Source organism: Puma concolor, chromosome D1 (genome assembly GCF_028749965.1).
Source record: "Puma concolor isolate L17-30 chromosome D1, mPumCon1.1.hap2, whole genome shotgun sequence".
NCBI classification, from domain to species: Eukaryota; Metazoa; Chordata; class Mammalia; order Carnivora; family Felidae; genus Puma; species Puma concolor.
In genome coordinates, this window is record NC_141676.1 from 3,761,510 (window position 1) to 3,831,674 (window position 70,165).

Consider the following 70,165-nt stretch of genomic DNA (forward strand, 5'->3'; position numbering starts at 1 on the left):
CCCGGCAGAATCGCCCCTCCCCCATCCGTCCCACCCTCCTGGTCGACTGTGGACCCTTGGTCTTACTCTTGCTTCTCCTGATCTTTATCCTTCCCCCCTCACCTGGTTGGGGAGGGAGAGGCTCCAAAGCTCCCCCCCCCTATTCTCCCGCCAGCTGACTCAAGGAGAACGGACTTGCTGCTGGGAAGGCCTGAGGCTCCAGACTCTGGGGCAGCAGTAAGCATGAACAATGCTTGTCGCTTCCTGTCTGGCCCCAGCCTGCCCCTCCCAGCGCTCCGAGCTGGGTCTGTGGTCCTTGGCTGCGGGGCCTAATTAATTCTGGACTGGCCCAGCACAGGGGCAGCCCAGCCTCATAAAGCCATAAATGGTTGTGTCTGTCTCATCGTCATTCTACCTTACAGCTTTTGCATTTCAAAGCGCTCCGCTCTTAGGATTGGATTTGGTGCCTGCAGCAGCCCTGACTGGGGTGGGGGGCAGTGGGGACCCCTGAGCCGCACAGCGCTGCGTGGCCCCGGACGGGACCGTCTCCTCAACTACACGAGAGGAGGCATCGTTGCATCCCATGGGGCGCAAAACAGGAGGCTGTGATGTGTGGGCGAAGCTGGCAGAGCTGGTGGGACCGTCTCGCCTGCTGTGGAGACGCCGGGTCCCCTGAGTGGTCCAGAAGGTGCCACCGGGAGAGCCTCCCTGGCAACACCCCGCGCCTGCCTCCTCCACCCGCGCCCTGCCCCTCGCGGCTGAGTATCGACCCCCATCTCTTACCTTCGCCGCTCGACTGCCGCTCTCCATTATTCACGGCCACACACAGAGGGGCCCAGCAGAAGAGTCTCTCCAGGTAACAAATGGCCACGGGTGACCGATGAGACCCGCCAATGCACTGGGAGCCAACGTCCCGACCAGAACCCAGCACCACAGCCTGTCATCTCTGTCCCTGTGCCAACAAGGGAGCTGCTGAGGCGTCTCTGGGGATGGTCCCGGGGGAGCTGCTTGGCCCCAGAGGGGAGGGTCCAGGCCTGGGTGGTGTCTCACCCACCAGTCCCTCCTCTTTGGTTTAAGCTCACCTGCTTCCGCTCTTCCCAAGCTGGTACTCAGCTTTCCCTCCAGCGATGGTCTTGGCTGCCCCTGCCCACCGGGCCTGGAGGTGTCCCTACCCCCCGCCACCCCCGGGGCAGCCCCACAGCTCTGGCAGAGCCTTGGCAGGAGGAGGAAGCTTGCCCCCCCTCCCAGGGCCCCTGCCCAGGTGCCCCTTCCCCCCCCCCCCCCCCCCACCGTGACCCCAGAGGCAGCCAGAATCTGGTTCCAGAAGCAGACCAAGCCCGGAAAGCCTCCTCACCATCCTTGGGAAACATCAGAGCTGCTCAGCTTGGTTTTGCAGCCCAGCAGGGGCCCGGCCTCCCTCCGAGCCTCTGTATTCCCTGCCCTGCGCGTGTGCCCACCTTGCACCGGGCACTCTGTCCTCTCCCGCTGCCCCGATGGCCTCAGTGCCTCCAACACGACACCTTCCCTCTTGCCTCCGGTTTTTGCACGTACCCCCTTCCTCCCAGAGGCTTTCCCCTCCTTGCCTCCCCCTACCCTTCCCCTGGTTGATGTCTCCTCCCTACTCGGGGTTTTCCCAGATGCCCCCTCCTCCTGGGAGGCTTCCGTGACCCCCCAGCTGGGCATGTCCCCTTCCGTGCATTTCTGCTAAGTCACTTCCCACACCGCATTCTCGCTGTCCGGCTCCGCCATCAGACTGGCAGCTCAGCGGGGTGGGATCGCGGCAAGTCACTGATGATGACCCCGACGTGCCCTGGCACCGAGGGGCTCCGGGACCGGCTGCCGAGCAAGGAATGAGCGACGCTGTGAGACCCCTGGGGCTGCCTGTGGACAGCCCCTCGGAGGAGGCCGTGGCCGCGTGGAAAATCTGTGCCCCCAGGGGCGCCTGGGGGGCTCAGTCGGTTGAGCTTGAGCGTCCGACTTCGGCTCAGGTCATGATCTCACAGTTTGTGGGTTCGAGCCCCACATCGGGCTCTGTGCTGATGGCTCGGAGCCCGGAACCTACTTCCGACTCTGTGTCTCCCTCTCTCTGCCCCTCCCCTGCTCATGCTCTGTCTCTCTCTCAATAATAAATAAACGTTAAAAAAAAATTTTTTTTAAAGAATCTGTGCCCCCAAAGCCAACATTTTCTTCTCTTTCCTTTCCCTTCCCTCATTCTTCCATCCACCCCAGCCTTCAAGAGGGGAATCGCCGAGGGGAATGGGCCCATCACACAGGCCGGCTGCCACCCCCCCACCCCAGCCTCCCGGCTGCCTGGGACAGAGACGGGTCAGTCCCCCTCTGGGGCCGGTCCAGACTCCAGTCCCTGCCCCAGCCTCCCCAAGGACGGTGAGCCAGCAGGCTGCAGGGAGAGGCCCAGATGAACACCAGCCATGTGGATGCGGGAATCCGGGCAGCTCAGACCCCCATAAGACCCCCCACCTCCCCCTGCAAACCTGCCAGTGCTGTGAACTGGGCCCAGCCGGGGGCCCACAAATGCAGGCAGGATGGGGGCACCAGGTAGGTCTTATTTCTGTGAATGGAACCATAGCCCAGGTCCCACCGGCCTCTCCCAGCCACTCAGCAGCCTTGGGAGAGGCACTGACCAAAAGAGGAACTTCTCGACCTAAGTGTGAGTCAGACGGAAGGGAAAACAGGGAAATTCTTCTTGGGTTTCACTGGGGCCCCAAACAGAGACCTGCCCCTGCAGGAGCCCCTGGGCTCGGGAACATCCACGCGTAACCTTGGCCTGTCCAGCACACAGGTTCCTCTGTCCCCTGGTGCCCCGTCTGGCAGGGAGGGCCTGCCCCATACTCTCCGGGGGCGGGGGGTGCTGACAGGCATGGGCTACGGAAGAATCCTGCCGGCCGTTCACCCATTCGCTCGTCCGAGCACCTACTATGTGCCAGGCCTTGTGCTGTGACAAGACACGCAGGGCCCCTGCCCTCGTGGGGCTGACAGTCTTTGGGGGCGGGGAGCCAGTTAACCCACAAGCAAACCAGACGGAGTTGTGGGTTGTTATTCATGCCACAGAGGAAGGACTCAGCTGCTCCGACGGGGTGGCAGGGGAAGCCTCAGGGAGGAGGCAGAGCCACGGGAAGCCAGGGACGTGCGTCCCAGGTGGCAGGGGGCACCGCCTGGCGGGGGGGAGGGGGAGCAGAAGGGCACAGTGATGGGAATCAGGCAGGACAGAGAGGGCGGTGTGCACGGCTCCGGCCGGCCTCTGGGGCCACGGCTCGGGCAGGGCTTCTGGCCAGACAAAAAGCAAGGTCGCTGAATGCCCGGGGGTTCCCGCCCCGCAGACAGTCAGATTTGGGGGAATCACAGGCTGCTCTCCCTGGGAGCAGGCAGGAAACCCCCCGCATCTCGGGGGAGGGGGGGTGGAGGGACGGCCGCCCGCGGAGAGCCACCCCTCCTCCGTCCACGGGACCCAGGGCCCCTCCCCTCCACTCCCCTCCCTCCCCTCTCCCGGGGCAGGCTCCTCCACTGTCTCCCGTCCCTGCCCGGGCCAGTCGGCTCTGCTGTCCCTTTAAAGAGGCCTGAGTCACAGAGTTAAGAATGAAACTGACTCATGGTGGAAGAGGTGGTCACCGGGCTGGCCGGGCGCCAGGGCTGTGGCGGCAGAGGAAGCTGGTGACTGCAGCTGCCTGTGTGTGCTCCGCAGCAAAGGGCAGAAACCACAAAACCCCATTTGAAATTCCACCGCCCCGCGCAACTTGTGTAATGAGGTTCCCCCTCATAATGGGGGCATTCAGGGCCCACGCGGGCCTGTGGGGCTGGGGGCCTGCCCCCCGGGGCCAGCTGATGGTGATGTCATCTTCCGTTAGGAGTCTCCCCTCCCCTCCTTCCATTAAGGACTTTTAAAAAAATGCACCGGGAAACCCAAGTGAGGGCCAGAACGGAAGTCTTGGTTTTATTTATAGTTGATAACTTATGTCCGGCCCGCTCCACGGGAGGCCCGGCAGGAGGATAAAGAGCCCAGAGGAGGGGGCAAGAGAAATGCTCCAAACCCCAGGCTGAGGGGGCACCTGAGGGCAGGCCCCAAGCTGTCCTCGGAGCTCCCTGGCAGCCGAAGCAAAGAGGCAGTCAGGGCACAGTAGCAGGAGGCCGAAGAAAACGGGGACCCTCGGGGCCTGGGCTCAGGTCCCGGCTCGGCCATGGTTGAGCCGTAAGACCTCACACAGAACCTGCCTTCTCATCTGAAGATGGAGAGAAGAGCCCGGCGCTGTCGGGAGGGGTTTTAGAGGCTCTGCGGGTCTGGGCTCCAGGGGTGGACAGCAAATCCAGCCCCTTCTCCCCAGGCCTACGTGCACGGCAGACATCACTAATGGATCTCAGCACACTTTCCCCGAGCCAGACCCTGCCTCCCAGCCCCATCCCGCACAGCTCTCCAGGGGCCACCGCCAGTGTGCCAGAGCTGGCCTGGGGACTGACCTGCTTGTCCCCTGCTGGTAACCAGCCGGGGAGAGGCCCAGGAGGGCCCTCTTGGTATTCCCAACACCCGGACCACTCCTGCGCAGGAAAGTCTTGTCTAGTAAAGGAGGGGCGGGGATAGATTGGGAGAGGGAGGAAAGCTTCTCCCAAGCCTCTTGTTGCGCGTCTCTGGGCCTCACTTTCCTCATCTGTTAAATGGCCAGTTAGAGCAGCTAGCTCCTCGGGGAGTGGTCCCGACTGTTAAGTGAGGCGTGCAAACCACTTACAGGCAGGGGGTCCGCAGCGGAAGGACTTGGGGGTTGCAGGTGGGAGCGCGGGGACCCCACCCTGGCCGGTGGTCCTAACTCACGGCCCCAGGCCCCAGGATGGAAACGCTCACAGGTGCCCGGCACCCCCAGGGCAGGGTCCCAGGCTGGAGGGGGTCGTGGCGGGGGGGAGTGCTGTCAGGCCTGCCCTTCTCCCCCCTGCACAGCCAGAGGGCATTCGGGGTGGTACAGATTCCCCCCTGCACCGCCAGGAGACCCCACCAAGGGGCTGAGCGCGCACCCACACGGGACCATGTCATTTCCGTCCAGAACCTGTTTCCTGCGCGTCTCCTGCCGCCTCAAGCTAATGGCTCTTTCAACGTCCGCTTGAACGGCCGATCTCTCAGGGAGAGCCGTTTCCCAGAACCCCTTGTCCCTGACTCCACGAGGGGTGCCTGGTGGCATCCGTGGCCCTCCGGAGGCCCGGAGCCCACGTCTGCCTGGACTCCCTCTTCCTCCCGGTTTCTCCAGTGGCAGATGCCGTCCTGAGAGGCCGTTTTCCCCAGGGAAACAAACGTCTCCTCCCAGGGCCGGCCGGGCCGGGAGGGAAGGGGGAGGCGGCAGGGCCCCAGCTTTGGATCTCTCCGTGGAACGTGTGCCTCCCGCCCAGTGGACAAGGGGAGCCAGAACCTGTCCTCCAGGGGCACAGGGACGAGGCGAGAGAAACACGATCACACACCCGAGCCGTGACAACAGGTGTGCAGAGCCCCAGAGGAGGCGGACGTGGGGCGGCTACTCAGCGGGCTAAGGAGAGAAGGTATGGGGTCAGGAGGTAGGACTGTTCTGGGCAGAGGGAACAGCATAGTTCCAGGCGGAGGGAACAGCATGCGTGAAGGGGAGCTCGGGAGCTGAGCCAGCGAGACCGGAGGCCGGAGCCGGGACCACGTATGAGCGGGATAGACCTGGGCAGGCCGGGCCAGACCTCCAGGGCCTCGTGGGGTGGGCAGCTGTCCCAAGTGCCTGGAGAGGTCTTGGTGGCTGGAGAGGTGATGTGACCACGCTTGATTTACAGCCTGAGAAGAACATTCCAGCTTCTGAATATGTCATGATTTTTACACCCCACGTGGGAGGCTGGCTCCTATGCGGGCCCCCATGGCCTTGGGTCCCTTCACACCTCCCTTTCCCAGGCCCAGAACCTGAGAGGTAGAGAGCGCCCTGCCCAAATCCATGGAAACGGGGTCCCTCCCCCTGACCCCAGAGCCCCAACCTCACCTTCTCAGAGAGAGCAGGTGTCTCGGCCTGAGTTTATAAGCGGCACAGGTTGACCCAGACACCAGGGGCTCCAGCCCCGGTTCTGGGGCTTCGAGACCATCCTTACCTCTGCACGAGGCAATGACCGGGCAGATGCCAGGTGGGCCATCCTGGGTGGGAGGGCTGGAGGCCGCGACTGAGTGATCTAACCTTGGCACTATCTTGGGTTGGGAGGCGCCCACCCAGGAGGACCTAGACGGCTCAACAGTGGCCCCAGCCCCTCGCCAGAAGTCCGTTGGTCTCACTTGCAAAATACCTGTCCGTCTGTGCCTGCAGCCCCATCCGCCTGGTCGGCCTTTCCTCCTTTGCAACAGAATGAAACGGAAAGAAAACGGAAAGGTGGGGCTGCCCAGGTAGGCGGGGCGTTCTGCCCGGCCACCATTCCTTCCTTCCTCTGGGGTTAAGGTCAGGGCGGAGCCATGGCCAACCTAAGACCTGCCCCCCCCCCCCGGGGCAGTCGGGACTCCCCAGCTGGCCTGGGTCCCACCTGCAGGGGACCCACACGGCCACCTCCTTCCGTGACCTCGGAACCATCCGGGAGGCCAGTGGAAGATGCAGGGGAGTGTCATTCATTCATTCATTCATTCATCTGTGTATCCACCTACTTCATCATCCCATGCTGGGTGAGGGCAAGAGTAATCGTAGGCATACGAACACAGAACATTCTTGAGGGCTTCATATATGCCAGGCACCCCACAAACAAGACAAGCGGTGACTCCCGGAACCCACACAGCCTACCCACGAGGCAGATGGACAGGAAAAGTAGGAGAGGCCTGAGCAAGACCCAGAGGGAGGGACACCATGCTGCCTGGACGCTGGGGCAAGCCAGCCCGTGACTAAGGACAAGGCTGCAGCCATGAGCCAGCCCCACACTTCAGGGCCTCGTGGGCCTTATCAGGGCCTTGCACTTTATCCTGAGGGCCAGGGACCCTGCAAGTTGCAGATGCAGGGCCTTACGTGACACTTTGGAAGCTTCTTTAAGATGTTAGGCGGAGGTTAGAAGGGGTGGGAGAGGAGATTACCACGGCCACACGGGTCCCAGGGGGCCGATGGTGGGGGGTTTAAAGGTGACCCCGGCAGGGCTCAGGGACAGGGTCCAGGTAAGGGCCAAGGGCATGGGATGTCACTCCACCACACCTGGGAGGAGGCCCCACCCAGTGGGACGGGGAGATAGGGGTGACTCCGGAGGGGTATTACCCCTTGTCTGGTGCACGCTGAGCTGGAGATGTCCGTAGACAGCTAAGGTACCCAAGGCAGGGTCTGCAGCTCCACCAAAGGGGAGAGCCTCCAACACCAGCCGGTTCCTCTGCCCCCAGGAGTCGTGAGAGCCCTTATCGGCGCCCTGCCGGGGCTGCTCCCACAGACAGCTGCCCTAGAGCCACAGCAGGATCTCTCGCCTCCCGCCCGCTCCTCCCGCCAGCCCTACAGTGGCTTTCGTGCCCACCAGCGCCACCTACTGACTGCTCAGGTCAGGCCTTCAGCAGTGTCTCTGTGAGTCCTGGTGCGGCCAGGCGTGTCCCCATTTTAGAGATGGGACAACTGAGGCCAAGAGAAGCAGGAGTCCTCCGGAATCCTGCCTTGCAGCTTCTCTCCAAAGAGCCCCTTTAGAGAAGCAGGTGGAAGGGGGGAGATGCCAGGAGACGCCTCATCCCCCTCTTGCCTTCTGTCAAGTCTCCAACATTCCTAGATTCTTCCAGCATCCCCAACACCGACCCTCGACTCAGGCCCACCAGAGCCCAGTTTGGGTGGACAAAGTTCATGCCTTTGGGCCAGCGTCTGCTCCTGTGACCACCACCCTTCCCCAGACAGTCCAGCTGGGCCCTGCTGAGAGGTGGTGGGTCAGAGAAATCTGACCCATCCCTGCTTGATTCTCTCCCTCTGCTTGTGACACTCATAGCACGAGCCCACCTGTTAAACCAACGAAGAGGTAATGATGGCGGTGGTGATCTTGATGGTGATGGTGGTGATGATGCCGAGGAAAAGGGAGATGATGGCGAAGATAACTTTGGTTGAGCAGTCACTACGTGCCAGCTGCCTTCCCGCACTATTTCGTCTCACCCTCGGGACAACCTTGTGAGCTAGGTCTGCTCTCCTGTCCGTTTTCAGAGGAGGACAGTGCAGCACAGAGAGGTTTGGTCACATGACTCGTTCGCAGCGAAGCTGAGAGGCACACGCGGACAGTCGTGCCAGAACCTACTCGCTGACCGCCGCCGTCCCCTGCCTTTGGTCACGGAAGAGCCTGTCTTTGTGGCCCCCTCATCTGATACTCTTCGTCCACTCCCAAAGGGCCACACCGCCCCCCATCAATTATCAGTCTGGCTGCTCTGCCCCAGGAAGACACAGGGAGGAAACTGAGGGCCCTGAAGTGTGGGGCTGTCCGTGGGGCTGCAGGTGCCACTCAGGGCACAGCCGAGGAGGGATCACCACGCCGCCGCGGGGGGCATAGGAATGTCCGATCGGCCGCCACCCCCCACCCAATGTTCCTGCTCCAATAGATCAGGCACGGCCCTGACCTCCTTCCCCTCGTGAACAACTGGCCCACCAGGAAACCGCGCTGTTAAAAAGCCGTGGCCCAAGAGCCTCAGCCGCTCCGGTGCCCGAGGGCCGGCCTCTGCCAAAAGGCTGATCTGCACAGCCTCATTCAGCTTTCCACATGCCCCACCAGAAGCCCCCGCTCCGTTTTACTGACGAGCTGCTTCCTTAAAGCCTTCCGCCACGGAGGATGGAACCACGATCCCAACGGAGGCCTGTCCGAATCCACATGTACCCCCACTCCAGCCCCACACACCGCGGCCTCCTCGGGAAAGGGTGCACCCGCGGCAAAAGCACAACCGCCCGGTGCCGGTTAATTGCTCATAGTGTGGCCGCTAGAGTCCTGGGTCCACGCCTACGGCAATGTTACCCCTGAGACTGTGAACACGATGGCTTTCGCTCCCATGGTGAGGTTGGGTAGGATGGGGCAATTAACTCGTTCGCTGTGATGTGGGAACATTCATTAGCCAGGTGGGCCGGTAGGTCTGCTTTTAAAAGCAGAGGGTTGGGGCACCTGGGGGGGCTCAGTCGGTGAAGCGGCCGACTTCGGCTCAGGTCACGATCTCGCGGTCCGTGAGTTCGAGCCCCGCGTCGGGCTCTGTGCTGACAGCTCAGAGCCTAGAGCCCGTTTCGGATTCTGTGTCTCCCTCTCTCTGACCCTCCCCCATTCATGCTCTGTCTCTCTCTGTCTCAAAAATAAATAAAAAAAGTTAGGGGCGCCTGGGTGGCGCAGTCGGTTAAGCGGCCGACTTCAGCCAGGTCGCGATCTCGCGATCTCGCGGGATCTCGCGATCTCGCGGTCCGTGAGTTCGAGCCCCGCGTCCGGCTCTGGGCTGACGGCTCGGAGCCTGGAGCCTGTTTCCGATTCTGTGTCTCCCTCTCTCTCTGCCCCTCCCCCGTTCATGCTCTGTCTCTCTCTGTCCCAAAAATAAATAAACTTTGAAAAAAAAAATTTTTTTTTAAAAAAGTTAAAAAAAAAAATTTAAAAGCGGAGGGTTTTCTCCAGAAAGGAAATGGGGACGTCAGTCCTACAGCGGCAAGGACCTGAATCCGGACAACCTCCTCAATGAGCGTGGAGCTGGGTTCTCCCCCAGAGCCTCCAAAAGGAGCGCGGCCTGCCTGGTGCCATGCTTTCGGCCACATGAGACCCTGAGCGGAGGACCCAGCTCAGCCGTGCCTGACTGCCGACCCACAGAGCTGTGCGCGAGTAGAACGTCGTTTCAAGCCCCTAAGCGTGGGGTGACCTGGAACGCAGCGTGGGTAACCGGTACAGATACGCATTCAGGTGGCCTCCGGCGGGACCCTGGGGGTCCCAGTCGGGGAGGCCTTCCTTGGAGAGTTCCTGAGGCCTGAGTCGTCCCCGGGGTCAGGGCGGAGAGCTCCCGCATGCAGAATCAGCAGGTGCCACGGGGCAGGCCCGAGCCGCGGCGGGAGGCGGGGAGACGGCGAACTGCCGCTCTGGGCCTCCTGTTCCTCGTCAGCAAAACAGGACTGACGCCGGTGAGCCGCGGCCGGACAGAACAGGGAATGCGTCCAACGGCGCTTTGCTCAGGGCCTGGAGCTTGGTCAGGTGCTTGAGAAACCGTGGACGGGAATAGAGTGCCAATATTAACAATATTTGCCTCGTGAGTTTTACGCGGATGACCGAAGTGCCCAGGCAAAGTCCTGCAGCGGTAACAGTGACTCTGGCTTCTCTGCCTCCCTGGCCGGATCCCCAGTGGGACTCTCACTCCCAAGGGGCAATAGAGAAGCTGGCCTGGGGCCCCTCCCCCTGCCGGCTCCTGGGGCAAACGGGGACCCTGCCCATCTCCAGGGGAAGAGACCACACATTCATGTCCTCAAGAACCTTTCAGAGAGCTTAAGGAGGTGTTTCTTACACAGTAATAAAAGGCAAATTGTAGAAAACTTCAGAGAGCCTCCTTTTCTGCATCCGAGGACGGAGTGTGACCTCGACGCCTGCACGGGAGACCAAAATGGACCAACCTGCTGTTTTCCATGAGCTCCGAGAGAGGCAGACTCAGAAGTGACGGCTGGCGTGAGACACAAAGTCGAGACACGGTCGTTCCGTGATATTTCCAGGGCGCCTGTCGTGGGCCACACCCGGGGCGGAGCCCTCTGGGCCTCTGGAACCTAGCAGAGGAGACAGACCCCAGCATACAGGTCGTTCACACCGTGGCATGATCGGTGGCAAGCGCGGGACGGTCAGAGACGCACTGAGGGAAAGCATGCCAGGAAGAGAGGGAACAGCCCAGGCAAAGGTACAGAGGCTACAACAGACGTGGCGTGAAAGGAACTACAAGCTGTTCAGCATGAAAGGTGGGCCGCCTCCTTTGGGAAGGAGCCCTGGACGGGACTCCTGTCTCAGCTTCCGTCCCTTCCAAGACTGACCGTGATGATTATTTCACTGAAGGCGCTACTTTCCCGGCAAGCGGCCAGATGGGGCACCGGGATGCCCCCGGAGAGCAAGAACAGCAGCCACGAAGCTGGTGACCGTGGGCTCACCTGGTGTGAGTCTGGCCCGCGCGGGTGTCTGAGTCCTTCAGGTGACCCCGAGCACTGTGGGTTTCAGGACATGTCACAGGGTCCTCCTGGCCCTTGAGATGAGAAAGTTCGATGGCTTTGTCCAGTAGCCTTCATGATGTTTCCTCAAACGGACTTCAATTTCGATTTTAGACCAAGGTCAACACATGCAGAGCACACAGGCCACCGCTCTCCGTGTCTGCATTCGTGGCAGACATGACTAATAGATTGTAGAACCCTCAACCCAGTACTCAGATGAGTGATCTTCGGGGTCTGGTCCACCCTTCCCCGTGAGACGGACACCCAGCTCGGTCGTGAAGCCCGCAAGGGCCTGACTGCCCTCCCCCTCCTCTGGCCGCCATTGGCCAAGACGCTTGGAAAACTGTAGAAGCCAGCATCGAGAGGGGAGGAGATAAACATCTCTCTCTCCCTCCCTCCCTCTCTTCCACGCGTGCGCACGCACACGCTCGCAGGAACACAAGACTGCATGTATCACATCGTCGGAGACAAAGTCAAGGGCAAGCCGCGTGCTGGAGGGCAGTTGCAGTCCCGTTTGACGCTCTGTCCCAAGGCCTAGCTAGGACAGTGCCCGGCACACAGAAGTCACTCAATTAATAGTTGTTGAGCCAAGGGCATCTATGCGTCCGAGCTGTTTTCAGACCAATCGCACGGTCTCCGGGGCAGGTCACATCCCAGCCGCCTTGTGGGGGTCCCCTGGGTTATCATCTTTCTCCCCGAAAGGGGTGCAGCCTGAGAGACTGTGTTCTCATGAAGCAGCTGGTGAATTAGGGCCCGGAGAAGTTTCCCTGAAGTCTTTAACTCACCACTGAGATACGGTTCTAGATAAAGGCAGGGCGAGTGGGTCGGAGCGGTGAGAGTCTCGGGCGCTCACCCCCTCACCCTTGTCCCTTCCTCAGGGGAATTAATTGGTAGCAAAAAAGAGGACTTTAGGAAATAGCCGTGTTTAAAAGGCCCCTGCTTAATGTTCCCTTTAATTAGAATGGGTTTCACTTGACATTTTTTGCTGACCCGCCGGGGGAGGGAAGCCCCCGCCTGAGTGATTGCCCACTGACCCCGGGATTCCTGCGTCTCAGTTATGCCCCGTTCGTGGGCTCCCTCAGCAGAGTTCAAAAGAATGGCTTTTTCTACAGCAGAACAACAGCCAGAGCGCAAAGAGTCACTCCCCCTGGTCCGGACGCTTCTGTGGGAACCTGGGCCGGGACATTCCTCTGAAAGAAGAATGTGCACACGGGGGACCGCTGGGTCCCTGCCAAGCCCGGTCGTTCAACAGGCTCAACAGGCAGGGCCTGAGCCCTAGGGAAGCCAGGTTCCGCACCGCGCCTGGGGATGGGGACGGGGGGGGGGGGGGGGGGGCAAGGTAGGCGTGCACCTGCCCCCAGGGCGCTCTCAGCCAGGCGGAGAGGTGGCCCCCGTGCCGCGGCGACTCTCACAAGGTGGGACACGATGTGAAAGGCCAAGTGCTGGGGGAGCCCAGGGGAAGCGCCTGACTCCAGCCGGGGCAGGACAGACCTTCACAGGGACAGCTCTGTCTAAGGTGGGACCTCGCATGAGTCAGGATGAGCGAGGCCGGGCTGCACTAACAAACAGGCTCCAGTCTGAGTGTCTCAACACAACAGAGTTCGGTTCTTTACTCTCGTCTCGGGCCAGCAAGGGTCTTCTTGGTGGGTCCCCTCGAGCAGCGACGCGGGGATCCACGTCTGTGGTGGGAGCGAGGCACCCGGTTCGAACTGCCTCGACCCGGATGGCATCTGGAGAGACCGAGGGCCCCAGTTCCAGGGAAGCTGAGGGAGGTTTCCCCTGAACCCAAGAAGAGGCAACGGAGTGAGACCCACAGAGCCCCAGGTCAAGCCGGAGGGAGGGATGGGGGAGAGAGAAAAGAGAATGGGCAGAAGGAGTGAAGGCACCTTGTCCGCCACACCTGGGCTTACGGTCAGGAGGCGACAGGAGGAAGGCCCGAAGGCAGCCCCCGGACGGGGCTGGCTGCCGGGAGAGGCCAACTGTGTGACCAGAGGGTGGGGAAGAGGCTGGAAGTTGACTTCACTGCCAATGGCCAATGACTCGATCCATCACGCCCGTGGGAGGAGGCCTCCGTGGAAACCGCAAAAGGTCTGCGTTGGGGGCGCTTCCGGCCGATGGACACACGGAGGCGTGGGGGAACTTTTCCCCTGACGGTGCGCAGAAACTCGGCGCCCCCCGCCCCGCCTCAGCTTTATGCCTCTCTCCCATTGGAGAGTTGCACCCCGTTCTTGAGTTCTGTCCTCTTGTACTAAACCAGGAATCTGGAAAGCGAACTCTTTGTGTTGAGTGAGTTCCATGAGCCTTTCTAGCAATTCTCAAGTGTCAGGAGGAGGCGGTGGGAACCTCTGATCCACAGCTGGCCGGTCGGAAGCACGGGTGACAGCCTGGGCTCGCAACAGGCATCTGAGTGGGGACAGTGTTGGGGGACCGGGCCCGTCCCCTGTGCAGTCCGGACAGGTAGACAGCAGCAGAACTGAGTTCATCTGTGGGACACCCAGCTGATGTCTGGAGAGCCTGACAATTGCTTGGTGTGGAGAAGGACCCGCACATCTCTCTGGTGGCCAGAGTGTTCTAGAAGGTTCTGAGAGTCGTGGCGAACAGAAGGGTTTGGGTGGCCAGAAGTGAAGTTCTGAGAGTGGAATTTAGGAACACGGAAGAGCCGCTTCAGCACTTTCAGTGCGGTGTTTCAACTCACTTACATAAAGTGCAGCGAAGGTCTTCTGAGGGGGAGCCCTGAGGTTGGGGCCCGGGGATGGGAAGCAGCCAGCGATGTGGCAAATGGAGCGAAAGGCATTCCGGGCAGGGGGAGCAGTAAGTACAAAGGCCCTGGGGCAGGAAAGGATCCAGGTTGTTGGAGGCACGGGAAAGAATGCAGCGAGGCTGGTGTACCAGGAGCCGCGGGAGGAGGGACGTCCAGAGAGGCCACTGCAGCAGTTAAGATTCGGGGCCTTAAAAGGCTCTACAAGAAGGGTAGGGTGCAGGCAGCGACAACACTGAGTTCCCCCGGGTGGCGGTGGGTTGGGAGCGGGAGACACGGAGCAGGGAGGGGTGGCCTGGCTTAGGTGAGGAGCTGGGTGCGGGCAGTGAGGCCCGGGGACGTTGACAGTGGACTCCGGCCTGCCACCTGGGCAGAGACAGTGGTGCATTTGCGGAGCAGGGAAGGCAGGACAGGAGCGGGGGAGGCGAGGGGGCCGGTACCCGTGAACCAGCCAAGCGGGATGCGGGTGGCGGGTCGGGTGACCCGCAGCTCTGGGACGGGGCCGACGGAAGTCCGCCAGAAACGTACTGGCAGATCTCCTCTCTTCTGGAAAGACATCGTCACCAGTACGCCAGGCCTAAGCGGGTGGGGAAGAAAAGAGACCAACAGGCCTTTCGAGCGGGGTGTGGCGAGGGCACCCCCAGTGCACGGACAAAGGCACCAAGGCTCAGAGCGGGGAGCAAAGCCAGGAAAGCTCCCCGTGTACTTGGCATGTGTCGAGTGCGCCCCCGGCCTCGACGTGTCCGGTCGGCACAACAACCCCAGAAAACGGTGAGGAGGGTGATATCCCCGATTTACAGAGTGAGAAAGTGAGGCACCGAGCAATTCGACGAGGTCCCGGGGCCACCTGAGAGGCCAGTGGCTGGCCTGAGGTTCAACCCAGCCCATCTGACCTCACAGCCAGCCCCTGCAGTCACGCCCCAGGTGACACGGCCACCAGGCTGGACGCGAAACGGCCGCCGGCTTTCCTGACGCGGGGTGCCTCAAGGACAGTCGGAATTGCAGAGCCTCTAGCCGCCAGGGAAGGTACTGGCTCACGTCGGAAATTACGCCTTGCGTGAAACCGGGGTCGAACCGTGCCCTGGCTGTCGCCCGCTGGCATTCCCGGGCACGAGACCTCTCAGCCTGGTCCCCGGGGCTTGTCGGCGGAATTACCACGCCTGGAATGTAGGACCCGCTGCCTTAGCTCAGAAGACGGGTGCTGATTAAAATATCCTGTGCCACCATGTGGAAACTACAGACGGGCCCCCACAGCCGACCCCCTGCTGAGGGGCACAGCCGTGGGGCCAGGGTGACGCGAGGGCCCTGGAGGTCAGACTGGGAAGAGCGGACCCCACCAGTTGAGTCCGGTCATCGCACGTGAGCCCTACGGCTGCCCTGCAAGCGACTCACTGTCTCCATCCTGCAGACGAGGAGATGGGGTCCCAAAGCGGGAAAGCCACCTGCCTGAGGCCACCCGGCCAGCGCGCGGCACAGCCAGCCACAAACCCAGAGGCGTGGACTCTATTCACCTCTTCCGCAAATACATCTTGAGTCTGGCTTGTTCAGAGCCAGGTTCCGGCACAGGGGCTGGGAATAAATAAATTTAAAAAAATGACTATGCTTGACCTCAGTGACCTCGTGGTCAGGGCAAAGGAGCGTAAGAGACCCTCCACTCCGGAATATTCTTCAGCCTCAAAGAGGAGGAAGATGCTCACCCCTGCTACAGCAGGGACAGACCTAAAGGGCGCAATGCTGAGTGACACGGGGCCAACACGCACGGTCCCACTCACGTGAGGGCCCTGGGGTCTCCAGATGCGCAAGACAGAGAAGGTGGACGGTGGGCATCGGGGGAGGGGGCGCGGGCGTTAGCGTTCATGGGACAGAGTTTCAGCTTGGGAAGGTGGAACGTTCTGGCGAGGGATGGTGGGGACGGCGACACAGCGGTGTGAACATAGCACTACTAACCACACACTTAAGAAGATGACTTAGACGCTACATTTTGTGTTACGTGGATTTTTTCATGGTTAACCTTTCCTTAATCAATTTTTTTTTATTTTTAAAAAAAAAAATTTTTTTTACGTTTATTTATTTTTGAGGCAGAGAGAGATAGAGCATGAACGGGGGAGAGTCAGAGAGAGAGGGAGACCCAGAATCTGAAACAGGCTCCAGGCTCTGAGCAGTCAGCACAGAGCCCGACGCGGGGCTCGAACTCACGGACCGTGAGATCATGACCTGAGCCGAAGTCGGATGCTTAGCCGACTGAGCCACCCAGGCGCCCCTCCTTAATCAATTTTTGAAAAAGAAACGATTCACTTCTTTCATTGGTTCTACAGCTGTGACTAAGGGCCTTGGTGCCCCCATTGGCACTGGGCCCAGGGGATTCGCGCGTGTGTGTGTGTGTGTGTGTGTGTGAGGGCACACATCCCCGACCGAGAAGGTGCCCATGCTGGTAGGGTGCTCCCCCGCTCCTTGGCCGATGACCGCAGCTGCGGGGGAAGCCGGGCACGGGGCGGGATGCTTTACAAACACCTCCCGTCCGGTGCTCTAGGGGAAGCCATGATGATCCTGTCTTGCCCAGGAGGAAACTGAGGCTCAAAATGAGTAACAGGAGAGCACCATTCCCACCTCCTATACTGGCGCTCTCTTGCTTCGTAACATGTCACCCCAAACTCACCGGCCGAAAACGACACGTACTTATCGTGACCCACAGTTCCTGCCGGTCAGAGACCCAGGGGCAGCCGGGCCGGGTGGTTCCGGATCGGCACCTCTCACGAGGCCGTCGGGCTGGACTCATATGAGGCCTGACGAGGGCTGGAGGGTCCACCTCCAGGACGCCACACTGGCCTGTTTCTCAGCACGGGGACCTGTCCACAGGGCCGCAGGGGTGTCCTCACAGCATGGCGGGCGTCTTCCCCCAGAGCGAGTGGTTGAAGAAAGCAGGAAAGAAACCGCAGGCCTTCTGCAACACGGCCTCGGGGGTCGTCCTCCCTCATTTCCACACAGCCTCCTATCGGTTACAAAGTGAGCATGTTGAGGGGGGAAGGAGGTCCCTGAGGGAGAGAAGAGCGAGAGCTGAGGCTCGTTGGAGGCCATCTTGAACCGGCGGCCGCCCCCGGCCTGTGGGGCTCTCCCGAGCTGCAACCGGGCCAGTGGTCATCCACACTGCGGTCTCTGGCATCCGAGGACACTTCGGAGACAGCCGGGCCCTGGCAGAGGTGGAGGCTGTCCCAGAGAGGCAGCCGCGGAAACACAAGGGGTGGGTGGGCCCGGGGGCATCCTCCTCAGACACGCACACAGAGGGGACCTAGGGACGGGGTGGCCCTGGGGGACGGCCGCATTCCCGGCCGGGGCAGCAAGACCCGGATGTTGGTGCCAGATCTGACATGTGTCCACGGGGGGCGTGACCTTGCGTAAGCCCCCCACGCCCGCCCTGGGCCTCGGTCTCCCCCCAGGAAGCGGGGTGGTTGGTTGGTTCTCCCACGCGGGACAGAGAATACAGCCACGTGTGTCGGGGCCATCCCGCTGACGACAAGGGCTCCGGACAAATGTTCCCCATTCCAACAGGACAGTCACGGCGACGTGGAACCAGAAATAGGGCAGGGGACGCAGGCCTCGGCGGGGGGGAGGCGTGGATGAATGAAAAGCTGCAGAAGCAGGTCGTGTGTCGTGAGCCTGTGTCCTGTCGCGGCCGCCGTTTGCCCGAAGCACGGACCCCGGCAGCCAGGCAGCACCAGGGCGGCGTGGGTGCTGATAAAGCAGGCTGATCGCAGCCACAACGTGTCCTGCTTCCCGTGGGCGCCCCCCCCGCCCCGCCGTGGCCGTGGCTCAGAGCAGGTACCGCTGGGCCTCCTCACGCTCCAGGAGCCTCAGACGGGGTGCTCGAGGTCCCGCAGCTAATGAACAGGGGACCCAAAGCCCGTGCTTCCTGACCCCCGCGCCCTCTGACCTCCCAGGCAAGGAGGGCGGCACGGGGCTGAAATTGTTTACTCCCGACCCACGGAGCCTTTGCCACGTCACCCGGAATTCACAGCAGCCTTGCTCGAGCCAACGTACGACTTGAGGTCAGTGCTGGGGATTGGAGGGATGGGGCGGGGGGGTTGCAGGTGGATCAGTGGGCGCACAGAAGGACCACTCCGCGGGCGGGGGAGGGCTAAGCGGGTGGACGGACAGGCGGCCCGGTGGGGGCTGGTGCCCGTGTGCCGGCCGGTGGATAACTCGAAGGGACGGCCGGATAAGTGCCAGAGGAGGACGGTAAATGTTGGCTAGAAGTGGGGACAGATGGACAGACAGGTCCAGAGGTAGGTGGACAGAGGAATCAATGGGTGGGCAGGGCTGATCGTGGGCCTGACTCCCTGTTCCTGCAGCTGGGAGCTAGGGGACAGAGGGAGGTTGGCTGAGGAGGGACCTGTCAGGGACCTGCCCTCAGGCACCTGTCATTCATGCACACGAGCTCTGAGACTGCAGTGCAAGTGGCTCCTGGAACCTGGCCGGCGAACGGGGTCACAGTGGTCACACTGGTTTCGTGGCTGGGGGCCCAGAGATGGGGAGAGCTTCTCCCACAGCCACACAGCCAGGACCAACCCCAGGGCTCCACCCTAGGTCCAGGCCTCTCGGCTCTGACCATCATCTGGGCTCCGGCAACTTCGGCCCGCCCTGAACAGCCTGCATCATGCCCCCTCGACCCGGCCTCACCCCAGGCTCTGAGGAACCCCCAGAACCAGCACGATGGTGCCCCGATGTGCGGCCCCGTTTGGGGGGACCGGCCGAGGCCGGGTGCCCTTGAGAGAGCCGTGTGGTTCTTCCAGGGGTCCCCTGAGACCTGATGGTCCTCTAAGCCCTGGGGAGCCCCAGGAGCCTCTGTCCCTGGGAGCGGGGGTGACAACTTGATTCTCCAGCAGTGGCTTCTCCCCCACACCTGCTGTGCGTCAGGCACCGGACCCGGAGCCAAGGGCAGGGAGGTTCTTGTCTGCACCCCTGAGAGCCCCAAGCCCGCAAACAGCAGGCACTCAATCAGTGTCGCTCAAGAGGAGAGACAGTCCTGTCATCCAGGGGCTGCCGCCCAGGCACATTTCTCTGAGTGTCTCGGAAAGAAGCGAGCCACACACGGCCCTGGCCTAGGGATCTGGTCTTTCCATCCACTCCTTGAGAAGTGGGTGTTCGTGGGTGGCACAGGTGCTTGGTCTCAGCTACCCTGATTTTGAGAGAAAGCCAGGCCGCTCTGGACCAGAGGCCTCCACAAGTGGGCCCAAAACAGAAATTGGGGAACCCAGGGTGCATCCTTCCAGGGCCTTCACCCCACGGCTGGGCGTGCTGACCTATCGCCTTCTGGCATGTTCCCCAAGGGTCGGTCTGGGACCCACTCACCCATGTGGCAGATGGAACCCTAGGTCGCTGCTAATGAGAACGCTGGCTGTGATGGGGGGCACCCGGCACCCCACAGGGCCACTGACCTGTTCCCATCCTAGCCCCGGGAGCACGCCTGGCACACGGTGGGGCTCCAGCAAAGTTTGCGGAGTGAGCGCGTGACCTGACGGAGGAGAGCCGAGAGGCTTTGGACACAGAGGAGCCCGCGTCCAAACCCCAGCTCTCCCTTTAATGGTCCGTGCGACCTGAGGCGACACGCTTAACCTCTGTGGGTCTCAGTTTCCCACGCTGTGAGATGAAGTTCGTCACGTTCACTTAGCAGGAGCCTCGTGAGGATTCGGCAAGGATGTTTGCAAAACTCGGGGCGCCTGGTAGGTAGGTGCTCGGCAGGGGTGCGCCTGCCGGCCCCTCCCCCAGGCAGTGGGGCCGCCTCTCACCTGTGGGTGGCTGAGGCCCCGCCCCCTCGCAGCCCCAGCCGAGCAGGTGACTGCACGGGCCCTGGGAGCGTGGGAACTTCCTGCCGCCCTGTTTGTCTTGGGCGCCTGGGAGGGGCGGCCACCCTCCGTCCGCTCCAGCACGCTCCTGCCAGATCACCCAGCGTGAAAGGGAGGAATTGTTCCCGTGACCTTTGCTTTCCTTGTCAAAGGCGATTTCGGCAAGTGCCGTCTCTCTTGCCTGAAGGCCGGGCCAGCCCTGGTTCCCCTCTCCCAAAGGGACTGAAAGGGCCCTCTTGGCACCTGGGGGAAGTAAGGGCCCTGGGGGAACCTGTAGGAAACACCATCCACGCCTGCCAGCAGGAGCGAGGCCTCACCCCCTTCTATGCCCGCTGCCTGAGCCACCTGCCAGCCAGTGCCCCTTCCCCGTCCCACTAACCACCCCCCAACTCCTTCCTGGTCTTCCCTCCCCTGGGCACCCCCCAGGACCCAGAATAGGACCCAGCCCAGAGTCAGAGGCTCAATCAAGCTCCCCCGCCCAGCTGAGACACCCCCCCTCGCCCCGTACCGAGAGCAAGGCTCCCCCTCTTCCTCTCACTTCTACCTAACCCTGCCTTGGGAGGGTGTCCCCACGTGCCGGTCTCTGCAGGTGGACCACAGGTCTCTACACCAGCTTCTAACCGCTGTCTCGGCCTCCTCTGCCCCCTGATCACGTGGCCAGCCCACCACCCACCTGCCCTGCTTTGGCCTGGCTGGTGACCCCAGGGTGTGACCCCAGCAGCCGTGGAACCCTGGCTACGTCCGTCACACGGTGGCCCCGCAGGCAGCACAGCTGGGGTTAAGGGCAGCCTCGGATCACGGAGGCCCCATTTCCGATTTTCCAGAAGATGCCAATCATTAATGATCATTGTTCTTTCCTTCTGGGGCATGAAAAAGCAGGTTCAGCTCACAACCGGAAAAGCAGCGGGTCAAGGTTCCCAGAGGATGAAATGTCAGCCTCCAGCGGCAGTGACATTCACCCAGAAGCACTAAAAATAGACTCGAAGACAGAAGCATCGAGTCTCTGGAGGCTGGAGGCATAAGGTGAGCTCAGGGCAGAAACGACACTTGCCAATTATGTCTGTGGCCGCACGGCGAGGCAAGGATTTTCCTTGGTTTTGTTTTATCTCCCTTAAGAGACAGAAAGAAAGTAACCTTAGGAAGGGTCCACCTAGAAGGATGTGGCTCTAAGTATGACTTTACCGTATGTAAAAATTCGGATAGAATGGAAACAGGGCAGACCCAGCCTGGAGGGAGATGTGACCACGGCAAGTCGGGGGCCTGGCAGAACTCACCCATTTGGCCCCAGGAGGGCAGAATGCCCTCCCAGCTCCGGCGGACTGGCCGTGGTAGCCTGACTGAGGCCAGCACAGTCCAAGAGGACTTTGGTGGTGGTGGAAATGTTCTCGATCTGCTTGTCCGGCACAGAGCCGCGAGCTGCATCTAGGTATATATCAAGGGCTTGAAACGTGGCCGTTACAGTCGAGCCACAGAGTTGCTAATTGTATTTCGTTTTAGTTGACTTAGATCTAAAAAGCCATATTTGAATGGTGGCTGGTGGCTACCCTATTGGACGGCATGGTTTTAGGCTTTAGGGGAAGGAGAGCTCCAATTGATTGGCAATGTCTGCCAGGGACAAAGGATTGGAGAGTAAGGCCTGAATACTGCATGACCAAATGACCAGGGATCTGGAGAGATCCAGGCGACCTGAGGCCTAAACCATGGATTCTGGCACCTGAATAGTTTTGACATTTAAGAGAGAAAAAAAAAAATAACTGTAAGGTTTAGTGCTGCACCCCCTCGTCATTAGTCTCATGGTCTTTCCTAGAGGCAACTACAATCCTTTTAACATGGTCTCCCTCCCTTTGGGACCCCATTTCCAACCTTCCTAACCCTTCTCTACACAGCAGCCAGAAGGGTCCTTCCCAAACATCAATCCAACTACACTCTACCCTGCTCAAAACCTTACATCGCTTCTCCCCACCATGGCCATCAAGACCCTGCCCTACAAGGCCTCTCTGGCCTCATTCCCTTTCACTCTTCATCCTAGCATAGACCGCCCTGAGGCCCGCCGCTCTTTTTCTGCCTCACTGCCCAGGAAGCCCCAAAGGGAAGGCTCTTGGCCCATCTCGGCATCCTCCACCCAAAGCACGCTTCTAGAATAGCTCCTGCTGGAAACATAATGTGATTCCAGGAACTCCCATGTATGTTCTTGTGTTGTGCCCTCAAAATAATAAGGCAAGTACCACCATCGCCCTGTTTCGCAGATGAGGAAACTGGAACTCAAAGAAGGGAAGCATTTGGCGAAAGACACAAGAGAAAATGGCAGACCTGAGGCTCAGACAGGAGCAGATGACCATCTGAAACGTTGCTTGCATGGAGAAATCTGCTTCAACATGGTGGCTGTGCTGAGAATGGAAACCAGGTTCCAGAACTTCTAGTGCAGAATTTCTTCTACTGCTAATTCAATACATGCTAGAGGAAGAAAAGGATGGATGGATGGATGCATGCATGCATGGATGGATGAGTGGGTGGATGGAAGGATGTTGGATGGATGATGAATGATGGATGGATGGATGGATGGATGGATGGATGGATGGATGAATGGATGGATGGGTTGGTGGATGGATGAGTGGATGATGGTTGGATGGATGAGTTGATGGGCGAGTGGATAGATGAATGATGGATGGATGGATGGATGGATGGATGAATGGGTTGGTGGATGGATGAGTGGATGATGGTTGGATGGATGAGTTCATGGGCAAGTGGATAGATGAATGATGGATGGATGGATAGATGGATGGATGGGTTGGTGGATGGATGAGTGGATGATGGTTGGATGGATGAGTTGATGGGCGAGTGGATAGATGAATGATGGATGGATGGAGAGCTAGCTAGCTAGACGTGTGGACAGATGGACGAATTGGTGGACAGGTGAGTGGGTGGATAGGTGGATGTGTGATGGAGAGATGCATACACGCATCCATGTATGAATGAACAAAAAGGACAGCAAGACACGGTAAAAGGTCACGACCAGGGAACTGGACAACAGTCCACCTTTTTCCTAACCATTTTTCAGGTGTATCAAAAAATGAGGCCATGCAAAAACTTCTCTGAGGCTTCTCTTTTTAAGGAAATAAAATGCATCGTAAGCTGCATGTGTGTCAAGAAAGCCCTGGGCTGTGCCAGGGCCTGCTTCCCTCTCTCCTCCTGTCCTGCCACCACCCCGCCCTCCTCCCCCCCACCCCTTCTGGCTCATCGAGCTCCTCCCTAACTCAGCTTTCCCAAGGGAAGGCTGAGAAACAATAGCAATTTCTTCTGAATGGAACCATCCCCTGAGCCAAAGAGTAAACACGAGAGCGAGAGCGAGGGAAGAGCTGAGTCTGTGTAGCCGCTCCAGTGATGATTACATAAGCGGACATACCTGGGAGAGGTGCTGATCCAGGGGATTTTAACAGGCCGGGGTGGGGGGTGGGGGGGCTGGCGGGGGAGGAGGGCAGCGGCACACCCAGCGCAGGGATAGCTGTGCAGATACCCAGGCTTGCTGGGAACGGGAGCCAGGTCGGTCTGGGAGGGAAGAAATTCAAGAGCTTGAGGCTGTTCTTGCACTAAGACCCTTGCATGATGGGGTTTTTTTTCTTTTTTATCTGCACAACAGCACCGCCAGGTAGGTACAGTTATATTCTCTTTTATACATGAAAAAACAGAAATGAGACACAGAGAGGTGCTGCCCTTAACCAAAGTCACACAGCTATTGTGGCAGAGCTGGGATAGAGCCCTAGTCTGGCTCCAGAGGCGGTGGGCTGATCGAGCTGTCCGGCCGCCCCCTCTTCTTTCTCTCTCCATCCCTCCCTGCCCCCCCTCCTGCCCTCCTGCTTGTCCGTTAAATCACACGTCCATTTATTCTTCCATTTGTCCATCTGTCCATCTACCCACTCAGCCCCCCAGCGGCTCGTCCTTCCCCTCAGTCCTGGGCCAAGGAAAATGCAGACTCCGCCTCTTGGGCCCCTTCTGCATGTGGGGGACACAGGAGGAAATTTACAGTGGTTTCCTCCTTTAGTCTACAAGGTGACAGCCAGGTCAGGGTCACTCTCCCCTGTGGCAGATGATGAAACAGGTCTACAGAGCCTCAGGAGCCTCGGCCTTGGGACTTGGGGTTCAGGGAGGGCTTCTCAGAGGAGGCAACCCAAGCAGGTGAGGGCAGGACACCCTGAGTTCCTCCAGCAGAGGTAGAAAGGGTCCATGTGCTTCTGGTATTGAGAGCCATGTGATGGACGGGAGGCGGTTAGGAGGATGGGGTCCACTGTAGCCTGGTCACCCCACCACACAGAGCGGCTGCCAGACTCAGAGCTCCCAGGGGTGAGGGGGCCAGGGAAGGGTTCACCTGGGCCAGGCTGAGGACAGACAGCCCAGAGCAGTGGCCTCAGCCTTCCAGAATCTTCCAAGTGACCTGGAACGAGCATGTCTCATCTCTGGACCCCAAGTGTCCCATCTGTAACGAGACGATGGGGGACTCTGTGAGAGGCCTGCTGGGCACTCGTGAGCCTGAAGATGTGCGTCCCTCCAGAGGGGCCGCAAAAACAGCCAGGAGCCCAGTTAGCAGGTGAGGCCTTGTACCCGGGCCATCCGGGGCTCCCAGGACCAAACAGATGACCCCCAGGGATGGGCCCCAGTGTACAAGCCACATCATGAAGGGGCACACAAGGGCTGCTGAGAGCCATGCTGCCATTACATAAGCCACCTACCCGGCCACCACTGGCCAGCTGTGTTACCAGGTAAATAGAGTCCTATATTTACCTATGATGGGAGAGGGACAGGTCCACCTGGTGATTAGGGCAAAGATGAGCTCAGAGGCCTTCAGCTCTGATTTCTGTTATGCTCCGTGCACACCTCCATGCCCAGCATCTGGGTACCTGCCAGGGCATACTGGCAGAGGGGGCAGTGGGAGGCTGCATCCTAGGAGTGCGGGGCCGTGGGTCTTCGGGTTGCAGGTTTGGCCAGGGAAGCAGGGCTGCCCTCACAAGTGGCAGGAGGCCAGGCCAAGACCACACGAGGATGACAAGCTTCCAGTGGTCCCCAATGGCCCTAAAGACCTCCCTGGTGTTGGCACCGGTCAGCTGCACTGGAAGGACAGGTGCCATCTGCACAGGGTGAAAAAGAGCTCAGAGACTATGACATCACTCTGCACTCTGCCATTACGGCAGCTTCATGTGGCATTATCTGTCCATGAATACTTGGCTGGATCAGTGTGTGGATGGGTGGATGGACAGTGGGATAATTAGCAGACCACAGATGGACAACTGGATAAAAGAGTGCCACCTTTATGAGTGGGGTGGGAAGATGGAAGGGTGGATAGGTGGTTAGATAGATGGATGACCTATCAGCAGGTAGACTGATTCATGGAATAGTAGGCAGAAAGGTAGATGAATGGGTGGATGATTAAAAGGGTTATGCGTGACTGGATAGATGGGTGGATGGATAGATGGATAATGGATGAATGGATGGATGGATGGAAGGACGGATGGAAGGATGGGTGGATGCATGATGGATGGAGGGATGAATGGATGGATGCATGGATGGATGGAAGGATGGATGGAAGGATGGGTGGATGGATGATGGATGGATGGATGGAAGGATGGATGGAAGGATGGATGGAAGGATGGGTGGATGGATAATGGATGGATGGATGGAAGGATGGATGGAAGTATGGGTGGATGCATGATGGATGGAGGGATAGATGATGGATGGAAAGATGGGTGGATGGATGATGGATGGAGGGATGATGGAAGGATGGATAGAAGGATGGGTGGATGGATGATGGATGGAGGGATGAATGGATAGATGGATAATGGATGGATGGATGGATGGATGGATGGATGGAAGGACGGATGGAAGGATGGGTGGATGCATTATGGATGGAGGGATAGATGATGGATGGATAGATGGTGGGTGGTTGGATGATGGATGGAAAGATGGGTGGATGGATGATGGATGGATGTATGATGGATGGAAAGATGGGTGGATGGATGATGAATGTAGGGATGATGGAAGGATGGATAGAAGGATGGGTGGATGGATGATGGATGGAGGGATGGATGGATGGATGGATGGTGGATGGATAGATGATGGATGAATGGATGATGGAAGGATGGATGGAAGGATGGGTGGATGGATGATGGATGGATGGATGGATGGACGGACAGACCTTTGAATGGATGGGCCAACAGATGACTGAAAAGACAGATAAGTAAGTAATGAATTAATGAACCAATTGGCAGGTGGATGGCTACGTGGAAGACTGGGATGAAAAGTAGAAGTCTGGCTGGAGGATGGGTGAGAAGTTAGATGGTGAGTGGATGGGTGCGTCCTTCTGATCTAACTCTGGTTGCACAAGGAGACTCTTTCTCAAATACCCACTGTCCGTCCCAAGCAAGGTCCAGCTCTGTGGTCCAGGTGCTGCCTGGACCTTATGTCAAGCCACCTTACGGAGCCAGCATCCCCCGCACTGTGCCAACAACCCTCTGGCAGGGGAATGTGTAGCAGGAGTCTACACAGGGCCCTGGCCAAGGTCTTGGGGGTTACTGTTTTCTCCAGTGGTGCCAAGTCCAGGATCCTAAGTCGGGGCTCCAGGCACAGCCTCCCCTCCTCAGCTCCCTCTCCTCCCACTGAGGTTGGGAAGCCACACGTGAACCAGAAGCCCCTTCCCCATCCCCCTGAAGAAGCCAGAGGAAGAGCCCTGGATGGGAGAGAGGAGGCCTGGAGGTGTCTCCAGCCCTGATGCATGTCCCTGGAAGGCTGGGACTCTGCCACAGTGGGTGATCCGACAGGAGTGAGGACAAGGCTGACACCTGTGGAGTTGTTCTGCTGCAGCCGATGGAGCCCCAGAGGCCCTCACTTTGACCCTGGCCGCAGCCCCCAGTGCTCCTCCTCAGGGCCCGGGGCTCTCCGGACCCCACTGGCTGGGACCATCTGCAAGGGGCCTTCCAGTGTCAGGAGGCTGAGGCCCTGGCCATGAAAATGAGTCGTCACAGTTTGCAAGGAAAAGGCAGCTGGACGAAGACAAGACACTTGGCTTCCCCAGGCTCCACATTCAGTCTAGCCAATCTCTGTCCTTCCCCAGGTGCCATGTTCCCATCTCTACCCTCAGCCGTGTTGGGAGCCAGTGTAGGTTAGGAACTCATGGATTTTTCTAGGGCAGGGGTCCAAGAGGTCCTGGGCTGACAGGAAGCAGGCCTGCGGCAGGAGTTAGAAGGGGTATGGGAGCCACACATGCTCCAGAGGCAGAGAAAAGGGGCAGCCAGGAGGAGCAGGAGACCCAGGGGCAGACTCAGGGAATGAGGGCTCATATCACCTTCCACACACTTCACGGCCTCGGTGTGGCAGATGCCTAGGGCTGACTTCCTGCCATGGTGCACCCACCATCTCAGGGCCACCGTGGGGTGCTGGGCTCTTCCCCTCTGTTATCCCCACAGAGGGGCTGGGGCCAGGCCTGGGGGGAGAGGGAGGGACCAGAAGGGAGTCAAGGGCTCACTGTTCCCAGCACACCCCGCCTTGGCCGCCTGCCCCCCACCGATCAGCCGTCAATCTTGTCCCCTGGGAGGCAGAGCATAGGCCCTGGACCTTGTCAATCTGCTGGAGCACATGAAGCCTGAGCCAGACCGTTCCCACGCCGTGCCAGCTCCTGAGGAGGGGCCCCAAGCGGCAGAATCCCTGCCTGTCCCAGGCCTGGGGTCCCCATGTCTGCACGCAGAAGCTTTGTGTGTCCCCATTGCACCACTCAGCAAACCAAGCCCACCAGAGACCCTCACGATCACCCAGTTACAGAGCACACACAGCTGTTTTTCTGGCTTGTCATTGGGGAGGGTGCTGGGAGGAGCAGCTGGCCCACTGAGGAGGGGAGAGCCAGGCCTCTTTGGGATGCTCTTCTGGTAGATTCTGGGGTCCCACAAAGGCTGAGGTGGTACAGCTAGAGGCTGAAGGCAAGCGCACTGGGGTCCCTCCTCACGCCCACACCTGCACTCCACCTCCTGCATGGCCCGGGGGTGGGGCTGCCCCAAAGCAACAGCACCCACTTTGGCCAGACTGGGGACCTGAAATTCCCTGAGGGCTGTTCAAGATCCCAGTTTTCAGACTCACTCTTCCCAGTGAAGAAAGGGATAGAAACACAGATGTTTTCAGATGAGGAAAGCAGGGCTCAGAGGAGTTAAGTGAGCAACCCAAGGTTGCAGAGTGATGAAAAGGTGGGATTCAAACCCAGAACTGTGTCTTGGCCCTGGTGGGTGATGGACGGATGGATGGATGGTTGGATGGATGGATGGATAGATGGATGGATGGTTGGATGGATGGTTGGATGGTTGGATGGATGATGGTTGGATGAATGGTTGGACAGATGGATGGATAGATGGATGGATGATGGATGGATGGATGGATGGATGGATGGATGTGGGAGTGGATGGATGGATGGATGGATGGTTGGATGGATGGCTGGGTGGATGGTTGGATGGATGGATGAATACCACAGTTCATGCTCTTAACCTCTATCCTGTGCCATCTCTGCTTGGTAGGGCCCAGCTCCTGCTGAAATACCTTCAGAGATGGGGTACTCACTACTGGGAAAGTGCCAGCTTTCTCCTAAATAGCTGGCTGCGCTGCTGTCCTCCCCACACCCCGCCAGGGCCCGGGTTCTGCTCCAGCTCACCCAGGGGAATCCCGTGTCCTGCCCCCAGGGCAGCCCGCTGAGCTCCAAGGCATTTCCAAGTGGACCTTCCCAAGCCTTGATCCCTGACCCCTGCCCAAATCCCCCTGGCATGCCTGGCTCCCCCACTCTGACCTCCCTGAGCATTTCCCTGGCCCTGTCCCCATGTGCCAAGCCTGCCGAGCCTGCTGTGGGTCCCTGGTTCCCCACCAGACTCTGGGCAGGCCTGGGTCATCCAGCTTTGAAGCCTCGAAGCCCGTCTCTGCCCAGGCGACTTGCTCCCTGGCGTCCTGTGCACGCAGCCAGCATTGCCGGGCCCAGCGGTACCCTCCTGCCCTCCTGCCTTTGCATCCTTCCTGGGCCCCCTGCCCCAGTCTCTCCAAGGGCCAGCAGCCTGAAAAAAGACCTCTATGCTGTTTCATTGGAACTGCCTGAGACGCCAGCACCCGGCCAGGACAGAGCCCCCTGCTCTAGCCAGCTGGCAATTTTCCTTCCCGCCACACAGGCAGAAAGGGGTGCCTTTCCCTCTGCCCCACACAGTATGGAGGAGTCTGGGGCGTATCTGGCCCGGAAGGGGAGGAGGGGGCCTCTGCAGCTTGGGGCAGGGCGGCAGCTAACTGGTCCTCCAGACAGAGAGCGGCTCACAGGCCCAAAGCCGGTCCAAGACAGGTCACCGCTGTGCAGATGCCCTCTTAGCACAGGGCGGGCACAGACGTTTCCCAAAGCAGACTCTGGTTCCGCGGGACGTGAATAGGGCCACGGGGGTTGGAAATCACAGGAGGAAGCAGAGTTTTCACTGAGGTTTGCCTGGAGCCCTTCCAGGCCCCTCCGAGAGGAGACGGCGAGCAAAGTTTCTCAAGCCAAGCTGACCTCAGAAGTCCTTTTCCTAGAGGATCTTCTGGGACCAGCGTTCCCTGGAACCCTCGAGAAACTGCCCAAGTAGCTTCCAAAGCCCTGAAGGCCCAGCCTGCTGTGAAGCTGGGTCGGAGGTGGGTGCATAAAGCACTCGGGGTACCGAGCCCAAGGTTCTGGCACGGCCCCGCCCACACCCGGCGACCAGTGGAGGGAAGGTGCCCACCCTGCCTGCACTTGCCTCCCTTTTCTGAAGATTACGCGGCACCGAAGCCCATGGCACCACCACCAAGGATGTGGGGCCCAATGGCAGCCCCTCCTGGGGCCCGGAGACCCGGCCAAGTGGAGCCTGCAACTCACAGCCCACGGCGGAAGCTTCAGGAGACACGGAAGGGCCTGTACAGGTGGCTTCGTCCCCCTGGAAAGAATACAGCAGGCAGGGTCTGCTCCTGCCCCTCGACCCCTGCCCGCCCTCCCCTCCTCCCCTCCATTCCCCCAGCCAGGGGCCCCGCAGGGGCCCCAGGATCTGGGAGGTCTGGCCGCCACAGAGGTGGGCACGCGTACCACCTGGCCCAGCTGCCGGGCGCCTGGGCTGGCAGGACGGCTGGGTGCCCGGACCTTCCTTCCACATCTCCGAAGCCGCGTCTTCAATGTGCTGGGAGGCTCTCCTATCGATTCAGCGTCTAATCCGGTTTCCCATCTGCTTTGCGAAGGGCCCTTCAGGCCTCTCTCCGCTTGGTATTTCCTAATCCTCAAACGCTGCTTACTTACCGCTCTCTCCTGAGGGACGCCCAGCTCCTTCTCACCCCCTTGACATTCCTGCTCTGTCTCCCTCCCTCCTGGCCATGGCCTCGCCTCGCGACACGGGCAGCCCGGAGCCGGGGGGGGGGGGGGGGGGGGCGTTCCTGGAGCAGAACATCAACCACTCCCTCCTTCTTTAACCCAGTGCTCATTGGGTGCCTCCTCTGGGCCAGACACAGGGGCCCGCGTCTGTGGTCCTCTCCGGAAGCAGTGTGTCTGTCGGGGAGCCGAGATGAGAGGACGCACGTGCCCAGCATGGCCGGGGGCTCCCGGAGCCGTTACAAGCCCCCCATCCACCGCCCTGCAGCCGGGAGGTTGTCCCCGCTGTGCAGATGAGCAAGTTGAGGTGAGGAATTATGCTCGCTTGCTCCGGGTGCCGGGACCTGAGTTCCTGCCCTTTGGGCCAAACTCCGGGAAGAATGTTCTGGATGGCGTGCCTCTGCCTGGCACTCACGCTGGCCTGCGGCAGGCAGCCCTGTGACCAGGCCGAGCCCAGGGCCCTCGGCCCGGCCTCTGAGAGCGTCCGCGCCCCTTCCCAGCCGGGCCCACGCCGTCCACCCCCGCAAGGCCCCGCCGGGGAGCGCCCTCCACGTGAAACATCAGAGGCCCGTGTGCCGCTGAGGGCCTGGGCTCCTAACCAGAGATTATCTTCCAGGGGAGGGGAGCGGGTCCTGGAAAGGCCCGTCCCCGCCCAGCAGAGAGGGCAAGCCCCAGCCCTCCTCCCACTGCCAGGATGGGATGGTGGAGGGGCCTGGGCTCCGGAGTCAGCCCCTGGCCCGGCTCGGGCTCCTGGGCGGCAGCAGGACCCACAGAGATGCCGAGCAAAACGGAAACGCAAGCCCCTTGTTCAAAACTGGGTAAGAGTTTCCAGCTGGCGAGTATGATGCATTAGACCGAGTGCAGGGGCCTGGCGGAGTGAGGTCCTGGGCACGACCGCCGGCCCCTGAAGCTGGCCCTGCACCCGGAGCTCAGCAAGGCTCCAGGGTGAAGTCCTGTAAGGTCCCACCTGTGACTTGGCCTCGTGCCCCTGTCTCGTCTCCCCGGGCCACTGCTACCCTGCGTTTCCCCCAGCAACACGCTGCCTCCCGGGACAGCACCGAGGGCTGACTCCCGCCCCGGGCCCCAGCTGACCAGCAGGACGGGCCACCTACTTCCGCTTCCTGCACCTCCCTGGCCTTTCCATGGGGTGAAATGATGCGTGTGTAGGATTCTTTGCTAGACCGTCGTCCCCACCACGAGGGCCTCACCACCGTGTCTTTAAGCGGCCTGGTGCCTGCCTGGCACACAGGAGGTGCTCAATAAGTCCTTACTGAGGGTGAGAAAGGGGGGCCTCAAATGTCCATCGAGGGATGAATGGACAAAGAAGACGTGGGATACATATACGATGAAGTATCACTCAGCCATCAAAAAGAACGAAACCTTGCCATTTGCAACTACGTGGATGGAACGGGAGGGTGTTATGCTAAGCGAGATCAGTCAGAGAAAGACAAATATCTTATGACTTCACTCACATGTGGAATTTAAGATGCAAAACAGATGAACGTAGGGGAAGGGAAGCAAAAACAAGATAAAATCAGGGAGGGGGACAAACCAGAAGAGACTCTTCAACACAGAGAGCAAACGGAGGGTTGACAGAGGGGGATGGGCTAAATGGGGGACGGGCATTAAGGAGGGCACTTGTTGGGAGGGGCCCGGGGCGTCGTAGGTAAGTGATGAATCCCTAAATTCTAATGAAATCATCATTACACTCTACGTTAACTAACTCGGATTGAAACGAAACACAAATAAAAATGAAGTTAAAAGAAAAGAAGGGAGGGGCCTGATTTAACCCCCTGCGGGACCCTCACTCCCTCTGTGGGATCCTCAGCGGAGACCGTGCACAGCATGGAGACCCCCGGCTTAGTCACTGCCATCTTCCACCAGCCTGGCCCCCATCCCAACCCCCGAGGCCTGGCTGGGAGCTCCGGGAGGCGGGCCTTGTGGGGTCACCCTTGGGGCCCCCAAAGAGCTCGGTGCCGGGCTGTGCAGCAGGCGCTCGGGTCCCCCTGGCCGCCAGCCACACACAGTGCGCCCGCTGGGTGGGGAACGTCTCTGTGGGAAAGTTCGGCCCTCGCTAGGCACCAAGCGACGCGAGCAGGACGGATGGATGCTTCCAGATGTAACAACAACAGACAGTAAGTCAGGGCCTGCAAGGCAAGGTGTCTGGTAACAAGGGTCCGCAAAAGGGGTGGAAAGACCCAGCGATGAGTGTGTCCCCTCCAGGCTGACGAGCCGCCCTAATTCCGCCACCCCGGTGACACCCAGGATGGTCCCATTCTGCCCAGACATGCAGACAAAACCAGTTGTTGAGCAGGTCCTGGCGAGTCACAGCTGTGGCGAGTGGGCTTGCCTCCGTGTTCCTCCCACGGTGCTAGTGCCTGCCTGCTCTGGAAGCTTCCGCCTGCCGAGCGTCCTTGGCCAACCTCAGCTCTGGGCCCAGGAGCCGCAGCGCGGTGAGAGGGGCTGAGGCCGCAGCGCGAGAGGCCCCCAGACTCCCATCACCCCCCTTACACGCCTCTTCCTCTCTCTGATTCCTCCTCCAGCATCCAGGCCTAACCCAGGGACGCTGGTGATTCGGCCTGTCCATAAGGACTTCCCATATACCTCCTCTGTGCCAGGCATGGGATGCCAGCCCTCAGTTCTTTTCAGATCCTTCTGGATCCTTCCAGCGCCTTGACCACATACAGTGCTGGGGATGAAGGCCACGGGTGCCAGTGGACCATGGAGGCACCTGGTGGAAGGGAGCCCACTGTGGCCGAGGTCCCGTTTGTGCTGAGAACTGGGCGCCTCTGGGGGGAGCTACACGGGGTGGCGAGGGCCGACCTCGTGCCCCAGCTCGGGAGGACCGGAGTGGTGGGAAGCGAGGAGATGGGGGGGACCGCGGCCAGGCAGCGGGGGCGCACGTGGGAGCCGGGGAGAGGCGAGTGGAAGGGGGCCTGCTCAGGAGCGCCCTGGCTCTCGTCCCTGTGTTCCGGAAAGGCAGGTCAGGGCCATATTCTTCCTGGTAACAGCTTTATTGAGATATAACTCACGTGCCATAGACTTCACCGACTTTCAGTGCTTTTAGTGTGTTCTCAGAGCTGCGTACCCATGGCCACGGTCTTTTCCAGAACGTTTTAGACACACCAAAAAGAAACCCTGTTCCCATTAGTAGTCACTCCCCATTTACCCCCGGCCCCAGGTAACCGCTAGTCTACTTCCTGTCTGCGTGGGTTCACCTGTTCTGGACACTTCACAGAAATGGAACCACACTCTGTAAGTGGCCACTGGTGACCAGCTTCTTTCACTCCACATTCTGTTAAGGATCTGCCCGACCCCCCACGTGGGGCAAGAGATGGCCCAGCAAGAAGGCCTGAAGGACAGAGGTGAGAGGGAGAAGACCACTGGCAATGCCCACCCCAGCAGGAGAGCTATTTCAGAGGCGGGGCCCCTGCAGGGACATAAAGAATTGCCACCAGCCCGCCATCTCACCATCTCAAGGGATAGTGGTTCCTCTGCCTCTGAACCGGGCTCGGTGTGACAAGCAGGCACCAATGTGGGGCGAGGGCCACTGGCTCAGGAAGCAGAAAACTTTCAGAGCCACTCTACTGGCTTGGGACGGCTCTCTCATTTAACTCTGGGGCTGGGTCAGGGGCACCGTGCTGGTGCCAGGGACGAATGTGAGTCCTGTGTGTGCGAGCCACGCTGGAACGCTGGCTTCAGCTTCAGATCCCACCAAACCCTTCACGCCGTCCAGGCAAAGCTGCTGTCCGGCTCTTTGAGTCGTAAAGGGTCGCAGGAGTGTTAACTATGTCACCAATAGCAAGAAGGGAGCACGGGGACATATTGAGGGCACAGAGGAGGAGCCCACCCTTTCATGCCACCATTTCATGGTAAAATTCCAGATGAATCCTGACAACCCAAGTTCAGTATGACAGCGAGCTGAACTTAAAGGGATCCAACATCAAAGCCAAACCCGGCCCCGGAAATCCCCACGAGCTGGGCTTACAGGCTGGTGTGGCCACTTAAGGCCAGAGCGACCCCAATAGAGCAAGCAACTGCTAGACACATGCCACATCACCATGTGGCAGATTTTGCTCTGCCTCTCCCAGGCCTGCCACGTCCTGAGGCCCTAATCTCGCCGAGCTAGCCATGAGATGGTTAGAAACACATCTAATCAGAAGCGTACAAGATTTCCTTGACAAAATGATGAAATGCCATTAAAGAACTTAAATCAAGTCCTAAATAAACGAAGAGAGATGTTCTCTGAGAAGGATCGACCATCACAATTGGCCAAATCTTCAAGGATTATATATACTTATTCTATTCCGTTCAGAATCCCAGCAAGACTCTGAGTTTGGGTTTGTGGCATTTCTTTAAAAATGAGACCCAATCTTCTCTCCTTTTTTAGGGGGAAAATTGGACCATGTGAATGTGATGCTCAGGGGGGAGAAATCAACCCACAAAAATTGTCAAGAGGGCTCTGCAAAGGACGATCACGAAGGAAGGTGACTGACCAGATATTAAATTGATTCCAAAGCTACGGCAAATAAATGGTATACTCGTGGCATGAGGACAAAATGATCCGTGGGAGAGAAAGAGTTCAAAGGCTCTTCCCAATAGACACTGGAACTTAAAACATGACAAAGGGCAGATTCTTTGCTGAAAAGAGCTGGGACAGCTGACCATCCAGTTAGAAACAAAGCTAAATCCCTACCTCACACTGTACACAAGAATAATTTCCAAATGAGTTAAAGACAAAGGAGTTTTGTTGTTGCTTTTTGAACTACAAGCATATGGAAAGTAATAAAGATAAATATCCTTATAACCTCACAGTGCAGAAAGTATTCCTAGGCCAGACAGAAAACCCAGAAGCTACTAAGGGAAAAAAATTAAAGTTGAGTACTCAGAACACATAAAAGCGTTGTGCTTTTAGGAAGGCCATGCTGGTGGCCCATATGGGAGAAACATTGGTGGAGGCAGCCAGCCCAGAGGTGAGGAGTCCAGGGGAAGGAAAGTGACCATGGTCCTTTAGAAGGTATCAAGAGGGACCAGAACAGTGGCCAGTGGGGGATTGTGAAAGACACCAGGATTATGCTAGAGTTTAAAACACATACGATAGAGACAGACTTCATTAATATATGGGCACACCTTGCCTTTTCTCCAGCAGATCCTCAATGCTAGACACAACTCCAACTTGGCCCAGTCAGAATCACGCCCTCCCCTGCCCCAGAAGCAACCTTGGGGTGTGTTTGTGGGAGAACGCAGATGCCCACTCACCAGGTGAGTGTTTAAGGGAAGAGTGTTAAGGGAGGAAGCCCTTAAACACTTCAGCCTCCAGATGTGGTCCCCTTCACCCCCCACCCCCACAACTTCTGTGCTTTCCCAGTGGTTCCCAGGCAGTGCCCCAGACTCACCAGAGGACTTTTTTTTTTTTTGAGAGAGAGATAGAGAGAAAGAGAGACAGAGTGTGAGTGGAGGAGGGGTAGAGACACAGAATCTGAAATAGGTTCCAGGCTCTGAGCTGTCAGCAGAGAGCCAGATGGGGGAGCTTGAACCCATGAACCTGGAGATGATGACCTAAGCCAAAGTTGGATGCTTAACCAACTGAGCCACCCAGGTGCCCATTACCTGAGGACTTATTAAAACACAGGTTGCTGGGGCGCCTGGGTGGCGCAGTCGGTTAAGCGTCCGACTTCAGCCAGGTCACGATCTTGTGGTCCGTGAGTTCGAGCCCCGCGTCAGGCTCTGGGCTGATGGCTCGGAGCCTGGAGCCTGTTTCCGATTCTGTGTCTCCCTCTCTCTCTGCCCCTCCCCCGTTCATGCTCTGTCTCTCTCTGTCCCAAAATAAATAAAAAACGTTGAAAAAAAAATTTAAAACACAGGTTGCTGACCCTGCCCCCGAAGTCTCATCTTTTTCAGAATTGCATTGACTACTCTGTCACCCATGTCTTTCCACATAGATTTTAGAATCTGTTCCTCAACACCTACAAAACAGCTTAATGAGACTTTAGGCTCATGTTGAATCTACATGTGAAACAATACTGGGTTTCCCAATCCATGAACATGGACTACCTCCCTATTCCCCGCCCCCCAGAGTTTCTGATTCAGCAAGTCTGAGGAGGAGTCTCAGACTTTGCATTCCCGCCCCTGGCCCAGGTGACCCCACCTAGGCCTGGGCAGGAAGCCCGACTGGGTCTGGGCGTCAGGGCTATTCTGAAAACTGGTAACCTCCTGGGCTGGGCCCCAGGATATCAGAGAGAGCTTATGTTCTCAAGTAAATCACCACCAGCCAGTTCTTCTGGGATTTTCATGCTAACAACTAACTTTTTCAGATTTTTAATCTCCGGCAGATAAACAGTGAGTGCCAGGAATCTGCAGGTGTATAGGTCCAAGGAGACACAGCCCCTTGTGATAAAGGGTTTGCTAAGTATCCAATTCCTCAAGTTTCTGGATGAATTTCTCACCTCTTGCAACTTCCTCTCTCAATAAATACGCTCTCAGAAAATCTCAGAAAAATCAACCCCAGGTTGGCTAAGGCTCTGTCATTCCCTGTGGGCTGTGGGGCAGTGCTCTCTGGCTGACCCCAAGGTGAGTCCAGTTGTCCTTTGAGGACAAGACCTGGCAGTGTGGGCAGGGGGCTGGCACACAGGAGACCTCAGCTTTCTTCCCACCATGGAGAGGAAGATGAGAGCCAGGTAGGGAAGATGGAAGAAACAGCATAGGTGAGGCTCAGGGGCTGGCACCTAGCCTCCAATAGATCACACAGGTGGCAGTCTGAGTGGCCACCCTCCTGTCTACCTGTGATTCTGAAGCCCAGGCACTCACTGGACCCATCCCCTTCCCGTCTCCCTGAGTGGTCCTCCCAGAGCTCATATAGAGTGGTGCCCACCCATACAGAGCTCAAGCCTGTGCAGGGCACCTGCAGGGGCCCCCGGGAGGTTGCTGTGGCCCATCTCTCTGGCCGACAGTGTGTGTGGCCTTATTCTCCTCCAGATCCCTCTTCTCCCCAGTGTCTGCAGGGACCCCGGGAACAGGACTCCATCTCTCAGTTTTCTTGATTGGGGGCCAATCGAAAGCCTGCTCTGGGGAAACAGGGACCCCAAGAGGAAGGGGTAGCTATGGCTTCAGAATGCAGGAACAATGCCACCTGGACTGCCACTGGGATTGAGGTCTCTGATCAGCACACACAGGGGGCCAGAGCTGTTCTCATGCACCCCAGACACAGCCCTATTGTCCCCAGAGCTAAAAAACAAGCAGAGGCCACAGCCTGAGCCTTGTTCACTGGCAGAAGGGCAGTCCTGGTGACCCCATGTCCCTAACTCCACACTCTGTCCCTGCATCAGGGTTCTGGTGCTCTAGAGCCCAGTAGCACCCCCGAACCCAGACCCCCAACTGTGAGGATCCGGGGGTGGGGGGGATGAGGGGAGATGTATGGGGGCCCAGTCTAGAGCTGCCAAGGGCCCCACATCAACGCCAGACTCTTTCAAAAGTGGCCAAGAACCACCCTTTGGTAGATGCAGCAAGGCCAAGAATTGAGTGGCCAGGGGCCTCTGCTCCAAGGTCCCATAGACCTGGGTTCAAATCCTAACTGGGTGGCCCAACAGCAGTGTGGCCCTGGGCTTCCCAGGCCTCTGGAGTGAGGACATCAGCCGGAGGCTGCAGTGAAGGTCAGAGGCGATGCATCTCTCAGTGGGTGCAAGGCCTACATCAAGTGAGCCGAAAATGCTGTCGCTGTTATTTCTGCTTTGGGGGTCCTCGGCACTGGCACCAAGAAGGCGCTGGGGACGTACACAGCAGGCGTTGCTCCGATTTGCAGAGAGCCATGCAAACCCACAGCCACTGTCAGTCCTTGTAGCAGGAATCTTCAGCGTGGCTTTGACCTTGCTCTAACCTGGCCCGGGGCCACGCCCAGTCCACCTCGGAGCTCGTGTGCGCTCGGTGTTCTGGCACTCATCAGCGGCCCTTGTCTCCAAGTGTCCGGCCTGCTTTCCCTGTGTCCCCAGCACCCTGGGGTCCTTCTCACAGACCCACTGCTTTGCAACCAGGCATCTGTAGAGTCAGTTCGAGCTGCTGTAGAAAGTCTCAAAGATGGGGGAGCTTAAACAACAGGATTCATCCCCCCGCCAGGTCCTGGAGACCAGAAGTCCAAGATCCAGACCCTCCCCCAGGTCCTGGAGACCGGAAGTCCAAGATCCATCCCCTCCTCCACGTCCTGGAGACCGGAAGTCCAAGACCGATTCCCCCCACCCAGGTCCTGGAGACCGGAAGTCCAAGATCCAGGTCCTGGAGACCGGAAGTCCAAGATCCAGCCCCCCTACCCCCGATCCTGGAGACCGGAAGTCCAAGATCCAGACACTCCCCCAGGTCCTGGAGACCGGAAGTCCAAGATCCAGCCCCTCCCCCAGGTCCTGGAGCTCAGAAGTCCAAGATCCATCCCCCCCCAGGTCTTGGAGACCGGAAGTCCAAGATCCATTCTCCCCCCTCAGGTCCTGGAGACCGGAAGTCCAAGATCCACAAGTGCACAGGGCTGCTTCCTCTTGAGGCCTCTCTCCTCCTTCGTGTCTGTGTCCTGATCTCTTCTTACAGGCAAGGACACCTGTCAGATGAGATTAGGGCCCCACCTAATGATCTAATTTTACATTAATCACAGAACTCAGAGAAACATTTTACTTACTAGGACACTGGTTTATTGTAAAAGGAAAGAATCTGGACGGCCAGATGGAAGAGGTGCGTAGGCGTGAGGAAGCACCGTGGGCTTCCATGCCCTCCCTGTACATCACTCTCCCCAAATCTCCACCAGCCCAGAAGCTCTCCAAACCCATACCTTTTGGGTTTCCTGCGAGCTTCCTTACTCAGGCCTCATTGAATAAATCATTGGCCATTCGCAATGGATTCAAGCTCCAGCCCCTCTCTGGAGGTGGGTCTGAAAGCCTCCAAGCCCTGGGTGGGCTCCCGTGGCTGCCAGCCCCCCTCCTCAGGGACTTTCCAAGAGTCACTCCATTAACATAACAAAACACCTTTCTGTTCTCATCACAGGAAATTCCAGGGGTTTCAGGAGCTTTGTGCCAGCAAAGGGGACAAAGACCAAATAGATATCTCTTATCATAAATCGCAATATCACACCTGCCAAGACCCCATTTCTGCCTGAACGACCCCTTTGGGCAGCCATGCCCGTCCCTGTCCTGGGTGCCACACGTGAGAAATGCCCACGGCACGTTCTCTGCTCATTCTAGACCCTGAGGTCCAGACCTGCCCCCCACCACAGTGCTTCCTCCTTCCTTGGATTGGGTCCCACCCATCTCACCCCAATCTTGAGGAACGGTCAGACAGGTCCCAGACAACACCGCCTGCCATGGGTCTTGTCCCCTACCCTACTCTCTAGGCTCACTGAGCGATCAGGAGCCCGCAAGTGAGACATGCTCTTTGGCCCTTGGCCTTTCTTGGCCCATGCTGTTCCCTCTGTTCCCGCTGCTTGCCACGCCCTCGCTAGCACCCCTTTGACTGTCTGCAAACACACCTCCCCCAGGAAGCCTTCCCTAACCGTCCATGCCCTGAGCGGAGGAAGCGTCTCCTTCCCCTGGGCTTCTGCAGAATGTTTACACTTCCAGCACAGAAAACCTTGGAATGTGTGCTACTGTTAACAGACAGAAGCCTTGCGATGTACTGTGTCTCGTGCAACAATGCCCCTTCCCGGTCCACGAGACTCAAGAGAGGCAAGGATGGTCCCTGGACCCAGGATGGCCAGTTAGTGTCTCTTGATCCCCCTCTGGCTAAACTAGTTGATTGAGAAGTAGACATGTGACCCCATTCTTATCAATCAGAGCCAATCCGAGGATTAGAACTCTCTGAGGAAGGCAGAAATGAGAAATGGAGAAGGTGAGATTGAGGTCTGATGATAGCATTTGAGCCTCTGGACCCAGCCATTCCTTTTTGTAAAGTTTAGTTATTTTGAGAGAGAGAGAGAGAGAGAGAGAGAGAGAGAGCACACAAGCAGGGGAGGGTCAGAGAGAGGGAGAGAGAATCCCAATCAAGCTCCATGACTTTGCCTTGTTCTCTAGAGAACAAGGGAAGTCACTTAGCTAAGGGGCAGCCTCACATTTCCTTCCAGAAGCCTATGGTTTGCCTTCATCGACTGCACACAGCACTGCTGGGCGAGTCCCCGGGCCCTGGCTGAAAGGACGCGGTGCTTCTGAGGGGAGCACCCAGGGGCAGAATAGTCCCTGCATCTTCCCAGTGAGAGAAGGGACATCTGGGGTGACATGAGAGAATCAGATGGAAAAGGGGATCTAGATAGAGTGGCACTGTGCCCCCCCCCAAAAAAACGTGCCAGCATGAGTGTTAGGCTGGGTCCAACTGTGACCACTGCCCAGTCCGTTTGGTGGCCTGCTCCACGTCACATCCCTGGCGTCTCAAACACACGAGCGGGTCTCACTGAGCGGGGCAGATGTGATGGTCTACACCCACTGGACCTCCCTCCAGGGCGCCCAGGAGGGGGAGGTGAAGAACACACAAGCAGTGAGTAAAAGCCATGTGTCACTTCTGGGGACAGCGGCCCAAAGGCGCGTGCACGCCTCCCCCAGCAGAAGCGCGACACGAAAGCAGCCCGGATCTCGGGCTCGCCCCATGGACAGCGGCCGCCCCTCCGCTCTGCGCTCCGCGCGAGAAGAAAAGCGAGTTTCGTGGTTGAGCCACGGGGATTTGGAGGGGACCTTGTTACTGACTAACACACCAGGGATGGCAGCAGGTGGCACACACGTCCTCGCGGAGACAGAGGTCACCGAGCCGTCCCGGCGCTCGACCCGTGCCCCGGGCGGCCCACAGCAGGTGGCAGGACCCTTCTGGCTCACACGCTGCCACGCAGGTGGTTCAATGGTTTGACCGGCCCCCCCTCACTGGACACTCAGCGGCGGGTCCCCCCCACCCCGACACCCAGTGGCGGCGGGTCTCGGGAGTGAGGGAGGCCGCCCCTTGGGAGCCCCGAGCGCCTTCCTAGCACTCCCTGCCGAGGCCTGTCCAAGCCTGCTCTCCTCCCCGCCCGCCACCCCCCCTCCCCCCGGGGTGCCGGGCAGAGGCCACCCCCGGCCCCTTCCCGCGGCCCTGCCCTCATCGCTGGCTCTGAAGCCTCGGTGATTTCAGCGTCGGTGACGTTTTTCTCTGCCTTTTAGCTGCGATTTGCAGAGCCAGGTTGAAGCTTGTTCCTCTGAAGACACCGAGAGCTGGGCTGCCCCCACGCTTTCTCGTGCTTTCTCAGGGCGCGCCCAGCCTCCGACCCAGGAGAGACAATTTCACTCCCTCCTGGCGGGGCTCCTTCCAGAAGGAATGCGGGGGCCCACATCTCGTCTCTCGATGGTCAGCTCCCTCCCCGAACCCGAGACGAGGGAAGGGCCGTCCCGGGACGCAGGCTCCAGGCGGACAAACAGAGCGAACATGACTTTTTACAATGGGGCTTTGATCCGCCTAATGTCACAAGACAGGCTGGGGACAAACGCCAGGCCCTGTGTGACTCCCGGTTCCCACAGGAGATGCCCTGCACAGGTATTCACACGGGGAAATTCTTGGCAGGCCCAGCCCTGGGTCCGTGCCCATCACAGACACAGCGTGGCAATTAGGTTTTGGAAAATGGTGGGCGAGGCTTGTTTGGTGAAGGCTTTAGCCTCCGGCCCAAGGCGGCCTGGGAGGGAGGGAGGGGGAGGGAGAGCAGCCCCCCCACCCCCCCACCCCGGCAGTGAGCACCCTCCCTGTGTGAATGAGGGTGAGCAGGGGGAGTTCTTGAGGTCGGGGGCAGCCCGCAGGGCACAAAGGCTGGGCTGGCGCCCTCGACAAGGGGCACTCTGTCCCCGGCTGATGGTGACCTTGGCCAAAGCGCTTAGTGAATGGGCCGCACCGCTCCCAGGTGTGGCTGAGCCCGGGGGCCAGAAGCACGCGAAGAGGCCAGACCGTGGGGGCCACTCTCAGGCCGGTCTGTAACCCGGGGGCCCGCGGGGGCCCATCCTCGGAGCTGTCGGGACGCATTATCCCCACCCGTGCGCGGGAACAATAGCTTCACCTGGAACTCGCCGCCATCCCGAGGTGGATGAAACGGCCCCGCGCCTCCCGCCCCGGGCTCCGGTTTCCCTGCCCGCTCCCCCGGGAAGGTGGCCCCGGAGCCCAGACAGATAGCGGCTGGCGGGTGGCAGGCCGGCCCCTGTTGGACAGGCCACTCTGAGCCCCTTCCTGACCTTCCTCAGCGGGGGTCAGTGCCCTTGGCTGCTCCATTTTTCAGAAACACTGAAATCGGGCCCAGCAGCGACAAAGTCCCCATCCACCTGCCGCATTCTGGCCTCTCGAGGACGGTTTTGTGCTCACGACCTCTGAGCAGCGTCTGCCCGGTGCTGAGCTGTGCCTCCTAGAACTACTCAGTCGTTTCATCGGCACAAGACCCGCCCCCCCCCATCTCCCCCTGGGAGTAGCTGGGGAAACTGAGGCTTGCAGCCAGGACGGGGAGGCCGTGGATGTGAGCCCAGGAGTCTGGCATCCGTGTCCGTGACTGTGGCCACCTCGGCATCCTGGCTGCCACCCCCAAACCCAGAGCCCTTTGGTGTCGCCTGGGAAGGGTCCCCCCGAACACACCTTCCAGGCTCCCGCCCCTCCCACGGCCACCTCCCTGGGGCAGGGACCAGGCGGTACTCAGTGCTGTGCCCTGGTACCCAGGTGAGGCGACTGCTTGTTGATTCAGTAAGAAACTAGCCGGGAGGCGAGCACAGCCTCTGTCCCGGAACAGCTCTGCAGGACAAGCATGTCCCAAAGGCTTCCACGCCCATTTTGCAGACAAGGAAACAGGGCGAGGGGGACGAGGTGGCTGGGAAGAACTGTGACGGCGTCCAGACCCTGCTCTTGTGCCTGTGGGACGCCGGGAAGAGACAGGGAAGAAACAAGAGGGCCGATGGTGCCGGGTGGAGGCGTCGCCTCCAGCTCATGGTCGGCGGGGGCGGTAGGTAGTGGTAAACAGACCTGGGGAGGGGCTGCCTGGGGTGGTCTCAGGGCAGCCATACCCCCCCACCCTTGCTCCTGGGGATCAAGGCCTATCTCGTCGCTCTCGACGCCCGTGTCTGGCCACTTTGGGTTTTGAATGATCCCACTTGGAAGTCGTAACAGCAGGTGGTGTTTCCAGTCCTGGAAGGGGGGGGGGCTGTGGAGGTGACAAAAGGCTAAACAATGACCCAGAGAGGGAGGGGTACAGCGAGCCCAAGTGCCAAAACCCCAGCCCCACGCGCAGCCGACCGGTGCAGGCAGACGGGAACCCGCGTGTCCTCACCAACAAGACGTTCAGGTACCAGAGGACGAGCTCGCTGGTGTCTGTCCCGGGCGAGCGGACAAGGACGGGCCGGCGTGGGCACTTCCAAGCGGGGGGGGGGGGACCCCAGGACTATCTGCAGCCCAGCGTCTGGGGGACCCCATGCGGGCGCGCAGCTGTGCGCTGGGCACCGGGCCAACGCAGGAGCCCCGGGAACAGAATAATGAAGAGTTAGTTCACCCAGCAGGACCCCTTCAGTGTCCGGGAACTCTCGCACCTTCTCTGAGGGGCGGACGTGTTTCCCTGGGAGGAAAGGCAGTTGCACAATCGGTCTGCCAAGAGGCCGCGTTAAGCGTCCCGCCGGGTTTTTCCAGCCGCGGCCCGCTGCTTTGATTCACACAGTCCCCACAGGTGGACCCAGGCCCCGGTGCCCCGCTGCCCCATGCGGGCACAAACCTCCCGCGCGGGACCCCACACGGGAGCCACAGGAAACACAGTGGGGATGAGACCGCGTGCCCACGACGCGCAGTGGGTAGGGAGCCAGACCCCCTGGGGGCCCACAGTAAGTCGGCGTGACGGACCGACACCCATTGTGCAGGTGGGTACACTGAGGCACACACGGCCCCAAGGCCTACAGGAAGCAGGGCAGGGATGCTCAAGCTCCTAAGACAGATGCAGCGTTTTGCCCGTGAATGGGGTGGGAAACGCGGCTGAGTCCAGGAAATGTGGAAACAAAAGACAGGCTGCATCAAAATATAAAGGACAAAAGGGAAGGAAAAGGAATCCAGTGCCACATTTACAGGTTCAAGGACGCGCTTCGGAAGGCACCATACTGGGGACCCACCGCCCCGAGATTCCAGGACCTCGACCTGGCCCCCCAGTCAAATCACCTGGAGACTCTCCAAAAAGATTCCCCTATCCCTGGAGAGTCATCAAAATCACAAAGCCAGAAAGTAGGATGGTGGGCTGGGGCTGGGGGAGGGGCGAGTGGGGGGCTGGCATTTCCAGGGAGGAGCTTCAGTCTGGGAAGATGTAAATGTTCTCCATGAGGATGTGGCAGCGACAATTGCGTGTCATTGTCAGCATGCTCAGGGCCACTGACCTGCACGCTCAAAAATGGTTAAGATGGTAACCTTTATGGTGTGTGTTTTTTAAGACGGTAAGAAAGACGGGAAAAAAGAAAAATGCTTCTATATGTATAAAAGAGTCTTCAGAAGGCTGTGTTAGCATCCAAGAAAGTGTTCGCATCGGTGCCCTCCAGAGAAGGAAACCGGACGGCCGGGGGTTAGGAGTAAGAGGTGAATTTTAGTGCCCTTAGAATTCTGAGCCCCGTGAATGTATGACAGTCAAGAAATAAATTTGTTCATGTTTTTAAGTTGAAAAAAAAAAAAGAAATGAGCTAGCAAGCCACCAAGAGACATGGGGGAACCTTAAATGCATTTTGCTAAGAGAAAGGAGGCAATCCGAAAAGGCTACATTGTGTACAATCCAGCCGCACGACATCCTGGAAAAGGCAGAACTGTGGAGAGCATGAGCAGGGGAGGGGCAGAGAGAGAGGGAGGCACAGAATCAGGGCTCTGAGCTGTCAGCACAGAGCCCGATGCGGGGCTCGAACTCGCAAGCCGGGAGATCACGACCTGAGCCGAAGTCGGACGCTCAAGCTCAACCGACTGAGCCCCCCAGGCGCCCCTACATTGTACATTTTTCAAAACCCACAGAATGTGCAACACAAGGTGTGCACCCTAATGTAAACTGCGGACTCTGGTTAATAATAGTGTATCAACATCGGCTCCTTCTTTGTAACAAATGGACCACACCAACACAAGATGCTAATAAGAGGGGAAACCACGGAGGGGTGAAGGGGGCGCATATGGGAACTCTATGTGCTATCTGCTCAGTTGCTCTGTAAATCAAACATATTTCAATGTTTTGACCCCATCAGGACTCAGTGCCACCCAGGCAGGATCCATCCTGGGCTGAACATCTCAAATCTCTCTCCCGAGACCCTGGTGACAAAGAGGGATGTGCAAACAGACCAGGGTCCCAAGCCGACGTTCCCACTGCTGCAGCCACAGCACCCAGCAAGACCCTCGTAGGTGCTCGGTAAATATTTGTTTAATGAATGTTTGGGGAGTGAGAAATGTACGTAAAGTCTAGGACAAGGGAGCAAGATGACAGGGGAGTGGGGGGAAAGGGTGTGGGGAGGGACTTTGTGACCTTGAAGGGTCACTGCTGCTCCTGCCCATGTAGACGTGGGGAGGACCCCCTCCTAAGGGCTGCCACGGGGAGCTGGGCACACAGAAAGAAATGTAGAATGGAGGATCAGAAACATGAGTGTTAGGATTTTGTGTTTCAATCACAAACCTATTTGAAAAATTGAATTTCTGGGGCGCCTGGGTGGCGCAGTCGGTTAAGCGTCCGACTTCAGCCGGGTCACAATCTCGCGGTCCGTGAGTTCGAGCCCCGCGTCAGGCTCTGGGCTGATGGCTCAGAGCCTGGAGCCTGTTTCCGATTCTGTGTGTCTCCCTCTCTCTCTGCCCCTCCCCCATTCATGCTCTGTCTCTCTCTGTCCCAAAAATAAATAAACGTTGAAAAATTGAGTTTCTTATTTCTAAGCACGGAGCTATGGTGTAGGGGAAACAGCTGGGTCTAGGAACCCAGAGGCTTGGAACCCACCTCGGCCCTCAGGCTTCTTGTCAGCAAAATAAATGGGTTGGGGTCCTTCTCAACACCCCACCCCCCCCCCCCAACCAGTCTGGGACTTAGAGTGGAAAGGGCTTCTCTAACCTGTCCCAGAACCTCACAAGAGCCCTCACTGTGTCCTTCAGATCCAGTAATGTCCTCTGCGTCTTGTTTAAAGCAGAGGTTAAAGGAGAAGCCGTCTCCTTGAGTTTTAGATCTAGAACTCTGACTTCCTTGGATGGTGTGTGTGTGTGGAGAGCCACTCCCTTCCCATTTCAGATCAACCAGTGAAATCTGGTGAGTCCCGGTCGCCAAGCACAGCTATTTGCCCGGTGCTGCATGGTGTGTGATGCACCCACACCTTGTGTGAGCAAGCCCAGGTTCAGGAGCGTGCAAGAGAGGGAAAGGAAAACGTGAAGTGAGGACGGCCATGTAGCATTGCACCAGCTAAGCTCTATAATAAGCTTTCCAGAGACAGGGAGGAGTTCCTGTCGGTGGGGGGGGGGGGGGGGGGGTTCTGCACCATCACACCGTCAAAGAGCCCACAAAAGGGAGAGAGGTGGGAGGATTTAACAGCCTGGCTCCATCCCATGTCCCATTTCCTTTAGGTCAAGATTCACCACAAAGGTTGTTTCATCTCAAGAGAAAATGCTCAGGAAGCTGGACCCCATTCCCCATGGAATGTTTTCTCATCCAAGTCTGAAGGCAGAGCAGTGACCCAACAAGAATAAGGTGTCAAACCAAGAGATTTTTTTAAAGGCAGTAGAGGAACTGAAAAGGCATGAGGATTGGGTCCAACATGCCTGTGTCTTACTGCATGTAAGCCTAGGAGGTAGGTATTGTCATCCCAATTTCTCAGGTAAAGAAACTTAAAAGTGGAATTTCCACCACCACCCATGAAGACATAATTGGTATGGGACTTACCCTCTTTCATTAAAAAACAAAATCAGTAGGGTGCCTGGGTGGCGTGGTTATGCATCCAACTTCGGTTCAGGTTGTGATCTCGTGGCTTGTGAGTTCGAGCCCCACATCAGGCTCTGTACTGACAGCTCAGAGCCTAGAACCTACTTCAGATTCTGTGTCTCCCTATCTCCCTGCTTCTCTCTCTCTCTCTCTCTCTCTCTGTCTCTCTCTCTCTCTCTCTCTCTCTGTGTGTGTGTCTCTCTCTCTCTCTCTCTCTCAAAAATAAGAAAACATTAAAAAAATTAAAAACCAGAAAACTAAACAAAATATATGAGACAGATCTTTTCAGGTATTGGAAAACGAGCAACTTAAGATTGTTATTCTCTAGAGAAGGAGAAAACAACATTGAGCCCCACGGCCAACTTGGCATTCTTTCTGGGGACCCAGAATGCAGGGAAAGGGTATTTAGTGATCTCACTGAGTTGAAGAAACACAGGAGCTTGGGGGAGGTCAGGACAACTAGACTTTGTGAGGCAGAGTACTGGAGAGGAAAAAATTTATAGAGAACAAATTCCAGAAACACTCACAGGGTCCTCTTGAGTATTTGGTTGAAGATTAAGTTGCACATATGTGAGGGGAAACCGCACAAGGCTGGGCAAAACTCAGCCAGGTCCCAGAGCTCACCTGAGACCCATGCAAGTTCCTACCAGCTAGGATGGAAAGCCCTTGTTGAATACCTGGGGCATTCAGTGGAAACCCAGCATGACCATGCCTTAGTCATATATGTAAACTAGCCATGCAGTATAGGCTACTCTAGAACTGCCCCAACAGAGATAGAAAACAAGCTTCAAAAGGAATAAACTGATCCAGAAATAACTTTGTTGGCTGCCAAAACAAATTTCAATCCACTGTGAAAGAGGACAACCTCATCCAAACTCAGAACAATGTGGCGTATGTAATGCCCAGCATACAATCGAAAATTGCTACACATGCCAACAGGCAGAAAAATGTGACCCAAGACCCAAAAACTAGTCAAACGAAACAGAGCCAGACCCGACCGAGATGGTGGAATTAGCTTACAATGAACTTTAAAAGAGCCATTATAAATATGTTCAAGAAATGAAAGGAAAATGTGAACATGAGAAAGAAATGGAAGATACACACACACACTCAGATGAAACTTCTAGAAATGACAAATACAACGTCTGAAATGAAAAATTTACTTCACGGACAGTAGGTTAAACTCAAAGACGTAGAAATGTTAAAGCCATCTAAACTGAAATACAGAAAAAGAAAAATACTAAAAAAAAAATAAATAAATAAACGGTGACTCATGACCTGCACGACAATATCAAGAGGTCTAACATTCATGTTGATGGAGTCTTAGACAGAAAGGAAAGGAAGGACAGTAAAAAATATTTGAAGAAATAATGGCTGGAAGTTTTCCAAAATTGATGAAAATTATAAGTGCACATATGTAAGAAGCTCAAAATGAATCATAGACCAAAATGTAAAATCTAAAGTTGTTAAAATTCTGTAAGAAAACAGAGGAGCTAAATCTTGTAGCCTCGGGTTGGGCAAAGATTTCTTTGATAGGACACTAAAAGCATAATCAGCAAAAAGGTTTACACAAGAAGAAAATCTATAAAAGAAGAAAATGACAAATTGGATTTTATAAAAACTAAAAACTTCTGCTCACTGAAAGACACTCTTAGAAATGAAAAGACAAGCCACAGACTGGGAGAAAAATATTTGCAAACCACATATCTGATAGAGAACATGCATCCAAAATATTGAAAGAACTCTCAAAACTCAATAATAAGAAAATAAACTACACACTAAAAAAGTAAGCCAAATATTTGAACAAACACTGCACCAAAGAAGATAAGTGGCTGGCAAAAAAAAAAAAAAAACAAAAAAAAAAAACACACACACATGAAAACAATATTATCAGCCATCAAGGAAAGCATAGTGAAACCTTATTGAAATACCTCTTATCTCTTAGAATGGCAAGACAATGAATTATTTATTTTGAAAAAACCTGACAATACCCAGTGTTTTGAGGATGCAGAGGAATTGGATGAAGAGGAATTAGAGGATGCAGGGAGACGGGAGTTCTCATACATCAGTGATGGGGATGCAAAATGGTGCAGCCATTTTAGACAACAGTGTGGCAGTTCCTTATCGAATTATACACTTAACCGTAGAACCCGAAATCCCACTCCTAGGTATTTACCTAAGAAAAATGAACACTTAATGGTCACACAAACACCTATGTGCGTTTGTGGGTTTTGTGGCTTTATTCAAAATTGCCCAAAACTGGAAACAGCCCAAATGTCCTTCAACAGAGCAATGGATAAACAGGCTGTGGTACATCTACACACTGGAATACTACTCAGCAATGAAAATCAATGGAGTAGCGACAGACACATTGAAATATTGATACTTATTATGCTAAGGCGGAAAAGTCAGACTCAAAAGGCTATATACTATCTAATTCAATTTATAGGATGTTCTGAAAAAGACAAAATTACAGGGCCAGAGAATAGATCAGTGGCGTCATGAACTGAATTGTGTCCTCCCAGAATTCATATGTTGAAGCCGTAACCCCCACTGTGGCTCTATTTGGAGATAAGGCCTTTAGGGAGTGATTAACTTTAAGTGAGGCCCATAATGGTGGAGTCCTGAACGGGTAGATTTGTGTCCTCTACAAAGAGGAGTAGACACCAGACAGCTCTCTCTCTCTCTCTTCCTCTCTCTCTGCATGCAGAGAAAAGGCCACATGAACACACAATGAAAATGTGAGCATCCACACGCCAGGAAGAGGTCTTGCCAGAAATCAACCCTGCTGATACCTGGGCCTTGGACTCGGAATAAAGTCCAGAACTGTGAGAAAATAAACTTCTGCTCCTTGAGCCATGCATCCTGTGGTGTTCTGTTATGGCAGGACCAGCAGACTGATGGTGGTTTCAAGGAGCGGGGGTAAAGGAAGGGATGGTCTACAAAGGGGCACCAGGACTTCTGGGGAGGAGGGTAGAAATATCCTGTATCCTGACTATAGTCCTGTAATAGTGATACACTGTCCACGTTTGTCAGACCTCAGCAAACGTCCGAACTAAAAAGGATGAACATCACAGTGTTTGGATTATAGCTCAATAAAGTAGCCAAAGAAGAAGTACACGTTCCTTACAGGGCGACGAGGATGAGAACGACCAAAACAGCCCATTGGAAACAATACAGGCTGGAATAAAATTTAAGCGTGTCGGGGGAGCCTGGGAAGGAACAGAGCCTCTCCTGGGGCTGGAGGGCGCTGGGAAGCATCACGTGGAAGGTGTTCAGCCTCAGAAGAGGAGAAAGACGTTGGCCAGCTACGAGTCCCAAAGGGGAGGGGACGTTCAGCCTGCAAGATGGGCTCAGGTAGGAGGTGAAGCTAGAAACGTGAGCTGGAGGCATCCTCATAAAGCCTCAAACTTTAGGCCGAGAAAGTTGAATTTCACTCCAGAAGGAATGAGACATAGCAACACGGTGGGCAAGACAGAGAAACGGTATCTCCCTGTCTGTACCCCAGAGTCAATGCCAAGGACGACTATAAGGCACATGGAGTGTCTTCCCACTGGCCGTGACTCGGGTTGGGGCCCTCCCTGTCGTCCCTGAGCTGATGCGTGTCCCAGAACATTCATTCTGCCGCTTCTGTGGGCCAGTGTCAAGGAGTTGGGAGTGTGAGAAGTGTTGAAATCGCTCCCAAGCCTGAAACAAGCACCTTCCATTCCCCAGACACATCACTGTGGTTTATGAGGCCCTACCTGGACTGCTGCCCACCGCCCTCACCTCATCAACTCCAACTCTGAATCTCCCTCACTTTGTTCTAGCCTCGCTAGCCCCTCAGCCATTCCTCTAACATGCCAAGTAAACTCCAACCTCAGGACCTTTGCACGCACTGTGGTTGCCTCGGCCCAGAGCACTCCTTCCCCAGATGTTCACAGGGTTTATTCTCAGACTTCTTTTACCTCTCTGCTCAATGTCCCCTCATTAGCATCGCCTGCCTTCACCTCCCCAACTAAACTCACACCCACACCCACACCCACACCTAGACATTCCCTCACCCCCCCCATCCTGCTCATTTTTCCTTCATAGCGCTCACTTCCTTTTCTCTTTGTTGCTTGTCTACCCCCACCAGAAGGTAAGCTCCAGGAGAGTGGGCCCTCAACAAATACTGTGGAATTAGTGCATAAGTAAGGAGTGTCTTCTGGGAATTCCTTCCATCTGCGCCCTGGCCCTGGTCAGAAACATTCATGGGAGCCACATTCTTTGTCCCAGTGGCCGGCACAGAGAAGGAAGGGCCAGTGCTGGGGGCTGAGCAGGCTGCTCACCATGCCCATGTATTAGTTCTCTATTGCTGAATAACAAACTGTCCCGAGCACGATGAGTCAAAGCAATTACAAGCATTTGTTATCCTCATAGTTTCTGTGGGTCGGGAATGTGGGAGGGGTGTGGCTGTGTAGTGTTGGCTGGGGGTCTCTCCTGAAGTGGCAGGCAGAGGTCGGCTTGGTGGCCAGTCCTCTGGAAGTCTGACCAGGGAGGGGGATTGGCTTCCAAGGCTGGTAAGTTGGTGCTGGCTGCTGGTCAGAGGCCTCCGTTCCTCTCCACGGGTCCTTTTGAATGTCCTCATGTCATGGCAGCTGGCTTCCCACAGATAGAGGAATGCATGAGACCAGACTGAAAGCTGCAGTGCCCTTTACCACGGCCATCTTCGCCACACTCTACTCATCACGCAGACCAGCCCTGATTCCACATAGGAGGATACTATGGGTACTGTGGAAAGGGTACTAGGATACTATGAAAGCCAGGAGGCATGAACACTACCTTGCTGACCGGCTACCACACTCCCGCACCTGTCCCAAGAGACTGAGGTAGCGCTGTGTCTCTTGTCCTGGAATGTGCTTCTCCATCTCCCTCCACGTGAGCTTCTTCTTCTCCTCTGGGACTCGGATCCGAGGCCTCCTTCCACTGAAGCCTCCCTTGGTCTACCTGTGGATGAGTGAAGGGCTCCTTAGGGTGCCCACTGCACCAGCCTCAACTAGAGCATGGATCCCATGATGTTGCTGTTGTTTCTCCCCTGGTCTTTCTGCAGAATGAGGCCGAGAACTCCTTAGGGCAAGCACAATGTCTGATTCACCTGCCTCTCCAGTACCCAGCAGCCAGAGTTTGTCCCAGCAGTATTTGGGGTTCAGTGAACATTGATTGGATGTATATGTGTGTATCTATCTATTGATTAGTCAGTCAATAAATGGATGATGAATGGATGATGGGTAGAAGAACGGATGGACAAATGCATTATGGATGGGCGGTTGGGTAAGTGGATGGATGGGTGGGTGTGTGGATGGGTGGATGGATGGATAATGGGTGGATGGATAGATGAGTGGATGAGTATACAGATGGGCGGATAGATGGGTGATAGGTGGATTGGTAAATGGACAGATGAGTGGGTAGATGAATGAATACACGGATGGCACATGGTTGGATACGTAGGTGGATAAATAGATAGCTTTTCCTCTATTTCACTTACAAAGTAACTTCTTGGGATTCGTAGAAATCCCAAACCAAGAGGGATCCTAAAACTCATCTTCAGAGCCAACAAAACCAAAGAGCTGTATTGAACAAAGTCTAGATTCCAAGGGCTGACAGGAAGAGTTCCCTGCTGTTGACATTATCTGCCTCTTGGTGGTAATGCCTTTTCCCACCACGATGTACCCTCCCTTGTCACACTTGGGCACACATGCATGTGGGCACATGGGAACATGCCCACAAGGGTGCACCCTCGTAACCCAGACAGCAGGGCATGTGCCCTCATAGGGCAGTCTGCACATCCTTACGCTCAGTGGGGTGGGGAGGAGACGGGAGGGTATCCTTGAGCCCTGCACACCTGTTCACCTGCTCACCTGCTCCTGCCATCTGGTCTGACCCAGATCCCACAGAACCCTGCCCCCGCCCCTCTCTGCCCCCCTCACTTCCTTTTAACCAGAGGCCTCCATGGGGACCCAAGATCCCCACAAACCCTGGGATCAGGGAATTGTATACCTGCTCTGTTCTTGTTAGAAGACGGGTGATGGGCCACACTCTTCCAGCGGACCTCCTTGTGGGAAGTGCGACCACAAGACACTGCCCGGACCTCCGCCCACGGCCCCAGTGGAGGAAGCAGGCGGCTCAGCGCCTGCGGTCTGGAGGGTCTGTTTAAGAACAAGGACACCATGCTACAGAGACGAGTGAAGCCCAAAACCAATCGTTTAGAATCCTGGTCATTGTGGCCCTGGGTGAGAAGCTCCCTGAGGTCGGCTTGGGGCAGGATGTCGTGGGGGCCGGCGCCCAGCCCAGAAACCAGACAAAGGGGCGAGAACGATTTGTAGGCTGGAGCAGAGAGGCCCATGGAGAGCCCTGGATGAACCCACGCGGGTGGGGCGTCTGTTTAAGCTTCATTATCTTCCTTGGCCGCCCGGCAGTGCCTCCTGCAAATGCCCAGGGCGCTGGCCCCCCAAATCATCACCAGCTCCCCCTACCCCTACCAGGTCAGGGAGTCAGACCGCGCCTCGCACTCAGAGAAGTGGCCTGCACATTCTGTTAGAGGGAGGACAGAGAAGGGACAGCTGGAAAGCTATCCCGAGGAAAGATGTGGCCGTGCCCACAGGCGGCAGGAGCTGTCATTCAATGCCCAAATCCAGGCTTCCGGAACCTGCATTTCCAGACAACCCCGTGTGGAGCTGTTCCATCCCACGGCTAGAGACAGAGGCCTCACTGCAAGGCAGGTCTCTCCTGGGTCTCTAAGGGAATGTGGGAGGGCAGAGGGCGGGGGATAGCCCCCAACCCCAACAGCCTTTGCAGAGCACAAGGGAGGAGACTGTCACCAAGTGTGGGAGTAGAGACCACCGTGCCGAGAGTCCTGGTGGTCTCCTTGCATGACCATTCACTCCCCCGTACTTCCAGAAAGTTCCTCCCACCCCTGTGCTTCGGGTCCTTCATCTATAAAATAGGCACTCGGGAAGGCCACAGCTCTGAGCCCCAGCCAGCCCCACAGAGCCATGACAAAGGTGATCTCAGCAAGGCCACAGCCATGACCACCTGGGTCAGAAACCACCAGGGCGTCTGGGATTTCTGGCTCCGCCCCCAACACCACCTCATCCTTACCCAGTCGTTTGCCGGCCCAAACGCTTTGGTCAGTTCACGCTGGGGCCCCCGCTGTCTCCCGGACAGGTCTGGGGCTACCCTGCTCCCAAAGCCCCCCAGCCTCACCCCCCCTTACCTGGCCTTTGAGACACAGACCCTCTCCCCTGAGAGGCTTGTCTTGGAAACTGTGCCTGAAGTCCCCCCCCAGCCTCAGTTTCCCCCACTTTATTTTTTTTTATTTTTTTTTTAACGTTTATTTATTTTTGAGACAGAGAGAGACAGAGCATGAACGGGGGAGGGTCAGAGAAAGAGGGAGACACAGAATCCGAAGCGGGCTCCAGGCTCTGAGCCGTCGGCACAGAGCCCGACGTGGGGCTCGAACTCACCGACCGTGAGATCATGACCTGAGCCGAAGTCGGACGCTTAACCAACTGAGCCACCCAGGCGCCCCCAAAACATGCTTTTCTTTGTGTAACAGTAAGTGCAAGCTGTCAACTCGTCCTGGGACAAACCTGCGTCCTATGGGAGCACCCAGTAGGGGCCTTGTCCACATCCAGCAACCTGCCTCTGAATCCCTTCTCTGGCCCCATAGCCTCCGTTGTCCCCAATGTCACTTAACAGTTCGCGGTGTCCTGGAGTCACTTCTCGTGTCTGAGCCTCTGGTGTTCACACATTCACGTGTGTCTCCACCGCTTAACGTCCACTCCCCTGGGACGGGCTCACCTTTGTGCCCCCACGGTCCCCGGCAGGGGTTCACCGTGCTGGTTAGGAGCTACTTGTGAGTTAAAACGCCCTCCGAAGTTTGACTGGGAAACCCGTTGGAAGCATCCACACCCTCCTGGTTTATCTGGACAGACGAAGTATACGGTTCACAGACACGTGGGTGGCTTCCAGCGCTAACCTGAGCCAGAAGTGGGTGGGCAGGAGGGGAGACAGGAGCAGGTGGAGTGGTCTGTGAAAGGAGATGCTCCCCACCCACCCACCTCCAGACTATGGTGTGGGGGCAGGAGTCCAGATGGGGCCCAACGAATACCACACTCGGGCGGGACACACTGCCTTTGATATCCGATCCTTTGCTCAGGCGAGCTCAGTTTCCCCTTTTGCCCCATTACAGCTGTACGGCAGGCAGAAGGCTGTGAGGGTTTTCTTTAAAAGAAAAAAAAAAATCCCAAACCTCTTTCAATGATGCTCACTCTCCTAGCGTTGAAGAGATTTACAAGACTTTTTTTCTTCTTTAACAATAGGTACAAGCTGCCAACTAATTCTAGGGCAAACCTCCCTCCTATAGTTTCTGGGAAACCCATGTCAACGTGCCTTCTGATGTGGTTGGGTAAGTAGTTTCTGATCAACCCAATGTGAACGCAAAATGGCCTGTATCAGTGTCCATTTGTTTGCGTGATGAGGGAGGAACCCTCCATAGGAAGCTGGAGCCTCCTTCACAGCTGCAGTGGGACAGGAGAGCTGGCCGCAAGCCAGAAGGCCGGGCTTCCCCCTCTGGTGGCCATGGCAGTGGGCTCGAGTACCCTATTCCTCTGCCTGGAGCCTCGGTATCCCATCTGCAAAATGCAAGTCATTCTCCCTGTGACCAGAGAAGATCAATTTAAGATCATGAATGAAAGGGCCCTGAAAAAAAATGGGACATGGGACATGAGTGGCAATTTTGACCCAGAGGAAAGTATTAAGTCATACTCAAGTTCTGCCTGGCTGTCATCAGATTAGCTAAGGGATCAGTCCCCGACCCCATGCGGTATTAGGTATAAACACACAAATAGGTTTAGAGTAGAAAAATGGAAAAATATTTAAATAAGGAGATTTCACAATGCTGAAAAGGTCAATTAACTAAGATGTGACCATCCTAAATGTGCACGCACTGAGTAAAAGAGAGGTCCAAAACACACTGAGTAAAAACAGACAGAACTGAGAAAAGAATTGGGCACATTGTTGAAGACTTCAACACTTCTCTTGTTAATTGCTGGAACAAGTTAACAGACCATCAAGCGTAATACAGATGACTTAAACAACACCGTCAGCCAACTGGACCAAATTAAACTTGTAGGGATGAAAAACACAATGTTTGAAATAAAATATCACTGAATGGAATCGACAACTCATTAGATGCTGCAGAAGAAAAGATTGGGGAACTTGAAGACATACCAAGAGAAACTATCCAAAATGAAGTACAAAGGAAAAAAAGAGATTAAACAGTGCCAGTGACCTGCAGGACAAGATCAGGTGGTCTAGTGTACCTATAACTGGAGACTCAGGGGTTGAGGAAAGAAAGCTAGTAGCGTGGTAGCCATTCTCTGAGATGGCTCCCAATGGTCCCCATCTTTTGGGATCCATGACCTTGACAGCCCCTCTCCACCCTGAATAGGGCTAATCTAGTTACCACTCAAACACTGCAGGAATGATGTTGTATGACTTCTGAGGACAGGTCATAAAGGACTTTGTGGCTTCAGCCTTATTCTCTCTCGGACCATGCACTCTGGGGGAAGCTGGCTGCCATGTTTGAAAGCACGCGGGCAGCCCTAGGAAGGGGTCCGCGTGGTGGAAAACTGAAACCAGCATGTGACTGCAGCCCCAGCTGACACGTAGATTGGGGCCTTCTTATGAAGGACCTTGAGCCAAAGGCACCCAGAGGAGCTGCTCCCACATTCCTGACCCACAAAAACTGTGTGAGATAATATGCTTGTTGTTTTTTTAATGTTTATTTATTTTTGAAGGAGAAAGAGACAGAGTGTGAGTGGGGGAGGGGCAGAGAGAGACAGACACACACACACACACACACACACACACACACACACACAGAATCTGAAGCAGGCTCCAGGCTCTGAGCTGTCAGCACAGAGTCTGACACGGGGATCGAACTCACAACCTGCGAGATCATGACCTGAGCCGAAGTCGGATGCTCAGCCGACTGAGCCACCCAGGCACCCCAGGCACTATGCTTGTTGTTTTAAGCCACTAGTTTGGGGGTATATGTTTATGCAACAAAAGATAACGAATATGAGGATGGGGCAGGAAAAATATCTGAAGAAACAATTGCCAAAAATGTTCCAAATATGATGTACGCTGTAAACCCACAGATCCGAGAATCCCAACGAATCCCAAGCAGGATAAACGTAAAGACAGTTTCACGGTGGCACATGAGAAGCCAACTGGTGATGAGGAGAAAATCTTAAAAGCATCTAGAGAAGAAGACACATGGTATATGGGGGAACAAAGTCAAGAACAACATTTTTCATTATGATCCAGTATATAGTACATCTTGATGAAAATGTAAAAGTGTGTATTCTGCCTTTGGGGGTGTAGACTTCAATAAATATCACTTCAGTCAAGGTGGTCTATGGCATTGCTCAAATTTTCCACATCTCTTAGGGTTTTTCCCCCCAGTGGATGCATCTGAGCAACATCCTGCTCATTATTTCATTAGATATGGGTAAAGATATATAAATATAAAATATATATATTTAATCCCCGTTCACTTATTTCTTCCACGACCCACCCCCCACCTCTGGCCACCACCAATCTATTTTCTGTATCTATGAGCTTTAGAGAGATCATACAGTGTCTTTCTCTGACCTATTTCGCTTAGCATAATGTTCTGGAGGTCCTTCCCTATTGCCACAAATGGTAAGATTTCAATCCTTTGTGCGGCTGAATAATATTCATATACATCACATAGGTACCACAATTGCTTAATCCATTCATCCGTCCGTGGAAATGTAGTTTGTTTCCATATCGTGGCTCTTGTAAATGACGTCGCAATGAACACGCAATGAACCCGGGATGAGTACCCAGAAGTGAAATTGTTGGATGATGTGGTTGTTCTATGTATAACTTTTTAAGCAAACTCCATACCGTTTTCCCCGGTGGCGGCACCAATTTACATGCCCACTAACAGTGCACAGGGGTCCCCTTTCTTTACAGCCCCACCAACACTTATGTTTTCATCTCTTTTTGAGACTCGTCATGCTCACGGGTGTGAGGTGGCACCTCATTGCGGTTTCAATTTGCATTTCCCTGATGATTATCGACGTTGAGCATCTTCTCATGAACCTGTTGGCCATCTGTATGTCTTTTGTGGGAAAATGTCTATTCAGCTCCTCTGCTCATTTTTAAATTGGTTGGTTTCTTTCTTTGCTATTGAGTTGTATGAGTTCTTTATGTGCTTTGGATATTAGCCCCTTATCAGACACATGGCTTACAAGTATTTCTCCCATTCAGTGGGTTGTCTTTCATTTTATCGGTTTCCTTTGGTGTGCAGAGGCTTTCTGGCTTGATGTAGCCCCCACTTATTTATCGTTGCTTATGTTGATTTTGATTTTCGGTGTCAGATTTGAAAAATCATTGCCAAGACTTACGTCAAGGAGATTCAGGCTTATGTTTCCTTCTAGAGACTGTCCTTTTCCCCATTATATATTCCTGGCTCCTTCCTCATAAATGAATTGACTATATAAGTGTGTGTGTGTTTACTTCTGGGCTCTCTATTCTGTGCTACTGATCTGTGTTTCTGTTTTCATGCCAACACTATACTGTTGAACTACTATAGCTTAGTAAGATAGTTTGAAATCAGGAAGCATGAAACCTCCAGCTTCGTTTTTCTTCCTCAAGACTGCTTTGGCTACTTGTGGATTTTTGTGGTTCCATCCAAAGTTTAGGACTATTTGTTCTATTTCCACTGGAATTTTGATAGAAATTGCATTGAGTCTGTAGCTTGCTTTGGGCAGTATGGACATTCTCATAATATTGGTTATTCTAATCCATAAGCATAGATTCTTTCCTTTTATGTGTGTCTCCTTCCATTTCTCCCATTAATGTGTGGCCTTCAATACACACATCCTTCACCTCCTTGGTTAAATGTTATTTTATTCTTTTGGATACAGTTCTCCGGTTTTTTTTTTATGTTTATTTACTTTTGAAAGAGAGAGACAGACAGACAGAGTGTGAGTGGAGGAAGGACTGAGAGAGAGGGAGACACAGAATCCGAAGCAGGCTCCAGGCTCCGAGCTGTCAGCACAGAGCCTGATGCGGGGCTCGAACCCACAAAGTGTGAGCTCATGACCTGAGCTGAAGTCGGACACTTGACCCACTGAGCCACTCAGGTGCCCCTTAAAAACTTTTTTAAAGTTTATTTATTTTTGAAGAAGAGAGAGAGTGCGAGAGGGAGAGGGGCAGAGAGAGAGGGAGGCACAGAATCCGAAGCAGGCTCTGGGCTCTGAGTAGTCAGCACAGAGCCCGATGTGGGGCTTGAGCTAACAAACAGGGAGATCAGGACCTGAGCCGAAGTCAGACGCTCAACCATCTGAGCCACCCAGGCGCCCCTGCTCTTCTCAGTTTTTGTCTAGTTGCTCTATCAACTGCTGAGAGAATAATACTATAATAACCAATTATGTTATTATATGTTATGTTATTTTTTTTTTTGGCCTGTGTTGTTTTTGCTTAAATATCTTTTGGAATTCTATTTATCTGCTCCCTGTAACTATACCCCCTTTGCTATTATTCACTGATAAGTTTTTTTTTTTTCTTCTAAGAAAATCAGGGAGATTCAGTTACATTCCTATTCATCAACAACAATGAGAAAAGTAACTTTAAAAAGACAACATTTATGGGAATGCAAGCTGGTGCGGCCGCTCTGGAAAACGGTGTGGAGGGTTCCTCAAAAAACTAAAAATAGAACTACCCTACGACCCAGCAATTGCACTACTAGATATTTATCCAAGGGATACAGGTGTGCTGTTTCGAAGGGACACATGCACCCCAATGTTGATAGCAGCACTATCAACAATAGCCAAAGTATGGAAAGAGCCCAAAGTCCATCGATGGATGAATGGATAAAGAAGATGTGGCATATATATACAATGGAGTATTACTCGGCAATCAAAAAGAATGAAATCCTGCCGTTTGCAACCACGTGGATGTAACTGGAGGGTATTATGCTAAGTGAAATGCTTAGTCAGTCAGAGAAAGACAAAAATCATATGATTTCACTTATATGAAGACTTTAAGAGACAAAACAGATGAACATAAGGGAAGGGAAACAAAAATAATATAAAAACAGGGAGGGGGACAAAACAGAAGAGTATCAGAAATATGGAGAACAAACTGAGGCTAACGGGAGGGGTTGTCGGAGGGGGGATGGGCTAAATGGGGAAGGGGCACTAAGGAATCTATTCCTGAAATCATTGTCTCACTATTTGCTAACTAATTTGGATGTAAATTTAAAAAAATAAGAAAATTTTTTTTTAAATTTTTTTTTTTTTTTTTTCAACGTTTTATTTATTTTTGGGACAGAGAGAGACAGAGCATGAACGGGGGAGGGGCAGAGAGAGAGGGAGACACAGAATCGGAAACAGGCTCCAGGCTCTGAGCCATCAGCCCAGAGCCTGACGCGGGGCTCGAACTCACGGACCGCGAGATCGTGACCTGGCTGAAGTCGGACGCTTAACCGACTGCGCCACCCAGGCGCCCCAAGAAAATTTTTAAAAAGACAACATTTAAACAGCATCATATAATGGACAGCACCTAGGAATGAGTCTAATCAAAGACATTTAAGATCTTTATGGAGAGGAGTATAAATCTGCATTGAAAGCATAAAAGAAGCACTAAAAAATTAAGAGATATATCATGTTCATAGATAGGAGGACTCAATTGATGACAATTCTGCTCGTATCAGTTATGAATTCAAGGTAAATCTAATCAAAATTCCAATGGGCTATTTTTATGAAACTCACAAGGTGACAAGAATTTATATGGAAGAGTAAAGTGCTTAAAACAGGAAGACAGTCAAAGGAAGACAAGGAAAAGGAGGAAAGGGTAAGGAACGAAGGAGAGAGATAAGACGGCTTCCTACGAAGGATTTACAGCAAAGTCATTGTAATTCAAACTTTGTGGCATTGGTGCAGGAATAAACCACTCTGACAAGACAGAGCAGGGACACAAAAGATATATGTAAAAATAAATCTGTAAAAAAAATAAATAAATAAAACAAAGATAAAGCACCCAGTATGTGGATCTGGGACAACTGACTTTACAATAGCAAGCAAGATAAAATTAGATCTTTTTCTTACACCTACAAAAAAATAAATAAATAAATTCCAGTTAATACGAGATCTAAATGTTGAAAGACAATCTACACGATTTTTTTTTTATTTTTTCTTTAAATTTTTTTTTTCAACGTTTATTTATTTTTGGGACAGAGAGAGACAGAGCATGAACGGGGGAGGGGCAGAGAGAGAGGGAGACACAGAATCTGAAACAGGCTCCAGGCTCCGAGCCATCAGCCCAGAGCCTGACGGGGGGCTCGAACTCACAGACCGCGAGACCGTGACCTGGCTGAAGTCGGACGCTTAACCGACTGCGCCACCCAGGCGCCCCTGCACGATTTTAAAATAAAGCCTAGGAGAACATCTTTATGACCCAAGAGAATACGTATTCAACCAACATAAAAAGCACAATTAATCGATAAGATTAATAAATTTACCTGTATCCGAAGCTTAACACTTTAGTATGACAAAAGATGACACAGGAAAAATGGAGAGCCCCAGATGGGGAGAAAATATACCCGGCGCTGATATCTGACAAAGGGTATGTATCCAGAATATATAAAGAACGTCTAAAAATCAACAAGTGAAAAAATGGGCAAAACATACAAAAGAGTCAGAATACAGAGAAAGAAACTGAGAAAGGCACCACAGCCCCGCTGGTAATCACGGGAATGAAAATGAAAGCAGTCAGGGATACCACGAGGCATCCATCGGACTAGCAAGTACAGGAAAGTCTGATAGTGTCAAACACGGGCCACAATGGGGGATGGGATCCCATCACATCTGTGTTTGGGGCAGGAAGAAAAGCGAAAGGGCACAAGAGGCCCATTAAAGAGTTTCAGACAAAGCGTTTCCCCAGAAGCCCCATCCAATAACCCCCCGTCACGTGTCACTGGCCACGACTGTGTCACATCGTCACCACGTCAGTAAAAAAAAAGGCTGGAGAACGTTGTGCTTTCGCTAGATCGACGATGGCCCAAATGGTGGCTTTGACAGGAAGGAAGATGGGGGTATTGGGTCTCCGCCACACTCCAGGGCACTCTTTTATTGATTGATTGATCGATTGATAAAAAATTTTTTAATATTTAGTTATTTAGGAGAGAGAGTGTGTGTAAGCGGAGGAGGGACAGAGAGAGAGAGAGGGAGACACATAATCTGAAACAGGCTCCAGGCTCCGAGCTGTCAGCACAGAGCCCGACGCGGGGATCGAACTCACAGACCGCGAGATCATGACCTGAGATCATGACCTGAGCCGAGGTTGGACGCCCAACCGACTGAGCCACCCAGGTGCTCCTCCAGGGCACTCTTTCTATGGATCTGGTCCATGGGCAGAGACCCAGGATTCAAGGACATCTGCTCCAATCACCGACCCTTTTGCCCGCGGTCCCCACCCTAGCCAGAGCCACCACTGCTGGCAGATGGGTGGTCTCCAGAATACTAACTCCCTTCCTGACATCCACTGGCCAACGGTCTTCCTCGGAGAAACGCCAGGAAGGCATCAGGAGCCCCGCAGAGGCGGCATGGGTGACCACAGGCTGAAGCAAAGACCCTGTGGCAGAGTGTGCGTGTCCCCTGTGGGCTCCAGCCGCCGAGCCGCCACCTGCCGCTGTGAATTTTGGGCCTCGGCAGGAGACCACAGCTGGTATCTGTTGCTCTGCCCGCCCCCCCTTCCCCCCTGCCAGCACCCCGTTCACCCCTCTTCCGAGCACCCTGGCCAATTCCTCTCCGGAGAGGGCGTCCCCAGCCCCCGGGGTCCCCTTCGGAGTGGGGGTTCACGGCCACCCAGGCCTGTGATTGGTCAGGAGTGGTCACGTGGCCCAAACGCAGCCAATGAGGCTCTTGCTAGGGAATGCTGGGAAGAGATCTGTGCTCAGTCCCGCTGGACTTGGATCCCTGGAGGCCCAGGGACTGCAGGTGCAGCAGCCACAGGGGTGTAACCAGCAAGAGGGTGTGGCCCGAAGGGGAGAGTGGGGCCGGTCCTGGGGCCCCGGGGAACCCAGACTGACTTCCTGGTCCCCAGTCAGCACAATGTGGCTGAATCCACTTTGAGTTGGGATTTCTGCCTCTCGCAAACAAGACTGCAAAGTAGCACCAAAAAGCCCAGGAGGACTGGGGGACCGAGCAGGGTGGCTGTCCCCGTGCCTGGTGGCCTAGGCCCAGCCCGCTCATCTGCGGCAGATCTGGGCCTCCGCACCGCGCTGCAACCAGGCCGTTTCCTCCCTCGCCCACGACCACGGTGCGTTGGGCTTAATTTATTGTAGGAAGCCCTTAAAGGCGCAGGGGCTTTGGAGAGGCCGTGACAATAGGGCATAAAGCGTGCATTTAACCCGTCTGAATGGAGGCTAGATTTACTGTCTGGGCCAGACGGGATTTTTGTCCCCAAGTCATCTCGGAGTACATTGGCCACTAAAGATCTCAACAGAAGACGAAGCCGGAACAAAGGGAGTAAATTTTAAAAGGAACTTTGTCAAGGAGTTTTAGATGTTCACCAGATAGAATACCATGGCTGCCCTCACCGAAGTGACTGCCGGAATTGCCCAGAGGTTATGGATCAGAGAAAGACGCTAATGACGTAGTTTAAATGCACGTTTGATGGACCCCGGAGAATGGGGCCAATTTCATACAAGCCGGCAGCAAGGTTAAGGAATCAAAGAAGGTGGCCGGCAGATTTGCTGCTGGGGACAAGGCTCCATTGTCAGGGCCTCCTTTTTCAGCCGGGAAGCATGTTTTTAACCACAGTGTTTACCAACGTGTACATCCTCGCCTGGCTGACCGGGCCTGCAGAATTTATGACCAGGAACAAACCTCTTAGAGGGGAAAAGAAAACAACTCCTACCAGCTGGGGAAGGTCTGTTGATGAGGGCCCCGCCGAGCTGCATGAAGTGTCTGGGCTTCCCCGAGCTCCATGGGGGGTAGGCGGCAGCATTTGCAAAGCCAGAGGCCCAGCATTGCAGATGGAAGGGTCTTGCCTTTCTGGAACAATCAGAGGGGGAAGGAGGCTCCCTCTGAGGCGTCCCGGACAGTTTCAATATGGCTCGTCTTGGGTTCTTTCTCCCTGAGACAATCCACCGCGGGGCCCCTTTCAGCTGAGTCGGCCGGGAGCCTGAAAGCCAGCAGTGACAGGCTGGGCACTTGGAGAGACTCGTGGACCCCCGGCGTGGTCGACGGTGATGGTGTTGATCCCACTGGCGTCTGTGAACCGGCTTCCCGGCCAGGAGATGGAGCACCCTCTGCAAACCTTTGTGGCGGCAGGTGCCAACGTGGTGCTCCAGACTTTGGCCCAAGGCCTTGGCTTGCCCACTTGGCCTTCCCACCCCGTCCCGTGCTCTCCCGCACCTGCCTGCCTCACGCATGGCTTTCCTTCCCTCAAGAGGCCTGGAGCCGACTTCCGAACCTTGGATGGGCCCCTGGCCCTCCTAGAAATGAACCATCCCACCTGTCACCCCACCGTCAGGCTCCTGAAGGCTGGCCTCTCCGCTCCAGGATCCAGGATCGCTGGTGTTTTCTCCGCCCATGTCTCTGCTCCACCCCCTGGTCACCCAGCCCCCATCCGAGCTATTCCCTCGGCCTGGAGTATGTTCCTCAGTGTGATCCCCAGACCAGCAGCCTCAGCAGGGGCTGGGAACTTGTGACCGGTGCACATCCCTAGAGCCCCCCTTAACTGAATCAGAACCTCTGGGGCGTGGGAGCTGAGGATGTGTTTCAAACTCTCCAGATGATTCTTAGGAGCACCAAAGTCTGAGGGGCCCTTCCCACTCTGCCTGGGTGCCCCACCACCCCCGCTTGGTGTGAACCTATCTACAGGAGCTCAGAGTGGCCCCTAGAGGACCGGGTGGCATTGTGGAAGTTTCCTGGGAAGAACAGGCAGGAGGGGGAGGGGCTCTTTTCACCCTCCCACTCAGGTCTAGGTGCTTGGGGTCTTCCTGGGTTCAACGAATGCCGGAAAAAATTGAGTGTTCTGGCCGGCCAGGGGGCTGGCTCTCCCTGGAAGGGGCTTTGGGGGCTGTATTAACAGCTCGGGGCTGCTGTACCAAATGACCACAAACAAGGTGGCTTAAAACGCGAATTTATTCTCTCCCGTTCTAGAAGCCAGAAGCCCTAAATCAAGGTTTTCACGGGGCCACGCTCCCCCTGGAGGCTCTGACACAAAGTCCGCTCTCTGCCTCTCTCCCAGCTTCTGGGGGCTGCTGGCAACCCTGGGCGTTCCTTGGCTTGTGGGCACTTCGCTCCGATCTCTGCAGCCCTCTTCACTCAGTCCTCTCCTCTCCTGTACCCGTGTCTCCGATCTCTCTCTCCTTTCTCTTATAAGGGCAAGTCATTGGACCTAGAGCCCACCCTAAATCCACGATGACCTCATCTTGAGATCCTTAACTTGACGACATCTGCAAAGATGCTCTTTCCAAATAAGGTCATGTTCTCAGGTACCAGGAAAAAGGGCTTGGATATGCCTTTGAGGGTGACCCGTTCAACCCACCACGGACACTGAGAGCGGTCCAGAGAAGGGCACGTGTTTGGGGCAGGCTGCCTGAGCTCCAGGCCCAGCTCCACACCTCCTGGCCCTGAGACCTGTGAGCGGCTCCGCCCGCCAAGCCTCAGTTTCCACTTCTGAAAACAGTAACCGAGTGAAAGGAACTTCCTGCCCTCGTACCGCGTCTGCAAGCCCATTCTCCACACCCTGATGCTGGACGTGTTAGGAAGTGTCATTCCCCTCTTTCAGCCTTTAGGGCTCCCCACCGCTCCCAAGATACCCCCCTTCCCCACTCCCTTAAGCAGGGCACTGAGGCCCTTCATGCCCTCACTTCCTCACCAGCTGCAGAACTCATCACTGGGACCTTAAGCAACATTCCAGAACACCACAGGCTTTTTCTGACTTCTCTGCAGAATGCTTTTTCCCACCTTCTTCCCTATTACCCAGCCAACCCCACTCACCCTGCAGTCCTCCCTCCCTCCCCCTGCAGTCCTCCCTCCCTCCCCCCGTCTCTGTCTGAGAGAAGCAAGCTGCCTTCCATAGAGATGCCCAGTGTAAGGAACCAGAATGTCTGGCCAGCAGCCAGCGAAGACCCAAAGCATACCAACACCCACGTGAGTGAGCCTGGAAGCCTCTTCTCTGGCCCCAGCCGAGCCTTCAGATCATGCAGCCTGAGATAGGCTCTTGATCATGGGAGACCTTAAGCCAGAAACCGCTCCCTGGTTCCCGACTCTCAGAAACTGTGTGAGCTGTTGGAGAGTGCTGTGTCTGAGGACAGTCTGTTACTCAGAAAGAGACACTGGTACAGTTCCTTTGGACTCGCTTGCAGCCGTTTGGAATACAGGCTCATTTCAACAAGGCAGTGATGTCACCCGTGGCTCAGTGCCACAGCTAGCCCTTGAGGACTGCAGATAGAGAGTATTCATCTGGCTGGCTTAAGCAAGGTGGCTGCTGCTTTACAAGGACACGGGGCGGCTTCTCACCGAAAGACAGGGCTGTCTCCTGCTCCTTGTTCCTCTGTCCTCTGCTTCTTGGGGCTCCTGACACGTGAGCTGAGGTTCGGACACTTAACCGACTGGACCACCCAGGCGCCCCAACCCGGCACCATTTATTGAAACTCTCATCTTTGAAACTATCCCTGGGGATAACAACCTTTCCCTGTGACCACCTTCTACCTCAGCTGTCTCCCCGCATCAGGTGGCCCCTTTCCCCCATGCACCTGTGGCCGGCCTCTGTCTCCATATGTTCAGAGGACCGTAGTCAGGAGATCCACTCTGGCCCTGCAACCAGGATGATTGGGGACCCACAGTGGAGCCCAGCTGCTCCTTGCCTGACTTGGCAATCACTTGATGGGGGGGGGGGGGGCAGGGCACGTGGCACTCCCCCGGCCTCAGGTTATAGCCCGTCCGGCACTTCGTCACCCCCTGAAGATCATTGCATTGTTCACCTGATGTGTCTTTCGGCCTCTGACTTGGCCTCTCCAAGGCATCCTTCCTATGTCCCCGAGCATCTTCTAACCGTGTCCCTTGCTGTCAGCCTTGTCTGGCTCACCATGGCCCTCAGGGTAAAGCCCAAGCTGTGCAACATGATCAGTCAGGCTCCAGGGATCCATCCACACCGAGATCTCTACCCTCGTCTCTGGATGCTCTCTCCTCCTTGAACTCTCACGTCCTATTAAGCTAAACTGCTAACAGCACCTCTCGCGCGCCAGGATGTTTCTTGACTCTTGCCTCTGCAGCTCTGGTCTTTCTCTCTGGTTCAGAGTGTCCTTCTGCTGCCACGGTCTCGTCTTGGACAAGTCCTGCCCATCCTTCCACACGTGGCTCTGGGGTCATCGCTTCCAGGACACCTTCCCTGATCCCCCACCCCAGCCCAGGTTAATTTAGGGACCCCTCCTCCGTGCCCCTGTAATACAACTATCGATTTCCTCACCATTACACTCACTGCCTTTCTCAAGATCACCCTATAAGGCAAGAAGGCCACGGGGCTCTTGGCTCGTCGCCCAAATCCCAGCAAATAGTTGACACTTTTTCAAGGAAGCAGTGAGCATAGAACTGACCGACCACCCCTGCATGGTTACCTGGTTTAAGACCTAAGGACTACTGCAATCCAGGGGAAGAAAAGGTCGTAGTTTCAATAAATGATGCTGGGTTGGGGCGCCCGGGTGGCTCAGCCAGTTACACGTCCGACTCCAGCTCAGGTCATGATCTCACGGTTTGTAGGTTCAGGCCCCGCGTCGGGCTCTGTGCTGACAGCTCGGAGCCTGGAGCCTGCTTCGGATTCTGTGTCTCCCTCTCTCTCTCTGCCCTTTCCCCGCTCGTGCTCTGTCTCTCTCTCCCAAAAATAAACATTAAAAAAATTTTTTAAATGAATAAAAAATAAACGGTGCTAGGTTGATCAGATAGCCATTGCAGGGGAAACTCACCACGCACAAAAACTAATTTTGCCTCCGCTTGGCACGAATGAAACATCCTCCTTCCTCCTACCAAAGCAGTGTCAAAAAACCCCCAGGTAAAACAGAAGATTTAAATATGATCCGGAGTCTCAGAACATAGTACAAAAATGTCCGGATCTCCATTCATTATACCAAGAACCAAGAATATCTCAAAATCGAATGCAAGTGACAATCAATAAATGCCAACGCTAAGGTGACAGAGATGTTAGAATTATCTGACAAAGATTTTAAAGCAGTCGTGGCAAAATACTTCAATGAGCAGTTAAGGATACACTTGAAACAAATGAGAAAATGGATATCCTCAGCAAGTACACGGAAGAAGAACCAAATGGAAACGTTAGAACTAAAAAATACAATAACTGATGGGGCGCCTGGGTGGCGCAGTCGGTTAAGCATCCGACTTCAGCCAGGTCACGATCTCACGGTCCGTGAGTTCGAGCCCCGCGTCGGGCTCTGGGCGGATGGCTCAGAGCCTGGAGCCTGTTTCCGATTCTGTGTCTCCCTCTCTCTCTGCCCCTCCCCCGTTCATGCTCCATCTCTCTCTGTCCCAAAAATAAATAAAAACGTTGAAAAAAAATTAAAAAAAAAATACAATAACTGAAATTAAAAAAAAAAACCTCAGTGATGGATTCCACAGTAGAATGGGAAAGACACAGGGGTGCCCGGGTGGCTCAGTCGGTTGGGCAACCAACTTCGGCTCAGGTCATGATCTCGTGGTCCGTGAGTTCAAGCCCCGCATCGGGCTCTGTGCGGACAGCTCAGAGCCTGGAGCCTGCTTCCGATTCTGTGTCTCTCCCTCCCTGGTCCTCCCCCTCTCACGCTCTGTCTCACTCTCTCTCTCTCAAAAATAAATAAACATTAAAAAAAAAAAAAGAATGGGAAAGACACAGGAAAAAAAAAAACCTGGAAGATACACTAATAGCCATTACCAAATCTGAACAAAAGAAAGAAAACAGACTAACAGAAAAATGAACAGAGCCTCGGGGATCTGTGGAACTATAACAAAAGATCTAACATTTACATCATCGGAGTCCCAGAAGGAAAAGAGGAATAGAGCAGAGCTGAAAAAACCCTCAAAGAAATAGGCTGAAAACGTCCCAAATTTGTGAAGAGACATAGACTTACAGGTTCAAGAAGCCAAGCAAACTTTAAACAGAACAAAGCAAAGAAATTCACACCAAGACATGTACTGATTAAACTTCTGAAAACTAAAGTGATAGAAAATCTTGAAAGCAGACCAAGAAAAACTGATGGATCTGAAAGGATAGATTAAGGCATATACAGAATTATAGTTGGGGATTTCAACACCCCTATCTCCACCGTTGATAGAACAACTAGACAGAAAGTCAACAAGGAAACAAAAACACACAGCACAATCAACCCGTAAGATCTATCCAATATTTATAGAACGTCCCACCCAACAACAGCAGAAGATACATTTTTTTCAAGTGTTCATGGGGTGTACGCCAAGATAGACCATATCCTGGGCCACAAAACAAACCTCAACAAATTCAAAAGAATAGAAATTATGCAGTGTGTTCTCCAACAATGATGGACTCCAACTAGAAATGAAGAATGAAAAGACAACAGGAAAATCTATGAACACTTTGAAACTAAAAAGCACACTTCTAGGGGCGCCCGGGGAGGCTCAGGCAGTTGAACGCCCATCTTCAGCTCAGGTCATGATCTCATGGTCTGGGAGTTCGAGCCCCGCGTCGGGCTCTGTGCTGACAGCTCAGAGCCTGGAACCTCCTTCGGATTCTGCGTCTCCCTCTCTCTCTCTGCCCCTCCCCTGCTCACTCTCTGTCTCTCAAAAATAAATAAATATTTAAAATATGTATTTTGAAAAGCACACTTCTAAATACTTGGGTCAAGGAGGAAGTCTCAGGGAAAGTTTTAAAAATACATTGAACTTCATGAAAATGAAAATACAACATGGCAGTATTAGTGGGAGACAGCTAAAGCAGTGCTGAGAGGTAATTTTATAGCACTAAATGCATATAACAGGGGAAAAGTCTTAAATCAACAATCCAAACTCCCACCTTGGCAACCTAGATAAAGCAGAGAAAATAACAACAACAACAAGAAAAGCAGAAGGAAAGAGATAATAAATACAAGAGCAGAAATCAATAAAATGG

General features: G+C 55.3%; 6 long non-coding RNA genes across 6 annotated transcripts in view; 4 read left to right on the forward strand and 2 right to left on the reverse strand.

The window, feature by feature from the left end:
* Positions 1 to 931, reverse strand: part of LOC147576319 (uncharacterized) — a 5,237-nt gene extending 4,306 nt beyond the window's left edge. Inside the window, exon 1 of the long non-coding RNA XR_015240663.1 lies at positions 763 to 931. This is a non-coding gene — a long non-coding RNA (uncharacterized LOC147576319). The remainder of the gene's footprint in view (positions 1 to 762) is intronic.
* A 2,971-nt stretch (positions 932 to 3,902) lies between these two features.
* Positions 3,903 to 6,399, reverse strand: LOC147576320 (uncharacterized). Its single transcript, XR_015240666.1, has 2 exons — positions 5,967 to 6,399; positions 3,903 to 5,767 (listed from the first exon to the last, which is right to left on the reverse strand). It is a non-coding gene; the product is annotated as an uncharacterized LOC147576320 (long non-coding RNA).
* LOC147576321 (uncharacterized) lies at positions 4,608 to 9,451 on the forward strand. Its single transcript, XR_015240664.1, has 2 exons — positions 4,608 to 5,511; positions 7,903 to 9,451. It is a non-coding gene; the product is annotated as an uncharacterized LOC147576321 (long non-coding RNA).
* Positions 9,452 to 19,616: 10,165 nt separating this feature from the next.
* Positions 19,617 to 22,829, forward strand: LOC147576322 (uncharacterized). Its single transcript, XR_015240667.1, has 2 exons — positions 19,617 to 20,717; positions 21,941 to 22,829. It is a non-coding gene; the product is annotated as an uncharacterized LOC147576322 (long non-coding RNA).
* Positions 22,830 to 30,161: 7,332 nt separating this feature from the next.
* Positions 30,162 to 34,872, forward strand: LOC147576323 (uncharacterized). The gene is made up of 2 exons (XR_015241406.1): positions 30,162 to 30,367; positions 33,364 to 34,872. It is a non-coding gene; the product is annotated as an uncharacterized LOC147576323 (long non-coding RNA).
* Positions 34,873 to 56,530: 21,658 nt separating this feature from the next.
* Positions 56,531 to 57,396, forward strand: LOC147576324 (uncharacterized). The gene is made up of 2 exons (XR_015241407.1): positions 56,531 to 56,733; positions 57,145 to 57,396. It is a non-coding gene; the product is annotated as an uncharacterized LOC147576324 (long non-coding RNA).
* The last annotated feature ends 12,769 nt before the right edge of the window (positions 57,397 to 70,165 follow it).